Below are 72089 nucleotides of genomic sequence, written 5' to 3'. Positions count from 1 at the left end.
TGAAAATCGCCGCTTTGGAGAAGCACCGATTCCTGAATCTAACAGGGAAGGAAGATATACTCCTCCGCACAAAAGGGACGAGGAGTTGGAGTTGAAATACCAAAATTGCAGTAACAATAAACAAGTGGCTGGTAATATATTTTCTGTGACGTCTCCTAACTTGCATCCGGAGATGTATGGTGATGGGGGAATGAGCGGGTATTCAGTACCAAATTAGGGGAATAACACCCGGGGGCAATCTATGCCCCACAACAGTTACTGACAAACTCCACTATTGGATTTTGAGACGGTACGTGATGTTATTCAAGAATTGTATGGCCCAAGAGTGAGGCCAATCAACCGACCAGAGTTTCACAAACCGAATCCTAACATTGTTGATCGTGACAACCCTTATCCATGAGGGTACCGCATTCCAGACTTCACTTTATACTCTGGGGAAGATGGTCAATCTAAAGTGGAACATGTAGCGATGTTTACAATCCAATGTGGGGATTGGAGTTACAAATTTGGAAAAATTTTCTAATTAAAAGTTACAATTGTTCCCCAATTCTTTGACTAGCACTATTTTCACTTGGTATGCGATGCTACCTTGAAATTCTATTATTACTTGGCATGATATGGAACCTCAATTCCATACACAATTCTTTAGAATACTACCTGAGGTTAGTATAGCGAAATTGTCAAGGGTGGTCCAAAAACCGAGGGAATCTGATAATGATTTCATTTGTAAATTCAAGAAAGTGAGAAGTAGATGTCGAATGTTCTTTCTTGAATCAGAATATGTGAAGATGGCACAGCGATTGCATGATTTTGAACTTAGAAAGAAGTTCCAAGGTATGGAATTCCGCGATTTTTATGACCTTGCTGCCAAAGTATCAGAATATGAGTAATTATTACGGGAGGAGAGTATAAAAGAAAATCTACAGTAGGCACTTACTTCCAAGAAGTTGACGAAGTCTCCTTGGTAGAAGTGGCAAATTCCGGATCACGTACTGTCCCTTTCTTGAAACTCAAGAGTTAAGAACTTTCCAAGAAAAACATTCCGCAAACACCATATACTTTTGATGCATCAAAGACGAAAGAAATCTTTGATCACTTGGTGAAGGAAAAGTTTATAATGTTCCCCCAGGTCATAAGCTACCCACCAGAGAGGAGACGAAGGGAAGAGATTACTATAGGTATCACAATTCCTTCGATCATAATATTAATGTTTGTTGGGCTTTCAAAAATGTCTTCTAAGAAAGAATCGACAAGGGAATCCTGAAATTTCCCGAGAAAAAAGAAACAATGATAGTGGATGAAGATCATTTCCCCCCGGTAGCCAACATGAATGTGAGCAATACTGACTTGCGTTTCTTAATCAATGAGAGGAGAAGGAATGGAGGTGAGGACAGGTCCATTAGGCCAAGAGTTACTATAAAGAAGTGTTGGGTGCCTCGGAAAATGATATTTGAGGTTAAGGAGAAGAAAATAGAAACTTTTCATGAAAAAGACCGCTATTACAGTGGGGGTGGTAGGCATTATAGTGGGAGGAATATGAGGTATAATAGGGAATCCATGGCCAAAAGACCGGAGAACCAGTACCTCAGAAGGAGCTCGTTTACTAGTTTTGTGAATAACAAGAGAAGAAGTGACTCACATACATTCCAGAAGGTAATACAGAGGCCAAAACCTCTAGACACTGATAAAAAAATATGAAAGGAAACCCCGTTTTGTTGTTCCTCCTAGAGAAACCCCTGACGGCGTATGGAAGCGGGTAGAACTTCAAAAGTTCCCAAAACCTCTTTCTCGGACCCAAAAACGACGTTTGCTGAAAAGAAGGTTGCTGAGCGCAGGTCTAAGATGGAGGAGTCGTTCAAAGAGAAGAAAAAATTTGGGAGGAAGACTACTGAAAATAATGAGGAAGACGGTGACGACTTGTTATCAGAGGAAGACAGTGAACTAGTCAAGAAGGCTACTTTCAAGGTGGGACGGATTCTCGTTTCATTTGAGTGTACCACTGGATCGTTAATGTTGCTAGAGGAGTTTAAACGCAAATGGATGTTTGAATCCGATATCTCCATTGGAAGCCAAAGTGTTACGGAATCCATTCAAACCAATATTTTGAAGGATTGTGTTGGTATTGAAACGTCCACTACTCGTTTTCTTAAAAAGTACATGATATATTTTTTTTCTCATGACTCTCGGCCGAATGATATATGTATACATATATATATTAATATATAAGTTGCACCATTTTAAAATATTGCTAAAACTAACAACCTCTCAAAAACCACTCAAACGCATAATCAAAGTCGTAAAAATATCTTTAACATAAACTTAAAATCCTAAATCATAAATATAAGTGTGGAAAACTACTAGCGTTGATCCTCGGGTTATGTGCACCTTCAGTCTAGTCAGATCAACCATCAAGACCTCCATTATCATTATTATCATATTCACCTGCATCGATCACACCTAATGAGTCTAAAGGCTCAACACACCATATATTCTTGATAATAAATAATATGTATACAGATCACATGCAACAGTAAAAATACTTTTACGTAAAATAACATTTTCATAATCATGCATAAACTTAAACATTTTAATATCAACATAAACATATTCATATCATCATAAACATATTCATATTCATCATATACTTATACGTATTCTTTTTTCGTTGAATTCAGATTGTTAATTGTGACTTTCGTATTCGTATTGAGGGCGATGGATCCATCTACATGTAATCACAGTACTGGGCGGCGGGGATATTAGCGACACTCTCACCCGTCAACTGAGCCTTGGCCTTACGTTTTAACATATCATCGTATTCATATTAGTCACAATTACTTCACGTCCTTCAACATTTCATATTCTCATCACTTTATAAAATACATGCATATAAATAACAATTTTCTTTTAAATCAAGCATGCAACATATCTTTTGACGTTAACGTTTCATCATAAAATTGCATAAACATTGAAAATAATCATATTAATATATAAAACAGCATTCAGAGCACTTCCATGACGTTTTCTATTTTCTAGGTTTAAAATGACCGTTTTACTCTTAGACGTAAATTTTCGAATTTGACTTTTCTTACTTTCATTGACTCAGATCATCCCAAATAATTATTTAAGCTTAGATTAAAATTCTCATAATTTCATTTAGCTTAAATTCAAAGCTTTCTAATTATTATTTAATTATTCATTCGCGGAGCGTTAAATTCCCAAATTATATAAAACTAATATAAAATTCCCAAATTTGAAAATTAGACTTTTTATATTTAATTAGCCCTCGTGAACCATGATTAGACCCCCGTTGAACCATGCTTCAAAACCTAGCCATTGAAAACCCTAAGTTCAAACCACCTAAACTAAACCTCGAACCGTCTTGCGTTTTCATCGAGCCATGCCGGAACCAGCCCGAGCCATCTTCGGACCACACCACCCCTGGACCCTCATGAACACCCTAGACCTTTAGGACTTGACCCTAGCCCAACCGAAGCCTCCCACATCAGCAGCAAGCAACGGTCGAGACTCCTCCATTCACTAGGACTCTTCGAACTCGCCTAGGACTCTAACCACCGAGCCAGCCCCTGAATCAGACCCTTGTGCACCCTCTCAAGACCCTAGAGACCTAGCCTAGCCCAGCCCTAACCACCCTGGCCGAGCCACGACTCCATGCGCAAGCTGCACCGAGCTAGGACCCCTCCCCAGCCGATGTGCTCGAGTCCTAGCGTGGCTAGGTCTCCTTACCTGACCCAACCATGACCCAGCCCAGCCCAGCCCGGGTCGCACCCAAGCCGAGCCATGCACCATGGTTCTCTTACAACCCAAACCTTGACACAAACATGCAATAATCGGTTTCCTTCTTGTTCCAATTCGCGTGCGGCCTATCTAGTGCTCTCTAAGAATCCATAACTCGTGTAAAAACATGGCCCTATGATCCTATAACATGACAGCCCCTTCATGTATGCATAAATCATGTATTTGGATCAAATATCATGATTCAAAACCCTCGTTTATGCATAAAACGAAAATAAATAAAAGAGTAACTTGTTTTTCATGCAATTCATATTCAAATACTTATTAGGGCGTGATAGATGAGAAAATGAAAGAGATATGGTGTGCCTGTGCATATTTAGCGCACGAATTCCATTGACGATGCGAAGAACGGTGACGAGAAGACCTTGGGTGAATTTCCTAGCAATAGTTGAAGCTTTTATCCTTGCAAAAATTTGTGCGTTACATGTGATTGAGGAGAGAATGAGTCTTGTATTGATAGGGGTGAGGGACGTGTATTATGTGAATTATGGGGGATTTGTACTTTAAATATTTAATCAACAATAATAATATCTTAGGCCCATTAACATGGTTAGTTAGGCCCAATAAGCCCTTTAGTACTTTTAAAAATTATTTCGTTTAGGAAAGTTCGTGAAATTATTAGCCGGGTTGTCAAAACTTTCTTATTTTTGATGAAAATCGAATACCGATAAAATTTACGTCCCGGCGTATAAAATTACCTCAAAACTCCTTATTTTCAAAAATAATAAAAAGCATCAACCTTATTTTAAATAATAAAAACAATTATTTAACAAAAACATTTTTCATTTTTCAGCCATCGGTCTCCGTTCCTCGATCGCAACTCGAATAACCTTTAAAAATACATTTTAATGCATTGAAGTAGAAAAATACTATAAATTCATATAAACATATCACACATAATTAATTTAGCAATTAAAATCAATTAATTAGCTATTATTACTTTCTCTAGATTTGCATGCAGTTAGATTACGTCGTCTTAATTTTGGACCTTACATGTGTTCTTGTTGATGAAGAGAAAAGAATGTTGATGAAGAGACCTACCAATGAGATGACTAAACATATCAAACCACTCTATATCTCAACACATGTTAATGGAAAGCCGGTGTCTAGGATACTGATAGGTAATGGGTCTGTTATCAATATTTTACCACACATAATCCTTCAGAAGTTAGAGAATAAAGTGGAAGACTTGATTCCTACCGAAGTCTCTGTGGCGACTTTTACTGGGGAATCTACAAAAACTTTGGGAGTGTTTCCAGCAAATGTTAGTGTAGGGTCTCGATCCTCGTTGTCAGCTTTTTTCGTGGTCAATTCTAGTCCTAGCTTCCATGCTTTGTTAGGGAGGGATTGGATTCATATCAATCATTGTGTGCCATCCTCCACGCACCAATTATTGTTAATGTGGAAAGGGGATGAGGTTGAAGTGGTACGGGCTGATTCACAGTCGTATCAATCTAATTCCAATGTCGTGGAAGCTAGATATTATGATGGAACTTTTGGTCCAATTAAGTTTCTTAACTACAAAGTGCATGGACAACTAGGAGCATTGTACATGGACACTCAAAAGGTTAAATAAGCAGTTGAGAAGGTTCTGAAACTTACTGCATGGTCGGACGATCGAGGAGATCGATGACTAAGTTCACTAAAGAAGAGATGAAAGTCGCTGCAACTTCCGAGTGGAAAGCCAAAATGCAGTAGCTGGTGAACGAAGTGCAGTCTCAGGAGTTGTGGGATATCGATGGAACTGAAATAATATTTGAGGATGAATGTGGATGTAGCGAGGAAGAAGAGTTACAAATGGAGGATTTAATCTTGGCTCTGAATCAGATAAAAATCGACAGCTGGAGACAAACAGTTCATAAAGATGGAATAGATGAGAAGTATTGTACAAAGTAGGCTGGATGGCCACTTGGTTAGTTTTTTCATATTGACTCATAAGAAATTTCTGTAAATATGTGAGGAATAGTCTTTTAAGCCATTCCTTGATGAAATTGTTTGTAAATAATGATGGAGCATTTGTGAATAAATAAAAACACTTGCTCATGGAATCCGCTATAGTTTTTAAATTTTGGGTAGAATGTTTGTTGTGTTAGTTGGTCAAATCGATGACAAAGTGAAGTTCGTTTAGTGCATGTCTTGAAACTTCGGTGAGCATTATTCAAAAATTTTTGTTTAGCTATTGGTTGGTAACAAATGTTGCACTTGCGCTGTTTGCGTCAATATTGAAGGTGTTCAGCTTTTATAAAAACTTGGAAGAGTTTCATTTGTAAATGTAATATGCCAAAAATATAAATGCCTGCAAACAAATCCCAAGCAACATATACAAAGTTAACAATGTATTTTAACAGCAAAGTTGGGCTTTTTAGCCACTTTCCATCATTCAGGAAACAAAAACAAGATAAGCCAAATCATGGCAAACAAGTGCAAAAAAGTACACCTACTGTCTCTGGCCTATGTATTTTATTTCATCTCAATGTGCATGACACTTCATACGTATAAGCTCAGCCGCTTGCAGAGATATTCATCAAAGCTTAGTAATTTTCTTTCGGATTGGCTAGCTGCACTACCATGAAGATTTTCTATCTCTATTGGTTTTTAAGGTACTTTCTTGCGTTGGCCTCTGATATTCTCAAATGCTCTATTTCTCAAACCATGTTTCCTGAAAAATAAATGAGAACGACATGAGAAATAATGGAGTGTTGATCAACAAAACTATGCTTTGTGTGTGCTATATGTTGTCATTGATGTGGCAATTGTCACTTCTTTGTGAGATGGAATGAATCTTGCTATTTTTGAGTTTATGGCTTGCAAAAATTGCAGAAAATGGGATGTCATCCTCAATGAATTTGGTGGAGCATCACAATTTCTTGTGCTGGTGCATTTCATTTAAGCATATAAAAGATTACGTAAAAACGCATTCGGACATATTCACAAAAACCTTGAATGTAGCATGAAATTTGACATATTCTACAATGTTTTGTGATAGAGGATTGGGAAAAATGGTGAAATATATCTCCCTTGAGAAGGTGTGGCTTGATGTAAAGGAGATTAATGATGGAAATTTTCAGAAACTTGGATGGCATCACAAAGGCTGTAATCGACCGTTTCTTCGGGAAGATCGGTGGGCATCGATGGAGATTTGGGGGAAGGTAATGAGGAAGAAAGAGATAAGGATGGAGTTCAGGAAATGCAGAATCAGATTTAACCTGTAGGAGGAAGAACATGTGTTTCAACTGTCAATTCTTCTTCAAGTCCGTATAACCATTCCTTTCAACCATATGATTCTACGTTGAGCTCTAAATAGTTAGAAGACCGAACAAAGCAAAGATATAGCCAACTTGGCCCACTGGGTCGAATTGGTCAAATTAGCCAAATAGCTAAAATGGGACAAATTGTCCATTGGTTAGGGGTAATTTTTGTGCCTAAAAATAATCCAGAAGCCCACAAAAGCTTGTAAGTATTCATGAGAAACAAATATTAAACAATTAACACAAAATTATTTTCAATTTAGAAGAGTTGTTCGATTTAATATAGATGATATACCTCGTCTGACGTCTCCCTTTGGTGGGACAAAGACAACGTGTCAAATAAATTTGGCTTAAAGTTCTTTGAATCTACACTGATTTTACATTTTTTATAAAAAAAAATAAAGAAAAAATCTACAAGGGTTTCATTTATTTTAGCATACTGATTATTAATAATTAAGAAGGGTTAAGTAGCCCACGCCTCATAATACTTTTCTTGGTTAATCAATCTTCATGCAAATCTGAAAATTGGTTGAGTTAAGTAGAAAATTTCTTGAGCAGAGATATGTTTTTTCCTTATGAATACTGATGATGTGGTAGGATGAACCCGGGTTGGATGGTCCGCACACTTGAAAACAAGAAACGGTAGTAGGGATGTCGGAAAGATTTTCGGTGTGGCCAGTTCGACGATCAAGTTAATCAATTATTCACGCAAAAAAAGAAAGTGTTTTTAAGATAATATAAAGGGGTTCCTTGTGAGAATGAAAGTTAACTCTCTGATTTTACCTTTGCTGAGGGTATTTATAGGGTACCACACTAGGTGATCACTCCGAGATCCTCGGATAATGGCCACGATGTGAAGACGTGGCTCACATCTTGGCTTCAACATGATCTGAGAACGTGGAGGGGAACAATCTTCTTGATTTTCTGTGGACACGATCCATGATCAATTGACTTAGTATTCTTGTTTGCTCGATTGAGCCCAAGATTGTACTAGTTGGTAGTGGTCTGATAGGTTTCCCACATTGATGCATGTCCGAGGGTGGTTTAAACATGATATTTTTTCTTTACTCGGTCCGGCTTCCACCCGGTCTCCACTTGGCTTCACGGGACCAACTCTAGACAGACCTTGCTTTGGTCCTTCTTCCCAGCTCGGTTCCAAGGATGACCCATGCCTTTTCCTTGAAGTTGAAGAGACGAGTGTCTGACATACGTCGTTTTGCATACCCAACACGCATTTTTGTCTTCCCATATGACCCAATTTAATTTCCGAGATACATCATGTTTGTTCACGCAACCCGAGATCAATGGCTCAGATCATTCTTCTTGCCCCTATAAATACCAACCACCTTCCACAATTTCTCAGTTTTGCTCATTTCACTTTCGGCATTTGTGTTCTCATTTCTCCTGCAACTTTGGCATACTTCTGATTCCTTGCTGTGATACCGACTACATTCACATCTCATCACTTCTCCTTGTAAGTTTCCTTCATGTTTTCTTCTAATCACCAGTATAGTCTCACTCCGCTTCTTCTACTTCTAGAGCAAATGCTCGCGGCTCGTAGGAGTATGTGTTTGTCTCGCTGCACTCCGAATACTTCATCCATTCTCCCCTGTCCCCACTCTACTGAAATTTCAAAAATTCATATTCTCTCTTTCTCCCAAAGCTCGAAACGAACCCCCCAAAAAATTCCATCAAGTTGCCAAGCCTTCTAGAGCACATGGTAAGGAAAAAAAAAAAGAAATCGATCTCCAAAGCTGGGACCGAGACCTTGGGTGCCCCATGGTTTTCAACCATGGCCAACACCCAATGCTCAGGTGCTGATGAGGACATCTGTGTTCTTGGTCCATCCTTCTACCTATTCCATCATCATCCATGGTCCTTCAGACCAGCCCCCTGAGGGGTTCTACACCTTCTTCCATGACCAAGTCCACAGTGGTATCCGATTCCCTATTCCCACTCTCTATACCGAGGTGTCATGCCAATTCCATCCTAATCTCCTGATCAATACTCTTATCTTCCATTGTTATTATGTTTGTCGTTTCAATTGCACTGCGTTCTCTCTAACTGCTCAGGTCAACAACAAGTTTCTTGATGACATCCATTTCTCTCTGGAAAGATGTAAGGGTAGATACTTTTTTATTCGGCCCTCTTCCCCCTTAGAATGTTTAACTGGGTTTCTGCCTAAGTGCCCCCATATCCCGAGCTCTCTAGGGATTTTAAAACCTAGGAACCCTATGTCCGGAGCCAAGAAAAGAAGGTTTTTGGCTAAGCCTGAGCCCATCCTCTTAGGGATGTGGTGGAGGAGATTTTGTACTTAACCCTGGCAGCTTACCCTTCATCCTCCCATCGGGTTGTTCCATGGACTCCCTCGTGAAGTCCTCCCACGACCCAAGAGGAGATTTTTTTTATGGGGTTTCCTCATTTAGGATCCGGCTAGTGAAGTGCCTGACTTCTCTGGCCTAGCAGGCCCATATTGTGAGCATAGGCTCTGACCACAAGTTATTTGAGGGCACTACTCGGGCTTTCTCGGTAATCTCTCCCCTTTGTCCCATATCAATTCTTAACAAAAAATTTCTGATACATTCTTTGCTTATACAGGGCATCCAGATGATGATAGACGCCTATGAGTATGTCGTCTCCCTAGCCCAACTAGAGACAGACTGTGCCCAGGAACTTTATGACCAACTATTAGATAACAAGTACAAAACTTAGGATAATATTTCTTTAAACGAAACTTTTTCCAAGGCATTTCCTTAGGTATCTTATAGGCATAAGGCTCCTGAGCCGACATCGCAGATAACCTTGTAAGGTCTTTTCCATCGTGCTTTCAAATTTCCTACCTCTCCTGCACGATTAGATATATTTTTAAGACCATGATCACCCACCTATAAGTCTCAAGGCCGGATTCGTTTGTTGTAACCCTGCATGACTTGGCCCCGGTATTCCTCCATTCGAATGGCAGCCTTTTCTATTTTTTCTTCAATAAAATCCAACTCCTAAGCTCATGCTTCATCATTTCCTTCCTGATAGACTTCTACTTGGGCTGAAGTTTGCCCTATCTCGGCTGATAACACTTCCTTAGTCCCGTATACCAAGCTGAAAGGTATTTCCCCATCACATTCTGGGGTACTATATTGGTAGGCCTAAAGAACACTTGATATTTCTTCGACCCAATATTTAATGACTCGGTATTGCTTGGTTCTTAGGGCCTGAAAAATGGTGTGATTGGTAACCTCTGTCTGTCCGTTAGCTTGTGGATAGGAAACTGAGTTGAAGGATTATGCAATATTCATTCTTTGCACCAAGCTTTCACCTTGGGTCCGTGAAACCGTAGGACAATGTCAGACACCAACTTCTTTGGCAACCTGATATGGAACAATTTGTTTTTCCTCAAGAATTTTAACACCTCTTCCTCCGTGATTTTAATCAAAGATTCTGCCTCCACTCATTTAGAAAAATTGTATTCCACTACCAACATGAATTTTTTCTTGGCTCGGCTATGGAAAAGGCCATACGATATCCAGGCCCCATTGATCAAAGGGGAAAGATGCTCGTATTGGTCCCATGACCAAACCACTCATATATAATTTGAGTTCATAGCATGCCACCAAAATCACATCAACAACTCTTTCTTGTTTAACATCATGGCCCCGACATGGTCTACACAACATCCCTCATGGATCTCTCGGAGCATGTACTTGGATTCCTCCTATGCCACACATTTGAGCATTGGACCTTGGTATGATTCTGGTACAATGTCCCATTCAACACCAAAAATCGGGAGGCCAGCATTCTGACATTTTGATCTTGACCCAGGTCCTCGGGTAATCTGGTGGTCAAGATATATTCCTGCATAGGAGTCAGCCAGGTGTCTTCCCGAGGAACCCTTGGCCCGAACTCTATTATGGACATCAACTCGGTATGGCATATAATTTTTTGTTCTTTTACCTCGGCCAAGAAGGTTGTCATCTTGGCTAGGACATCAGCCTCCGCATTTTCCTCATACTGATTTGTTCCAAACTCCAGTTAGTGAAACTTTCAGATAACTCTTGAACAATTTTCAAGTATCTCATTAATCTTTCCTGCTAGACTCATAAGATCCCCTTACTTGTTGGATGACCAACCGTGAATCTGAGTAAATGATGACCCAGGTTGCTCCGACTTCCCGGGCTGCTCTCATCTCGATAAGGACATATTCATACTCTTCATCATTTTTAGAGGCCTGAAAATCAAGCTTTACTGTTATCTTTATTTTTTCCTTGGATGGCGAGATTAGGATGACTCTCACGCAACTTATATCCTTATTAGATTTCTCTTCCACAAATACTCTACATACTTCTTGTTGCCTGAGATATCCGAGTGAGTCGTGGTCCTCCCAAGCGGACTATTGATGAGGGAAATAATAGTATGAGACAAGAAGTAAGGTCTCAATTTCATTGTTGTGATTGATAAGTCCAGGGCCACCTTCTCTAACTCAGTATACCTCATCTCGAGCCCCTTGAGGAAGTGACTGACATACTAGACATGATTTTGATCAGATCCTTTCTCCCGAACTAGTATTGGGCTAACCACATGCTCAGTTACAGACTATACCCACAACCTCTCTCTGGGCTCGGGCTTCACCAAGACTTGTAGACCGGTCTGGTGACTCTTCAAATACTGGAAGGTTTGTTCACACTTATCATACCAAAAATTTTTTGGGGTCTTCCTCAGTACCTGAAGGAAAGGATAACTGTGATGTGCCAGCCTAAAGATGATTTGGAACAAAGCAGCAATCCTCCCTATGAGCCACTACACTTCCCTGGTAGGTTTGGGGGAGACCACTGCCATAATAGCTCTCACCTTTTCCTGGTTGACCTCAATACCCCTTTCAGTCACCATAAATCCAAGAAATTTCCCACTCTTGACACCGAAAGTACACTTAGCCGGGTTCAGTTTCACCTCATACTCCCTTAGAGTTGAAAATGTCTCTTCAATATACAGAATGAAACAAGACATGGCTCGGTATTTGATAAAAATTTCATTCACGTATACCTCCAGATTCCCGCCAGCCTATCTTTTGAATATTTTTTCATCAACCTTTGGTATGTGGCCCCTACATTCTTCAAACCGAAGGGTATGACCACGTTGCAAAATGTGCCACCTGAGATAATGAAACTAACTTTGTCCTGGTATTCTCGAGCCAGAGAGGTTTGGTCATATCCGTGATAAGCATCCATGAAGTAGAGGAGATCGTATCCCAATATGGAATCCATCAGCTGGTTGATCTAGGGTAGAGGATATCAATCTTTTGGGTGATCTTTATTCAGGTCCATGAAGTCCACGCACGTCCTCCATTTTCCAGTTGCTTTTGGAACGAGGACCACATTTTAGAGCGAGGCAAGGAATTGGATTTCTCGGATCAGCCCAACTCCTAGCAACTCCTGGACTAGTTCCGCTCAATTTAGCTTTCTCAGGGCCCAAATGTCTTTTTATTATCTTGGCAGGTCGAGAACCCGGGATGATATTCATTTTGTGTTCAGCCACATGAGCTGGGATCCCTACCAGTTCTGAGGATGACCGTGCAAATACATGAGCATTATTCCTTAAACAAGCAAGTAGCTCAACCCGAGCAACTAGTTCAAGATCCTGGGCTACCTTGGTTGTTTCTCGGACTGTCGGGGAACTATCTCCACTTTTTCCTACATAAAACTTCCGAGAGGAAGGTTGATCTCCTCGGACTTATCCTACCTTGTTCCCCACGGAGGATTTTATATCCTGATGATAAGCCAAGGTGATGGCCATGAGGGATTCATAGCCAGTCTTCCCAGAATGATGTTATATGATGAAGACACACTGACCTATGTGAAGGTTTCCATGACCGTCTTACTCAAGTTCTCGGACCTGACTATCAAGGTAAGCACTATTTCACCTTTGGGGTACACGGTGTGTCCATCGAAGCCAAAGAGAGTTGTTAGCAATCCTGGCTTGTATGATCATGCTGAGATCCCCGAGTCTACAAACACGCACTTCACATCATAGTTAGCAATCCTGGCTTGTACGATCAGGACATCGTTGTGAGGTACAATGATGCATTCCAAATCTTGGGCTCCAAAGCTGATCATCGGCCCCTCCCCTCGACCATCATTATCCATTACCAAGCTTTTTCTTCGACTCCAAGCCTTTCGAGCTCGATTAGAATCCTTGTCTGTTGATTTTCCCAAGATCATCTTCTCTGGTCTCTCTTCTTGACCTATGTATCATCGAGAAGGGTCATCCTGACCTCCCGACCTGGATTGGAAACCCGGGTGTTTGAGGGAAAGACGGGACCTGAACTCTTGTGCACCCACTGAAGTCCCCAGTCTCTCTTGATCGACGAACCGAATTTAGTTGAGCTCGATCAAGAATGTGTCATCCTCAATTTCTTTCATCTGCTGGTACCACGTGCACATTCCTGATGGCATGCACATAATTTAACTATCATTTGTTGGTCCTTGGGATTCATGAGGGCTTTGGGAAAACCCTGTTCTCATTGCAAATGTGTACTGCCCGATGTTTCGAAACCTTTAAGGGAATATATTGGGAAAAACGCTCCAGAGGGTTTCCTCTTTGTACCCAGTCCTCCGCCCTTCTTGCCCGGTTTCCTCTTTTTTTTCCATAGTTCCTCTTTTTTGTCTTTGAGCCTCCTCCATATTGATGTACCCAGGGAAAATTTTTCATTAGGGATTGGAATAAGTCTCCATACTCGAGCCCCTAAGTGAAAGCTGTAGTTTTGGTCTCAGGGGACATGATAAAGCCGCTTTACTAACATGATTGATGTATACCCGCAAAGATTCATCTCTGCTATGATTCACTTTGAACGGACTAAAGACAGTCTTTGATATGATCGATTAAGGTTGGTGAAGTGTTTAAAAGGGAGGTTGAATAAACACTTAGGATTTTTGTATTCTTTTCTGACACGTGAATCAGTTCTTTGAGAAACTGATCCTAGAATCTTGTTTGTTGATATTAGTGCGGAATAAGAATGAAATATATATTGAATACTTAGTGTAAACTGAAATGAACATGAGAGTTTTTATGGATATTCGGAGACTTCAAATGCTCCTACGTCACCCCCTTCTATCACAAGGATATGATTTCACTAAAAGATTTTGATATATTACAACAGATTGTAATAATCATCTTCAATTGATCTTACACACTGTCAAACTAAAATTTTTAGTCTAAGAACTCTTATACATTAACTGAAATGCTCTAAATTGGTAGCCTGAATTCTACTGATAAATACAATGAATGTAGAGCTTGAGTGTGCGATCTTTATTGTATTTATCAGTAGAAAACAAGAAATTTATTGTCACTATGAGTGTAGAGCTTGAGTGTGCGATCTTCATTGTATTTATCACTTCAAGCTCTACATTCATTGTCACTATGAGCTGTTATAAGGCTGGACGCCATCATTTCAGAACTGAACAATCTTGGTTCACATATCAGCCAGAACAAATCTACTCAGCTGCTACATTGGCACCTTAAAAGAACATATATTGAAGTACTTGAAGAATCTGACCAAGGATAGAGTTGCTCTTTTCGACTCAGTTGAAAAGATTAAAAGAGAATCAGTTACAATTCCTACTCTGATTTCCTCGCAAGAACAACTCAGCAATTGGATTGATTTTGTTCATACAATTTTGTCTAAGAAATTGACATAATGCAGAATCAGCTGACTGAGGTATCTGCTCAAGTTAGTTTAACATTCCTCCTCTTCACAAAAGTAGCAGGTGTTGACAAAAAGGGGTAAGAAGAGAAGACAGAGGCAGTAGGAGCAAGCAGCAAGAAGAGAACTGAACCGGAGAAGCCAACTGATAAAGGACCAGCTGAGAAGAATTCAAAAAATAATTCGTGTCCTAAGTCAGTTGTTATTCTGGAGACTATTTCTTTGAAATATTTGTACGAATTTGTACTTACCTCTTTCATAATTTATAAAAAATTTATTGTTGATTATGAACAAATCTGTACATTATTTTATCTACAATCAGTTTATTATCTATCATCAGGTCACGCAATCTAAGTTTTGTCAAACACCGAAAAGGGAGAAATTGTTGGAATATTGTCTACAATCAATTTATTATCTATCATCAGGTCAGCCGATCACTTCAGCTGGGCATTATCAGTTGTAACTGATATCCTGTCAGTTAAGAATGCTTCAGTTGATAAGGGTTTTCCAGTTCAGCCAGAACGAGGTCTTCAGTTACGATCGCATGACTGTTCGATCAGTTAGATTCTTCAGTTCTCTTATTGATTAATTTGTCAAACTATGAAACTTTATAATATTCCAACAATTTCTCCTTTTTCGGTGTTTGACAAAACTTAGATTGCGTGACCTGATGATAGATAATAAACTGATTGTAGATAAAATAATGTACAGATTCGTACATAATCAACAATAAATTTTTTATAAATTTTGAAAGAGGTAAGTACAAATTCGTACAAATATTTCAAAGAAATAGTCTCCAAAATAACAACTGACTTAGGACATGAATTATTTCTTTGAATTCTTCTCAGCTGGTCCGTTATCAGTTGGCTTCTCCGGTTCAGTTCTCTTCTTGCTGCTTTCTCCTACTGCCTCTGTCTTCTCTTCTTTCCCCTTTTTGTCAACACCTGCTACTCTTGTGAAGAGGAGGAATGTTAAACTAACTTGAGCAGATACCTCAGTCAGCTGATTCTGCATTATGTCAATTTCTTAGACTAAATTGTATGAACAAAATCAATCCAATTGCTAAGTTGTTCTTGGGAGGAAATCAGAGTAGGAAGTGTAACTGATTCTCTTTTAATCTTTTCAACTGAGTCGAAAAGAGCAACTCCATCCTTGGTCAGATTCTTCAAGTACTTCAATATATGTTCTTTTAAGGTGCCAATGTAGCAGCTGAGTAGATTTGTTCTGGCTGATATGTGAACCAAGATTGTTCAGTTCTGAAATGATGGCGTGCAGCCTTATAATAGCTCATAGTGACAATTCAGGGGAAAAAGCTTCAGTATGTACTTTTCTTTCCCCTTTCCCTTTTGAGAGAATTCCACCACAGCAAGTTGACTTGGGGCAACATCTTGGTCAATATCAGTGCAACTGACTGACTGGAAGGGTGATCATGTTGATCATTTAAGCTAGATACTTTTGCAGTCGTCTGAGCAGCAAATATCTGAAGAGTGGTTTCAGAAATAAAGAAAGTCTAAGGAAGCAGCTGGTTGATTGATGGAAATTCTGGTGCTGTTGAAGGTTCATGTACTGAGGAAGCAATAAATTGTTTAGTTGGTAACTGACCATCTTCAGTTTACTTCCGTCTATGTTGTTGATATCATGGCTTGATCTTCAGTATGTTTAACAACTTCATTGGCAACTGAATCATCTTTCTATTCCATTTGAATATCCTCAGTGACTGATGGCAGCAGATCATCTACATTTGCTAGTGTCAGATCTTCTTTAGTATATGTAGATGGCTGCGCTGTAGGTTCAGACATTGGGAGGATAATCAATGCTGCAGAAGAGGAGGGTTGATCATCGGTGGAGAATGGAGGAGGAACTTCTGAAACTGTTTCAACTGGTTGAACCACAATTGACTCTGCTTTAGCTGGAGCCATCAGCTGCTCCTCGGCTGTGTCAGTTGGGAAGTCCTCCACAGCTGACTAAGTTGGAATTTCTTCCTCAACTAATTTTGAATTGCTGGTCTGTACTAGAATAAGTAATTGTTGTCCCATCTCCCAATTCTTCAGTTTCATCTGAAGGGAGATGAGATCAGAGTCCAGTTGTTGAAACACTGCTCTGTCTTCATAGGCATTAGGACCAGCTGGATTATAGTTTGATTTCAGTTTGGCTGTCACCTCAGCCAACCTCTTGAGTCACATAAGATCAAAGAAGTATGATCTTCTCTCCATGGCGTGGGCGACTGTGGTGGCTTTGACAACCTTCATGATAGCTGATCCAAAGAAATGAACTTCTCCAGAACTTTCTTCTTCTTCAGCTTCTTTGCAAGAGTGACTGTTCTGAAGTTCACCCATTCATCATAATGATCCAGCTTCAGTTCAGCATGCTCATTGATAGCTCTGCACCTTTTAAGCAAAAATCTCCAGATTTATGCCCTACTTTCCATATCTCATTTACAAAATAATTCGTAGAAAACGCAAGCTTTCTTCTTATTTTCCACGACACATCAACTCTCGCTTGATTCATCGAACCCACAAAATCTCCACGGTGTATTCAAAATATGTGCAAAGATTAATGGACTTCATATTAATTTCAATCAAATAACTGTTTATAAATCCTAAAAAAATATTAATTGCAGACTATGGCATTGACTTTTTACATTTAACTAGAACACATAAAAAAAAGAATCTGCAGTAGGTTCCCAAGGTTAAAAAATTAAAAAAAATAATGTGAGATTTTAACATGATTTATTAATATTGTATAGTATTATATGGGGGGAGAAATGTAATGCCCGAGATGTGAGCTGGTAATCAGCAATTATTAATGCATGATTTGAGGTATTTATCGAAGATCGAACAAGAGACGTTGCGATTCAATTTTAGTTGCAAAATATATTGTTGGGACAGCACAGACAGTGCACCCGCGGTTCAAAAGACAGTGCACCTGCGGTGGTTCATAGGAAATTTTGGAAGAGATACAGAACGGTCACCGCACCCGCGCCATAAAATATACCGCACCCGCGGTGTTGCTACAGTAGAGGCACCGCACCCGCGGTCAAAAATGCACCGCACCCGCGGTCGTGTCTTCTGAAATTGTGGAAGTAGTACAGCACGCTCAGCGCACCCGCGGTCCAAGGGCTAGCGCACCCGCGGCGAGACGTGCAGAACATGCACTGAGCCACATTTTTCTTGTCATGCATTGGGATATATATAGGGCTATTACTCAGCATTTCACACGGAAAAACTGAAGGAAATCCTCTGAAAATTCCTTTAAACTTCACCTTGGGTTTCAAGTTAGAATTTTGTGGAATCCGTCCGTCTGATCTGTAATCTGACTTCAGTACCGAGTTCCTAGCGACGACAGCTACAACAGGACGTAAGTTTTATTGAATTCTGGTATCATTTGAAATTATGATATTGGGGGAATTGTGATTTGACTGATATACTGTGTTCTGGGTATACTGATTAGTATATAACTGAAGACAGATCGAAGAACGGGCTGAGTGTGTAATTGTTATGATTTTCTGAAGTAATATGATCGCAATTTTACAGATTTGATATCATGACCTGTTCGTATTGAAGATTATGATTCCTATTGATATCGATTATGAATTATGGTATTATATCTGTGATGTTGAGATCGACGGGGTTACCGAGACTGTATTGTTATGCCGTCGAAACATCAGTAGATTGATTTGTTCAGATTCAGTATTGATTGAGATTGTATCATGATATCGTTGACATTGATCAGATTATGTCTTGATTTGCGTATTGATCAGAACAGGTCTTGAATTAAGTTATACATTCATACAGTGTATTCGATATTGTTATTGCCAGATTGATTTGATAGGTAGGGAGTTCGAGACTTCGACAGAGTCAGATCGACAGAACGAAACGAAAGGTATAAATTAATGTTGATGCGGGATTGCACAACTCGAGTTGAATTCGACTTGAGTTTCCCAAAATCACATACTTTATGTTATTGCATTGTTATTTGCAATTGAATGTGATTGATATCTTTGGTCTATGGATTTATAGACAATGTATGTATTGAGTCATAGGCGGATGTGCCTAGTAGTATACATTTGATCTCGTGACAGAGGTGCTTGATTGTGATGGAATCGTCACTGGCCCATTGCACATTGTCACCGAGGTTTGGCTATATCGAAGTGGATAGAATTGGAGTTTCTTCTATTACTAATGTTCGATATGGATGCCAGGGTCGATAGGCCCAGTCTATGGTTGATTCGCCAAGACGCCGGACGTTTGGCTATATCGGAGTGGATAGAATTGGAGTTTCTTCTATTACTGGTGTTCGATATGGAAAGAGCCAAAGTTCGTGAATAAGAACATGCCACCACCCCGATCGGGAGTGTAGGTGGGTGTATGTTCTTATTCCGATCGTGAATCCCTAGATTAGGACGAGTCGAGTTAGAGTCCATGAGTCACTGAGTGTGATTCAGAGTTTGTGTTGATTCATGTGTCGTATTTGATACATGTTATATTCAGAGTTTGTGTTGATTTACATTTCTGATTTGATACATGTTATGAATATCTATTTCATGCTTTTATACATGTTATATGATTGCATGTATACATGATTTATACTGAGAATGTAATTCTCACCGGAGTTATCCGGCTGTTGTCTTGTTTGTATGTGTGCATGACAACAGGTGGGACATGATCAGGATCAGGAAGAGGATGAGAGATTATAGTTAGCGTGGAGATCCGGGCCTAGAACCAGAATAGGATTCCGCACTGGATGTATAGTCGTTGAACCTAGTTGAGATAGAGACTTGTAGTACATGATTTGTACTTTTATACTGACATGTATATTAAATAGATTTACATTACGTTTCCGCACTTATAATTTAAAAAGAAAAAAAAAATTAGTCTCACTTTTCTTAATTATTATATTTGACCTTAATAATGATTAAGATTTGAATTAGCAGTCCGGGTCCCCACAACCGCGGTACCCGGCGGCTGTCGGACATCAGTGAAAGGATTACCCATCCACTGTGTCTAGGTCTCATCATCAGCATTTACATATACATCTTAAACATTTACATATACTTTGATAGCCACAACAAATTATCATCATTCAAAACATTATCATTTTCATCACTTATAAAAATCATGAATAAATGCAATTTTTCTTAAATCCAAGCATGCGACGTATATCTTTATAAAATCTTAAAATCGTGATCATGATGCATAAATGATAAGGCCAAATCTTGAAAAGATTTTAGGGATTTGATTTGATAATATTTGCACTTATCTAGACTTTTTATCCTAATTATGTGCTTAATTTAATTAATAATTGTAGATTTGAATAAAAAGTGAAAAGTGTTTAAATTGAGAGAGAATATAAATTTACTAGATTTCAAAGAAAATAAAATATTCTTATTCCTTGATGATATTGAATTTTTGGAGAAATCTATGTAAATCTTGACAAATATCTTATCTACACTTTCTTTACTTGATATGGGCATTAAAAAGAATAAAAGGAGGAGGCCCATTAAGAGGGAAAAAAAGAAAAAAGGCGTACAGAGGGCAGCCGAGAACAGAAGTATTGAAGGAGACGGAATAGGAGAACAGCGCGGAAGAAGAAAAAAAGGGAGGAAGAAGGAAGGCAAAACCAACGAGGAATTCCTCACACGCTACAAATTACAGAGAATCTCTTCTCATTCCTTCTTAATCATGTTTTCTGCATTGAATTTAAACAATGAATTGCAATTTTATTTTAAGTTTATGGAGTAGATTTTTATAGACTAAGGCCATGATAGGGCCGAGACATATTATTTTTTGATGTTTTGAGTTTGATTCAATTAGATTATTTATTTTATTCATTGATTGATGTCGTTTATCACGTGTTCTTTTAATCTGGCCAATTAAATAGAATATTTGTTGGTTAATCTAAAACCGGAAGGCGATAGATTAATATTTGCTTCACACATCAATCAACACATGGTTAAATTGGCTAGAAATAGTATTCGATTTCAGTGTGCGACTTTAGGTTGAAAAACTGGAATTTCACAGCGATCTAATGCGGTTAAATCTAATTAAATTCAGTTAGGAATAATTGGACTGTTAGATTTAATTAGGTTTATTAATTCGAGGAATCGTTTAATAAATAATTTTGGGAATTCCGTCGTGAATTAAATAATTAATTTATTGAATTTAAATTTGATTATAAATTTTCTCGGTACCGTTGTGCGCCTTAGTCGTTTTTAAATAATTTGAATTTTCGTCTAAATTAATAGTTTGGATTAGTTTTGCTTTAGTTAATTTATTTAAATCGTGTTATTTAGTTTTAATTAATTTATCTCCCATCATTTGAATTTTATTAGCCTGAATTAGGAAAAATAATTCATATTCTAGTAATTAAACATCGATCTCTGTGGGTACGATACCTGGACTCATCTCCAAATACTATTACTTGACCTAGTCCGCTTGCTAGATATATTTTCAACCGAAATCGTCGGTCAATAAACATTTAAAATATAGTAAATTTGTGCTCAGGGCACTGTCAGGACCAAAATCTCACCCCGGGTACAAAATGACCATTTTGCCCCTAGAAACCCAAAAATTACCGTTTCACCACTGGACCTCTAAAATTATCCCGAATCTTACCAAACTCATTAAAATATTCCAAAACATTTTTAAAAATATTCCTAGACGTAAATTCGAGCCCATAATACGGCTTAACCAATTCGTTTTTTAAAAAAAAACTTGAACCGGAGTCTCGGTTTTAATCCGAACCGACTCGAAACTTAGCCGAATTTTACCAAACTTAAAACATGACATAACTACACCATATCAGACCTGAATTCACCCAATACGAACCCCTTAGCACCATAAAAACCCTGCTGACATACTGCTGAAAATTTCAGCAAGTGCGCCTCTTCCCTAATGACCCAACTCTCCATTGATTCGTTTCTAGCCTAGACCCGACGAACCCACCATGGCTCGGTCTCCCCTAAACCCTCTCAAGACTCCTCCGGACCCAAAGACAACACAACTCCAGCCCCCATGCAGCCCACACATCAAGCCTACACGCTAGGACCCGAACTCCCCATTACCACGAGCTCCCTTGCTTACGTTTGATCGTGTTGTACAAGAGTTCAGACCAGCGGGGTCAGGGCTCTCCCAGGTCATGGTCCTGACCCATCAAGGGCAGATCCAACGCTTGGAACCACACTGACACCAGTGCCTTCCCTCCCTAACCCATGATCTCACCAACACCATCCCAAACCCACCGATCCAACCTAAAATCTCTCACTCTCTCGAGTCTCGACCATCCGTGACTCCAGCAGCTATACCCCTTGAACTCTTGCACCAACAGCCCTCTTTACACCAAGATTCACAAAAAAACATGAGTTGTACGAGAAACATGCACAAAACCGATACCAACGATACACCCATACGATATCATGCAAGATGTACAAAAGCTTTATCTATGGCACACACAAAACCACATGTATATGACGAGTGTGATGAGAAAAGAGATAACACAGCGTGCCTTGGTGATTATAATTGGCCACACGATCGAAGACACACGGCCGAAGGGAAGAATTTTGCTTGAAATGAAAAATGGAAGCACCGAACTCTTTGCAGCAACAATGACCGAGAATGATTGTGAGTGGAAGGAGTGGGCGGTTGAGTGGAGGATGATTACGTTTATAGAAACGCTTAGGGAGTCATTTAGTGTTAATTATGTTGCTAACAATTAATTCATGGGCCTAAAAATAGCATTTTAAAAATTTTAAAAGAGTTTTAAGCCCAATAAGCTTAAAAGTAGACCCAATAAATCCAAACACGCTCCTGAAAAATATTTCGTGTTGGAAGTTTTTAAAAATATTAGTCGAAACCTCGAAACGTCTCCCGAATCGATAAAATTCGTGTATCATTAAAAATAAAAATCATGCGGGTAGAAATACCCAAAAATTCTCATTTTTGAAAAATACACTTAAAAATGTTTTAAATTAATTTATAAAAATAAGTCGTGTAGTAAAATAATTTCTCCTGAAAATTCTCCGTTCTCCGTTCCTCGTTCGGGCGTGAAATGGATCTAAAAATCTTAATGCATGAACTTTTAAAAATATCATGAAATACATCCTCGTTCGGGCGTGAAATGCATATTAAAAATCTTAATGCATGAACTTTTAAAAATATCATGAAATACATTCTATCATTCAATAATTATGCATAAAATGCATAAAAATAATTAAAACAAATTAATGAGATAAACATGCTATTTAATACTTTAAAACAATTAAATAAAATACCAAAGAAATTTAATAACTTGCATGCATGTGGTTCACGTGGACCTTCAAATTTTCGGGACGTTACATGGATTCTTATTTGCTTATTGAATTGAGGGCGTGATTCACTTAAATCGTGTTCGTCTTTCATATGCACGAGGATTCATATCACTTCGTGTTCTTGATTTGTAAGATAGTAATCCCACCAATCTTTAATTTGGCAAAAAACCTGGGTATAAGGAGTTCGATTATGGTTATCTTGATTTGTAAGATAGTAATCCCACCAATCTAAGGCTTCATTAATATTCGAATCATGACTTAAGATATTTATTATAAGATTAAAAGTTATTGTTTCAGGAGACTTTGATCTATGGTGATTTGAACTCCTGGTTGTTGTTATCATATTACTTAATTGATCTTGAAAAAATAAAAATATAGATATATAAATATTTAAAATTAAATAATTTTATTTGATTATCAAATCGAACTATTTAATATGAAAGCTATAACGAAGCAAAAGTGGAACACATGGTTTAAGGTGTCAATATCCGAATTCAAGTTGCAAATAATTATAATACAAAATCCATTTCCCGAAAAAAAATCCATAAATTTATTCCTTTATATTCAATTTGAGCTATACAACATAACTTGAATCCAATTGTGAAGCCTAATTAATTAAAAAAAAAAAGTAATATGATTATAATTAAAATAAAGAATAACCCAAATATGCCACAATCAAGTACGGCCATGGAAATGAAGTAGACCAGCTGCTGTTACCGGGCTCCTGGCCGTTGGACTGTGTACGCACAACATTGTATCCGCCGCCATTACCAGTGGACGTGCCTCCGCCAACACCACCTCCTCCAACTCCGCCACCAGTGCTGCCATCTCTATTATTAAAGCCGCTGCCGCTACCTCCGTTAGATCCCCCGCTTGTGCCACCCCTTGCTTTACCACTGCTGCCCCCACCTCCCATTCCTCCGCCGCGGGAACGAGCAAGTGCGGATGAGAGGAGGAGACATGAGATGATTGTGGACACAAGTATGAACAACACTGCTTTCTGCATATTATTGATCTCAGAGCGTCCGGTTTCGAGATCGGTTCGCTGGCTCTATGGTTTGATGATTTTAGGAATGAAAATAAGAAGTTGCCAAGATTATTTATAGAATGCATGGTGGAATGATTGTATTCAGAAGTCAAGACGTGTGATTATATATATAAAAAAGTGATATTTAATGATAGTCAAAGATAGAAGATTTCAAAACGAGAAAGTTTCCTTAACCTATACGTGACATCTTCAATAATAATTGGACGTAAAAGTTATTCAGCGGGGAAAACAACAAATGGGTGTTTATTTATAAGTGGATTGCCAAAGATGGACGGATTCAAACATTAGAGTTGGAGGCGTCAATATAATATAATAAATTGTATATTATAAAAAATAATTTTGGACCATAAAAAATATTATCTAACCAGTGGCGGAGCCAAGATTCATAAGTATTTGGGTTGGCTCCGTCTTGTGTTAGACAGTAACAAATTCGATTAAAATCGAACCAAATTTTCTAAATTCTAATTAATCGAGCTTTTTTCGGATAAACCGAACAGACCAAACTTTAATACGAAAACGAACAAAACAAACTGAAAAAATCGGTTATTTCGATAGATAACACAATTAACCGAAATTTTAGACATTTTTAAGAATATCAAATTTTATATTAAAAATTGTAATATGAAATTTCGATTAAATATATGTAAATTTTATTTATTAAAAAAATATTTTTAAGTCTAATTCTATTATCCAATAAATGTTATCAGAAATTTTTAATATTTATATCCTTATAAACTTTATTAGAAAATTTAATAATATTATTTTTTAATAAAAGTTTGATTGTTCGGTTAACCGAAATTTTATATTAAAAAGTGAAACGAACTGACCGATATTTTAAAAAATTTAAACCGAACTTCCGAATAAACCGAACTAAATTTCAAATTAATTCATTTCGATCTGTTATTTTCATTGAAACCGATACTTTATTCACCCATAAAATGTAATTGATATTTGCCCGTTATTTGTTAAGACCATCTCCATTTTGGTGCAACTTTTTTCCACCCAATGGGGGCTGCGCTATTTTGCGCTCATCTGCGCCAAATTTGGCGCGGAGGAGTGTTTGGCGCAGATGTTTGCTTCTTTTTTTTTTTTTTTTGATTTTTTTATTTATATTTATTATAAATATTTTATTAAAAATTATAAATACTATTTATTTAAATAATAATATAATATTTATTTTATTATTTTAATAATTAGATATTTAATCATATAAATTTAAAAATAATAATTGTTGATTTTTAAAATATTTATTTATTTATGTTAATTATTATTAATTAAGGACTAATTTGATTTAATGATTTATAATTAATATAATTTTAATATATAATTATATTCATATTATAAATAATTAAAATTATATTATATAATTAAATTATAAACTTAAATATTATTATTTAAATTTATTAATAATAAAACCTTATTCATAATTAAAAATATATTAAATGAAATATAATAATTTATATATGTAAAATAAAATGAATATTTCGAGAATATTTTTTTTAGTGTAAGATTTGAAGTAAATGAGTTGGAGATGAATGTTGTATTTGGTGCAGAAATCGCACTATTTTAGTGTAAAAGTTGCATCAAAATAGATTTTCTGGTTGGAGATGGTCTAATGTCTCCTCTTTTGGTATAAAACAACTTGATATTTTTGTTTTTTCAATTCCTTAACTTACGGAAAAATTCAATAATCCCAAAAATTTTAAATAAAGAATTATTTTTCAAATTTCATAGTTATTTAATTTTAAGTTATTCTAACTAGAAAAATTGCAAGACAAGCCCAATAATAATTTCACGTCAATAATCATCAAATATTTCTACCAATTAATTATTATTCCAAAAATCCGCAACAATAGATATTTATAGTAAAAATTCATATACATCATAACTCAACATTATTGCAACTCAAATAATTATGTGATACCCTTGTCCCACATTTTAAAAATTAAAGATTTAAAATGAGTTTATAATGGGGTACAATAGACTTCTATAATAACTTGGGTTAATTCATTTTTGTAAAGCGAGAACGAATACGAAGTAGTTTTTATAGGGACCATTGTGCGGCCACGCAGGCGTGGGCACGGGCTCGGGGCATGACAGAATGGTATCAGAGCCGGTTACCGGCATGGAACACCGGAAAATAAGTGCTATTCGGGGCAAAGAGCAACGTGCTTGGAGCCATCTCTTGAACCTGCGAGGAAAAGTGCTACATGACGGGAGCCACCTTTTGAACCTGTAGGAGCTACCTCTAGATTCTCAGCGCTGGTGAATCAAGTAGTCAGGCCGCGACGAGAACGTCGCGTTCTGAAGGAATGGTGATTGTGATACTCTTGTCTCACATCTTAAAAATTAAAGATTTAAAATGAGTTTATAATGGGGTAAAATGGACTTCTATAACAACTTGGGTTAATAATTTTCGTAAAGCGAGAACGAATATGAAATAGTTGTTATAGAGGCTCATTGTGCAGTCACACAGGCATGGGCATGAGCTCAGGGCGTGACACAGTTGAACTGATTTCGCTGCTTCAGTTGAACTGGCCAGCTGGACTCTTCATCAGTTGATCTCTTCATCAGCTGGCCGGGCTTCTGAAGGTCTTCTGCTGAACTGCTTATCAGCTGGACAATCAGTTGAATTGATCTTTGATATATCAATTGAACTGATTCAGTTTGGGCGATCATTTGGCTTCAGTTTGCGTCTCAATAGCTTCAGTTTTGGCTCGATAACTGATCAGTTTGAATCCTGATCAGTTCCAGTTTCTTCGCACTTAGGTAAAATCATTAGAAACAAAATAACAATTTTTGTGACATCAAAATCAAGATTGCGAACATGAAATATTCCAACAGTAAGCTTTCCAAAATGGAAGAACATCACATTTTGAAGATCTGTCAATTTTCGGTTCATCCAAATAAAGATCTAATTGACTCTTTATCATTGAATTATGTTCTTTGAAATGTGTCAAATTCCTACATCAAAAATTAAATGTATTGGTAACGAAAAGTAAAAAATTGTGAGAAAAAGAAAAAATTATCATAAATACCTTCAAAACATCCATGCATCCACTTGCCTGAATTTATAGGAAGAGAAGCATTATCATCAATGCCACTGTGAGAACTAGTAGATGTGTTGCTACTACTTGATTTGGAAGCAAGGGCCATATATTCCTCAAACAATGAAACTAATTTAGACTTCAACAGACTTAATTCATTACTACCATATCCGTATAACTTGTTGTAACAAAACTCAAAAAACTGCATCTTGAACCTCGAATCAACTATCATAGCAATGAACAACAAAATGTTATAATCTTTCCAGTTCTTGTCAAATTCTGAAACATCTGATTGGCCATTGATCTCATGAAATCATCAGAGCTTTGCAAGGCTTGACTTAATGTCAATTGAACCGTAAAGACACAAGGAAAATAAAAGTTGGCAGTAGGATATTTCATCCCTGAAAACAAAGTTGTCTTGTAAAAAAAACCTCAAGAAATTTGCATATTTTTTCAGTTTGACCCACTCGTCAACCAATCGACAATGTGTGAAATTAGTATCAGTCAATTTCAATGATTAAAAGCACGTCGATAATATATGGCACTAGGAAAGCATCAAATACGTAGAATTCCATCTAGTAGGAACGTCTTGCCTAAGTGATTTCTTAGGATCCAGTGAAGTTTGGGTAAAAGATTCTATAAAATTTTTCTTTCTCACTTGACTGCCTTTTACATAATTTACAAATTCACGAATCTCATCAACGGAATGATCTAATCATTTTTAAACCTTCTTGGACAATTAAATTGAGAATGTGTGCACAACAACGAACATGCAAAAACTGCCACCATTCTCTAATGAACAAATTAAATTAAGATGATCCCTTAAAAGTCCAACAAACACATCATTTGCAGCGGCATTGTCCAACGTAATTTTGAAAACCTTTCTCTGAATTCGCCAAGCATTGAATAAGCTATTGATTTTATCACTCAATGCAATACCAAAATGAGGTGGAGGCATGTAAGAGAAGTTGATAATCTTTTTTTGCAAAACCCAATTAGAATCAATGAAATGCACTGTCAAATATACATAGCCATAAGTGGCAATAGAAGTCCACAAATCAGAAGTGAAACAAATTTTTCCAGGGCATGAACGCATTTCTTGAGCTAGTCTATTGTATTCATTTTTATGCATCTTGAGAATATCAGTCCTTGCGGTGTTTCTAGTGAAAAGATTGACTTGAGGTTCCAAATATGTAAAAATTTATTTAATTGCCTCATATTCCACAAAATAAAACGGTAAATCATGTCTCACAATTGCTAATATTAGCAACTCTCTAAATCTTTCTTGGTTGAACTTTTGTGACCTTATGGCAAGACTTTTATTGCCTTGTTTTAACAAAGCCTAAGAAATATCACGAGTTCTTTGTCTAGGACACTGTTTGAGAATATGGCGTTGGAGATTACCTGTCCCCATGCTACTGTCTGCTTTGTACGTAGTCACACATGCTTCACATTTGCAACATTTTTCTTTCCTTCTACTTCCGAAAGTATCTCAAAATATAGCCACCATTGTTAAATAAACAACTGTATACTTGAATTTATTATTATTTATATGTCAAAGACTCAAAAGAAGTTTAACGTGGACGGTTGAATAGTATTAAACAACAAAAATCCATGCAAAACAATTTTAATGATATGTACGTATTGGATTTACACTTGAAAATTTTGAAACTTTATATATTGAAGAATATTCAAATTTCAAATTATATGTTCAATATTTTCCTAACTCCCATGCCCTCTGAAATTTAATTTATTACTCCCCAAATGGGCAATAAAATGAAGTTTCCATTTCTTTTCAAGACCGCCAACACTTCTTGGTAGTGGCCAACCTAAGTCAGCAACCCCAAAACCTACCCTTCAGAGCGAATCCAAACGAAGATTACTTTAATAAAACTCAGTTCGTTCACCTGGACGGCTGGACGATAAGTGGATTAGCGGATAATGCTTTCACTTGGACGCTTGAGTGAGAAGCGCAGAAGGATACACCTGGACGAGATGAGAAATGAGAAGCCAACAAAGGTTAATACTTAGATGCATTAGATAATTATTGGGTTGGGCTTTATTTTAGTTTAGAAAGTGAGAAGCCCTGAACAATAGTTGTGTAAAACTTTTTTAAAAAAAAAACATGATGGGTTCGGGTGGGTTCGGGTCACTGGGTGACCTGATATTTTTTTCAGGTCAACCCGAACCCACCTGGAAATTTTTTTTTTCACAGATTTGTATTCGGGTCCTACCCATTTTGACCTGACCCCAAAAATTATAAACCCAAACCCGATATTTTTCAGTGTCGAGTTAGCGTGTCGGGTTCATTTTTGACACCCCTAGCCGTTGGGCAGTGTACGCACAACATTGTCTCCATCTCCATTACTAGTGGACGTGCCTCCACCAACACCACCTCTTCCAACTCCGCCACCAGTGCTGGCATCTCTATTATTGAAGTCGTTGTTGCTACCTCTGTTAGATCCCCGCTTTTGCTACCCCTTGCTCTACCACTCCACTTCCCCTTCCTACGCCACCAGAACGAGCAAGTGCGGATGAGAGGTGGAGACAGATTATTGTGGTCACAAGTATGAACTTCACTGTTTTTTTCACAATTTTGTTATGGATCCCTAATTTTATTGTTAGTTTTAATATCCTAAGAAAATATGACGTAAAAACGAAGCATTTGAATGAAAAAGGATATTAGAAAATAAAAAATTCCTACCATGATCATTGTATTTTCACAATCACAAGGAATCAAAAATGAACATACCAGCAGAATAAGAGTTGCTGGAAATTTGAACGACAAATTAGACAAAATACTGGAAGAACTAAGAAACTGTGAAAAGTTTCCAGAAATTTTACTATAGAAATTTTACAGTGTTTGCAAGTATTATTAAGTTGAATCGTGTCTTCATCCTTTGTTTCATCCGATGCTTTTGTTTTAAAGAAAAAAAAAAATCCGATGCTTTTGTTTAAGTTCTGGGGAATTTCCCACTACCTCCACGACCCTAAGCCTCGATCTCCAATGATTGACGTCGGTGCATATGGGCTTCACTATCAGTTGCGTTAGTCCGCAAACTTTTGCAATCTTTCGACCGATTAGCCGCTAAAAATATTTCACCATAATGGGCAAAAAATATTTCTTAATTTGTTGGGATTTCATTCACACTTCTTAGACAAATACTGAATTTTTAGTACAAACAACTTATTTATTTTTTGTTTATATTGGCCTCGAAAATAAATTTATTCTGGAAAAAAAAAATTATAAAGCGACCTATATATAATAATTTTATAAATAAAATTATTGAAAGGCCCACGAATTATAAAAATCTTTATAGTCAGCATAAGAAAAATAAATTTTTGTGATAGGAATGAAAAAAGATCCAGGAATAATAAATTTATATCAGGTCAATTTACATAACTATATAATAAATTTTAAAAAAAATTTATGGGCCTCCAAAAAAGTAGGCTCGAGTTTAACGATTTTTTGTCTCCAAATGGAAACGGTCTGGTGATTATATATATAAAAAAGGAAAAGAAATCAAGCCACGTGCCTTTGTGATATTTGTGATAGTCAAAGATAGATGATTTCAGAACAAGAAAGTTTCCTTAACTTATATGTGACCAGGGGTGTGCAATCGGTCTATTCGATTTTACCGACCGAATAACCGAATCGATCGAAATATTCATAGAAACCGAATTAACTGAACTGATTTTCAAATCGGTTTTTCGGTTATCGACCGAATTACCGATATTTTTTAAAAAAAATACGAATTTTAACACACAAAAAAGAAAAAAAAAAAGAAATGGAGAGCTCATAAATAATAAGAAACATTGAACAAAAAATATCAATAATAAATAAAAATATTGAAGATAAAATCATTGGATGAATGTGCTTCCTTCTAATGTATGAAAAATTAGGCTTTCTTCTAATGTATTTTTAATGCTCATATACAATTTAAATTAATATATACTAAATCGGTTAATTCGGTTTAACCGAATTTTTCAAATTAAAACCCAAACCGAACCGAGTTAACCGAATTAACCGATTTTTAAAATTTCAAAACCGAATTTCCGAATTAACCGAACCGAATTTCCGAATTAATTCGGTTCGATCGGTTGATTCGTTTAACCGAAATTTTGCACACCCCTATATGTGGCATTGTCAATATTAATCGCAACATAAAAATTGTACAGCGGGGAAACTGCACATGGGTGTTTGTTTAGAAGTGGGTTGCCAAAGATCATGCACGATTCAAAAGTTTGAGTTGGGGACGTAAATTTAATTTAATAAATTATGTATTATAAAGATAATTTTGAATTAGAAAAAAAAAATAATCAAGGTAATAGTGTCCATAAATTTTTTTATTTATTAAAAAAATATTAGAATCATTTTTGAATAATCAAACTTAGCAATGAGACAAACTTCTGAATTTGAATCAAACCGAGCAAAAGAAGAAATAAATTTGTTAAGAAACACAATTTTTTTTTAAAAAAATGAAGTGAAGAATCAATTTTAGTTAGAGGTTGCGAAAACCCTTAATTTTTATAAAATCAATATACATATGTATGGTATTAAAAAATGAAAAAACTTTACATAGACATTTGACCCCGTGACATATGCGTCCCAATATTAAGAATCAAGGATGAGGTCTATATACAAGACTGTAAATTATATCCACTTCCTCAAAATACTAAAAAATTGAAGGAAAAAAAAACTTGTTCTCAGAGTTACATATGTACAATCATATAGTGGTGTTATATCATTGATTGAGGCTGTCAACTTGAAAGAAATAAGTCAATTAGGATACACCGGCTGTTTACAATATTTATAAAGCCATAAATAATGCGTATGCAAAGGGATATATAATAAAGTGGGTTGGGCTGGGTTGAGAAGTTTCAAGCTCGGCTGTAATTTTTATTTAAGTAATTAAAAAATTAAAAATGGGCTTTAGTAGACTCAATACAACCCTTGACAAGATGTGTCTAAGAAAGATCTTGGTCTAGAGGTGAATGTGAGACCTCAAGATCTTAAATATCTTGGATATATATATATATTTTAATAATTTTGGTGTTCTATGTTATTAAATTTAAGTTTTGGTTTTTTTTTTTTTTTCAATTTTAGTCATTTTTTTGAGATAGAGCAACTGTAACACCTATATGACACATCAACATTTTATTCCAATGAAAAATGGCTAAAATTGTCAAATATTGAAATATATATGACTAATAATAAAATTAGACAACATAGAGATCAATACAAAATCGCAAAGAAACAAGCTTATAAGACTAATATTGCAGTTTACTTTGTTAGAATAAATTGCTAAAAACAGTAGCATAGAAACCAACTTGTAGAGATAAAGTAATAACCAAAATATGTCATGTTTACAGTATGACTATCATGTAAAAGAAAGCAAAACCAAATTGAGGCCTGTAGCGTGTACAGTTTCCTTAAAACAGATTTGTCCCCTCTTGTATGTGCTTCGAGGATCGTCTTAGACGTCTGTTTTTCAGGATACAACGGAACAACCAGCAGTGACTTAGTACGAGACACTACTACGGTGAACTGAAAACGTACCTTTACTTTATTATCGAGATTTAACGAAGGTCAAATGGAAAGATAACAATATGTAATGCAAGAGAGTGTTTGAAAGAGATAAAATTTTCATGTGTTTGAAATGAGGAAATTAACACACTATTTATAAGCCCCAAAATACACACCAAGAGTCATGCAAGATTAATTAACTCAATTAATCTTCCCATTAACTCAAGAATATGAAGAGCCAAAACTCTTCAACTAACTCAAGAATGTGGAGAGCCAAAAGACACTCTCACATTCATTAGACATAATTTTTATTCAAACCTCTTCAAATTTCCAACAATCCCTTACATGAATGAAAATTGATACAAATATTGATGACAAAGTTCTACAGTTGAATCCTGCATAGGATAGGTAGGTGTTATCCTTTGAACCTTCCCTCATGAAATATATTTGCTTTACTAGCTGACCAATAGACATGATGTCCTTGAGCTGTTCTGCCGTTTATGTAAATTAAGATATACTTCACACAAGACTCTCCCTGGTACTATTCAGTTCTCATGATTGTGTTCGTTTTGGCCATGAACACACATCTGGTTCTGCGAAAGGGTCTAGAATTGAGCCTTACAATTCATTCGAAGCGGCCCCATTTCTCTCTCACATAGGTGATTCTATATTGCTTCTCATCAGAATCATTAAAAGCCGTAAGCTTATCCTCAACATTCACTGTTTCATAATAGGAATGGACTAGGGATAACCCTCACAGTGATATACCAAATCAGTGCGATTAGGTTGTCCCATTGAACCTAGTTCTTGAGATCTCCAGTCAGCGTAGGTTGGGTTTTCCTTCGCACCAATTTATACTATAGGCTTGAGCCCCATTCCCCTTGACGATTTCGCAACTAACTCTCTGTTTATCCCCTTGGTCAGCGCATCCGCTATATTATCTTTTGACTTTACATAGTCAACATAGATAACTCCAGTTAAGAGTAGTTGTCTAATGAAATTATGTCTACGACGTATATGCCTAGCATTACCATTATACATATTATTTTGTGTCCTTCCAATCGCAGATTGGCTATCACAATGTATGCACATAGCCGGCACTGGTTTTTCCCATCTTGGAACATCTTCTAATAAGTGACGCAGCCATTCATCCTCTTCAGCACACTTGTCAAGAGCTATAAACTCATATTCCATTGTGGACCTGGCTATTACAGTTTGTTTAGAAGATTTCCACGCAATTGCTGTGTGGGGACCCGGACGCTAATTCATTTCTTCAATCTTCTTTGGGATTAAATGGATCAATTAAATAATCTAGGTCAAATTTTTTTTTTAAAGTTAAACACTTCATAAACAGGTGTGCAAATACTACAACAATTTATGTCCCATCTTATTTAATTACAAGATCAAGTGAAATAACTACAACAAGGTCAAAAGTACAAGTCTTGTATAATATACAATCATAACATACTAGTGTTCATCCACTACATATCAAGTGTTGAAAACCAGCTCTACATCTAGGCCCGGATCTCCAATCTAATATCGATCTTTCATCCTCTTCTCGACCCTCATCCTGTCCCACATGTTGTCATGCACACATACAAACACAACAACAGCCGGATAACTCCGGTGAGAAATATATTTCCCAGTATAACAATGTATACATGCATTTCATACAAACATATAGAAAAGCATCTAACATTTGTAAAACAATATGTATCGTAATCTACGAAAACATAAATCAATAGAAAACTATAAATCAAACTCTTAAACTCTTAATCTTTGACTCGACTCTTATCTAGGGATCCCGGTTTGAATAAGAACGTAACAAGTCTCCCACCTACTCTTCCCAGCTAGATGGTGGTACGTTCTTATTCCAAGACATTGGCCCTCTATATCGAATCGCTACAACAGGAGTCGATCTTCTCCTAAGCACATCGATATAAACCAAATGTCCAGCGATCTGGCACCTCTGACAAAGACTCATAACACATGCTTTGCTATAACTCAATAGACTAAGCATATCAATCTCAAAAATTGCAAACATATCGAAGCAATAACAATAAAGTATGTGGTTTTGGGAAACTCGAGCTATCTCTTACTCGAGTTGTATCTCCCGGTTTAACATTGATTTATGCCTTTTTTTTCGTAGTTCTTGGTTGATAATATCAATCTGGCTTTGTTTAGTCTTCGAAGCCTTCAATACCAAATTTGGAATGACATTTTGAGAAGTACAATATCACATACAACTCAAGGCAATACTGGATATGATCAGAATTCAATCTAATTCTGTTTCGACGGTATAACAGCACAATCTCGATATATTCAGCAATACAAACAACAACAGCCAATCTCAACAACTCATAATCAATCAACAAACACAATTCCAATACCAAATCTGTACAACCCCATTCGGATATAACTGAAAAATGATAAAAATTACATAGGTTGTCCGTTCTTCAATCCGATTTCGATTATACGATTATCACAATCTCAGAAACACATAATATAGATCAAACTATGATTTCCCCAACAATAAATTTTCGAACCATGCTGAAAAGTAAATAAACTCACATACTTTTGCAGCTCTTGTCGAGAGAAACACGAAACTAAACTCGGATTGAAATTCTGACGGCCGGATCTTGCAAAATCAAGTTTCTAACACATGAAGAAAACTTGAGGATTATCCCTGGAGTCTCGGTTTCTTTCTCCCATTTCTGAAATGAAGATGAAGGTTTGTTTACATAATACATGCATGGCAAAGACATGTGGCTCACTCTATGTTCAGCACGTCTCGCGCATATGCGCGTCCATCACATGCGCATATACGCGTGACTCTCTGTCTCGGCACTTCTGCTTTTCACCATCTCACGCATATGCGCACCTCGTCTCGCGCATATGCGCGAGACCTATTGTCTTAGTGCTTGAACATTGCATCTGTTCGCGCATATGCGCGCCCCATATCGCGCATATGCGCGAGGTCTTCTGCCTTGTCTCCGCGCATATGCGCGAGGCCTTTTGTCCTCACAGATGAATCATGTCTTCTTATGTCTTCCTCAGTCTGTTCCTTCCATAATCACGTCAATTCATCAATTAAATAATTTCGGATTAAACGATATAATCTCGGGCATTACAATTCTCCCCCTCTGAGACATGATTTCGTCCCCGATATCACAGGCAATCAAATCACATAAAACAAGCAGATATAACAGAAGCTAAATAAGAAACTCACATCAATGAAATAACTCTGGAAATTTCTGTCTCATATCTGATTCAGTTTCCCAGGTAGCTTCTTCAATGACATGACGACTCCACTGAACTTTCAGAAGCGGAATAATCTTCGTTCTGAGATGCTTTTATTTACGATCTAGAATCTGGATCGATTTTTCAAAATAACTCAGAGTTTCGTCAAGTTCTGCCTCATCAGGCTGAAGAACATGAGAAGCATCAGGAAGATATTTCCGCATTATATATACATGAAAGACGTCATGTATACCAGATAGAGAAGGAGGAATAGCAAGTCGATAGGCACAAGTACCTATCTTCTCAATAATCTCATACGGCCCAATATAGCGTGGAGACAACTTTCCTCTTTTGCCAAATCTGACAACGCCTCTGAAAGGAGAAATCTTCAGAAATACTCTGTCTCCTTGCTCAAATTCTAACGGTCGACATCGAATATCTGCATATTTGGCCTATCTTTCCTGAGCTGTCTTCATTCTCTGCTGAATCAGCTTTACTTTCTCCGTCATATCTCGAATCATATCAGGCCCAAGTTCAGGTACCTCAGATATCTCATCCCAATAAAGAGGGGATCTACACTTCTTGCCATACAACGCTTCAAACGGAGCCATCTCTATACTCGTTTGATAGCTGTTGTTGTACGAAAATTCATAAAGTAGCAAAGAATCTTGCCAACTAGTGCCAAAGTCTAGCACTACAGCTCTCAGCATATCTTCCAATGTCTGGATAATCCTCTTTGACTGTCCGTCTGTCTGAGGATGATATGCAGTACTCAAGTGCAATTTCGTCCCTAGAGCTTGTTGCAAACTTTGCCAAAAGTGTGAAGTAAATCGAGGATCACGATCTGATACGATGGACTTTGGCACACCATGCAATCTGACCACTTCTCTGACATAAATCTCTGCCATCTGGTCATGTCTGTATGTCATTCTGTAAGGAATAAGCACGCTGATTTGGTTAATCTGTCAATAATGACCCAAATCGCATCGCAACCTTGGGAGGATCGTGGTAGCTTCGTAACAAAATCCATGGAAATGTGATCCCATTTTCATTCTGGAATAGATAAGCTATGCAACATACCTCCTGATTTCTTGCTTTCTGCTTTCACCTGTTGGCAATTTAAACATCTAGACACAAAATCTGCAATGTCTGATTTCATCTGTTTCCACCAAAATTATTTCTTCAGATCATTGTACATTTTTCTGCCACCAGGATGAATACTGAAACGACTACAGTGTGCCTCTGTCAAAATCTGGTGTCTCAAGTCTGAAACATCTGGCACAACAAGACGATTATTCACATATAATACATCATCACAAACCTGATATTCTGATCGATGCCCTGCTCTGACCATCGCAATCGAATTCTGAACATTCTGATCAACTTTCTGTGTTTCTTTGATTCTTAAAATCAACTCTGGTTCAACTTGAATGGAATAAAATTTCAGAGGTTGACAATCTGTCTCAAATACTAATCCAGAAAGACCGCAATCTTCAATCAAATTCGAAACACAAATTGTCGATAATGATAAAGAAGATACATTTCGAGTCAGTGCATCAGCTGCTGCATTTGATTTTTCCGGATAATATTTGATTCCACAATCAAAATCTTTCAATAAATCAAGCCATCTACGTTGCCTCATATTCAGTTCTGACTGTGAAAATAGATATTTCAAACTCTTGTGATCAGAATAAATTTCAAATTTATCACCATATAAATAGTTTCGTTAGATTTTCAATGCAAATATGATGGCAGCCAATTCAAGATCATGAATCAGATAGCGAGTCTCATGTGGTTTCAATTGTCTCGAGGCATAGGCAATAACATGTCCTCGCTGCATCAAAACACAACCTAATCCTCTGTGAGAAGCATTATAATAAACAACAAAATCACCAGTACCTGACGGGATAGTCAATACCGGAGCGCTGGTTAATTTCTTCTTCAACTACAGAAAACTAGATTCACAAACTTCTGACCAAATAAAAGGTGCATTCTTCTGAGTCAACTGAGTAATTGGCTTAGCAATACTAGAGAAATCTTTAATGAATCGACGATAATAGCCAGCTAAACCCATAAAACTGCGTATCTCTGGTACTGAAGTCGGTCTAGGCCAACTGATCACAACCTCAACTTTTCTAGGATCAACAGAAATACCATCACCAGATATAATGTGTCCCAAAAACATCACTTGTTTCAGCCAAAACTCACATTTAGACAGCTTTGCATACAGTTTCTCAGTACTCAGAACTCTCAATACAGTTCTAAGATGCTCGGCATGATCAATCAAATTCTTTGAATAAATCAGAATATCGTCAATAAAGATAATCACAAAATCATCAAGATCTTTCTGAAATATACGGTTCATCAAACCCATAAATACAGCTGGAGCATTCGTTAAACTAAACGGCATGACTATAAATTCATAGTGGTCATACCTGGTTCTGAAAGCTGTTTTCGACATATCAGAATCTCTGAATCTCAGCTGATGATATCCAGATCTCAGATCGATCTTGGAATAAACAGAAAAACCCTGCAACTGATCAAATAAATCATCACTACAAGGCAAAGGATATTTATTCTTTATCGTAGCCTTGTTCAATTGCCGATAATCAATGCAGAGTCTCATTGAACCGTCTTTCTTTCTGACAAACAATACTGAAGCACCCCAAGGAGAAACACTCTGACTGATGTACCCCTTGACTAGTAAATCTTCTAGCCGCTCTTTCAATTCTTTCAATTCAATTGGTGTCATTCTGTATGGAGTTTTAGAAATAGGTACTGTACCTGATATCAATTCAATGCTGAAGTCTATTTCTCGGACTGGAGGCAAACCCGGAATCTCATCTGGAAATACATCAGTAAACTCACATACCACTGGCAAATCTGCCAATGAAGGGCTCGATTTCAGTACATTTACTGAATACACAAGGAATCCCTATACTCTTTTATGTAATAATCGAGTCATAGACAACACAGATATCAAAGAAATTCGAGCTCTGGAACCCTTACCGTAAACTTTCCATTCATCAGCCATCTCAGGTCTGAATCTTACAATTTTCTGGAAACAATCTACGATAGCTCTGTACTTGGTCAGCATATTGATACCAATAATGCAGTCAAAATCAGAAAAACCGAGTACAATACAATCTAACTCTATCTCACTGCAATCATACTGCAGCATACAATGTTTAACAGAATTCACTGATATAAGACATCTCCCCAAAGGTGAAGAGACAGATACTACAGCAGATAATGACTCAACAGACAAATCATGTATCAATGCAAATTGCTCAGAAATAAACGTATGGATGCACCCGTATCAATCAACACATAAGCAAGATAACCACAAAGAGAACAGCTACCTGCAACAACAACATCATCAGTTGCTTCCTGTGCATGTTCTTCAATCAATGCAAACACTCTGGCCTGCTGTCTCGGAGGCTGGCTAACAGTCTAGCTTCCTCCTGGCCTCGGTTGTGACTGAGTAGTAGGTGGCTGGAAGGAGTGAACAGCAGATGATCGTCTATCAGCCTGAGCCACTGATCCAGATGATTCTGCTCCCTAGGATCATTGAGAACCTCGCTGTGGATAGACTCTGGCAAAATGTCCCTGCTATCGACAGATATTGCAACTACCAAATACTCCTTGGCATTTCTCTGTTGGATGTCTTCCTCCACATGTTCTATAATAGACCCCTGTATAACTCTGGTTCTGTCATGAACCACTGGAGCTAGATGAACTACTACCAGACTTCTTAAACTGTTTCCCTCGGGCTTTCAGATTATCTTTCTTCCCCTTGCTGCTACCACCACTATCAAATCTGGGAGGTGGTTGGTGGAACTGGGCTGAAGGTTGTGGCTGTTTCTGTGGCTGGGCAACATACGAAGTTCCTCGCTGTCTGATCAAACCTGCTTCAGCTCCTTTTGCTCTGTTCAAAGCATCAGCAAAATTATTTGGTCGCCCTGTGTTTACCAGTGTAAAGATCTCATGATTCAGCCCGTTGATGAACTGATCAGCCATGACTTCATCATTGTCAGCAACATGAGGAGCATATCGTAACAAGGTAGAGAATTTGGCCACATATTCTTCAATATTCAAATGACCTTGTCTCAGATTAGCAAACTCTACACCCTTGTTTTTTCTGTACGATACTGGGAAGAATCGTTGATAGAACTCAGCTTTAAAGATCTTCCAAGTAATAACTGTACCTCGATGCTCCAACGCTCTCTTAGTGATAGGATCGATTAACGTATCAAGAGTGTTTAGAAGGGGGGGTTGAATAAACACTCACAATTAAAACTGATCTTTTCGAATTTTGAGTTCAGTTTGGTGAAAAACTGATTCTCGAAATCTTGTTGGTCAATGACAATCAGTTAAACTAAAGTAGTTGCGGGAAGAAACTGACTGAAAGATAGAATACAAAAATAAAATACACAAGGATTGTTTCTGGATGTTCGGAGATTTCAATTACTCCTACGTCACCCCTTCTATCTCAAGGATAGGATTTCCACTAAAAGACTTTGATCAAATACAAGATTTGTACTGACCCACTTCAGTTTGGACTTATCACTGCCAAACGCTGAAACTCTTAATATCACAAAATATTCTCAGTGCGTAACTGATCTTAGCACTATCGAATTTAACGATTATTACAAAGTGCTAGTGAGCTCAAATTGTAGCCTTGACTGCTACGAATAAATCAAGTAAGAGTGAGCTAAGATTTTGGCAGAGTAACAGCAAGCTTTGAGTAAAGTGATCTTTTTTTATTCAGCTGTTCTTCTATCATATTTATAAGCTTCCCTTCCAACGGTAACTTGAGATATATTTGAATCTTTGTATCCGTTGATTGCCACTTCATTATTTCTTGGGCATTGTTTGCTTCATTTATTGTAATGCGGCGTCTTAACTGCTTTAGCCGAAATGCGTTGTTCTAAGATGTATTGATTGAAGTGCGGCGTTTGATATTCAGTTGCAGTCTTCTATGTCTCTTTGTCGGTTGAGTGTTTTTTTCCGAGACATGTTCAGTTGAAGGATGCTTAGCTTAAAAGCATACGGCTGAATGTATCAACTGATCGGTTTCCAACTGATCAGTTTTCTTTATTCGATCAGCTGATTTCAGTTGTTAAGTCCAGTTGCTGAATATAATCGCGCGTATCAGTTGATTGATCAGTTTGTCAAACTCCAGAATTTAGAGTCTGGTTTCAACAATTTCCCCCTTTATGGTGTTTGACAAAACTTAGCAAACAATAATAACTGAATACTGAACTTTATGCGGATAAAATAAGATCTGAATTTCTTGAAGTGATAGAGGTCATGATTCAATAACAGCTGAATCTAATAATCTGATTAACTGCTGAATCAAATAATCTGATTAACTGTTGAATCTAATAATCTGATTAACTACTTTTTAACAAGATGTTTTCTTCTGCTGTTTCTGAAGATGCTCTTTGATTTCTTCCCCCTTTTTGTCAAACAAATCCATCTTCTCAGATACTCTTCGCACGTCAGTGGAAAGAATTTTGACATCTGAGGAGATACTTGAGACAGCAGATTGTAAAAGAGTCTGTAGCAATTCCATTTTATTAGAAACAGAAGTTTCCAATCGGTCAATTCGTTTGCTGATAACGTCTTGAGTGATGGAGAGACTCTCAGCCAAACCTCTGTTATTTTTCATCTCAAGCACAGTTCGGGTAAGAGACTCCATGTTTGCTTCAATGGCTTTCAGTTTTGCTGAATCAAATTCAATTGAAGAATCCAATATGACAGTATGAGACAATTGTGTGGTTTGAATTTTCTTGATTTCAGCAATCATCTGCTGCATATTGTGCTGCATATTCTGGATTTCTTCAAGGACAAGATCCATTCTATGGATTGAAGAGGAGGTGACTGATCAGATGTTCCCTGTGTTTGATCTTTAGAAGCTTGATCAGAAATTACTAGAATCATGTTCTGAACTTCAGTTTCAGCAGTTGTAAGATCAGGTGTAACATACCGTACTTTTTACTACTAAAATTTGCGGAAGAATTAAAAATTTTCTGGAATACAAAAATAAAAGCAATACGGTCGTCACTACATCGTCCGTTCACCAATAAAAATTTGCTGACAAAATGCTTGTTTCAAACATCGTAACCCACATCAAATCAGAGTATTTTAAACTGCATAAAAATCGTAAAAATAACGTGGGCGGTCCTCGGGTTTAGCCTCCTGCTCAGTCCAAGCCTGCTCCTTGGTCCCCACCTCCTCTCTCCTCATAAACATCCTCACCTGCATCGATCAAGTCTAGTGAGTCTAAAGACTCAACACGTATAAACTGGAAATAACGAGTATTATGTAATAAAACCACATGCAACTTTAAAATAGGACATACATACTTGAAACTTGAACTTGCACTAAACTGAACATACGTACATTACATAGACGTGCCATAACGTGAAAACTTTTCATAAACATGCTTGCATACTGGTACATACTTGAACATACATGAACTTCATAATTTTGCGTAGAGAATGTTTCAAAGCAAGTGACCCATATCTTAATCGATTGATCAGACTAAACCACAGTACTGGGATGACAGGGACGTATCCACTGCCACATACATGAGATCCCCGTTCATAATTTAACGGGCTGATTGGTCCACGTTCATGATTTAGTGCTTTCCAATCACGATCTAAACCCGTTCATGATTTAACGGGGTGGAGAGGTCCTCGGCCACGTTCACCGACTTCCAAACTCATTCATAAATTGGTCACAAGACATTTAACATATCTCAAAAATTTAAAAATATTTTTTTACACGTCGAACTTATTTACTTGGCGTTGAGGGATTCGGTAGACTTCGATCGGGGCCGTTGCTGCACATACTAATCATGAATTTACATGCTTAACTTGCATTGCTTAGACGTAGGTACACATGCTCACCACCAAACTCCATCAACACTTAAGGTGTTCTAAGACACTCGGGAATTGAGCTCATTTAAATCAATGTACTAAACCATCACAAGAAATCCCAAAACAAACGATTAAGTTTTCCCCAATATATGAGGTACACGTACCCCGAGACTAGGTCCGTGTATGGGTCCGTGTATGTGCGCAAAGAAGGTACCAACAAAAGGAAAGGACACGGACCCCGTGCCCTGGTCCGTGTGGGGGTCCGTGTACTCTCGCAAAAAGGATAGTCAAGAAGAAACAAAGACATGGACCCCGTGCCAGGTCCGTGTTCGGGTCCGTGTACTCTCGTTGAACGCGAACTCACGAAAATCCTGTACATGTCCTGCTTACATTCTAGACTTGTTCGTACGGACCATGAACCGACACCTCGAGACACATCCTAACATGCCATAACATCAAACCAACTTCATACAAGCACCCAAAGCAATGACCTCCACCTTACGACACATACAATTCAAAAACGTGGCAATTGACACCAAATCGGTTCCTACGACTTCTAGTGTATTCGAGTGCCTATCAACACCGAACGACATGTCAAATAACAACCCAACATCATACTGATCATACCTAGATGCAGCAACGATCACCCGTCGATTCCCAACGAAGCTTGCAACAATAAAATCTCACAAAACGCATAAATACATAATTTTCTGAAAAACGCAGTTTGAGCAGTCCCACGAAAAAAGTCATAACTCACTCAATTTTTATCCAAATATTTTGAATTTACTGTCAAATCGAAGGTATCAAAAAGTTCTAATATATTCATGTTGAAAGTTTTCTCAGAATCACGACCGAAAAGTCGCAGTATTTAAAAAGGCAGTAAAAACGAGTTTTCAGATCTAGAAACTATTTCAAAACTGATCCAAACCAATTTTCGCTCAAATGACGAACGTCACACATAAAATTTTACACATAAAATTACACGACACATAATATAACGAGATCGATGCAGAAATAACAGAATATACGTGCCTTTTGATGATAAACTTTACCGAAACGGCGATACCGAAGCAGATAAAGAAGCGAGGTTGATCCGGGACGAGCGTGGAACTAAATTCTTTGAAGAAAACTCGACTAAATCTCGCAGGATTTCCAGAAGAAGGGGCGGCTGCTATTCTTCTCTTAGAACCCTAGTTTTGTTCTCTCAAACATAATAAAACTGATTTGCAAATATGTGTGTGTGTGTGTGTTTGAGGCGTGTGAAAACGTTTTTGTGTGTGTGTAGCGTGAGTTTTGAAATAATTAGGGACTAAAATTTGCTCATTTAGAAATTATAAATTTAATTAAAAATGCTAATACACCTCTAACTATAACCAATTCCTTAATTAAAATTAAACACACACTCATTTATAAAATTCTCTAATATGCAAGATAAAATAAGCAATGCTAACTTAAAAGTTTTAAAACTCTAAATCCCTAAATTAATAATTTAGGCGTTAAAATACTAAAACTTAATAAATTATCTAAAACGCCCCATTCTTGACTAAAAATTAAAATACCCCACTTTTAAAGTACCCAAAAGTCGTCACCGGTCTTTTCCTCGATCCCGCCTCGAGTAATCGCCTGAAACATGAAACTCGAAAACATTTTAACGTGCATCTCATAAACATAATTAATTTAAAATAATGCATTTAAATAAATCATGCATGGATAAAACTCAATTTAAACTTAAATAAATGCTTTAATAATTAAATAAATGCATGGGTTATACGTGTATTGAATTTGGGCACTACAGTTCCTCCCCCACTTATAAAAATTTCGTCCTCGAAAGTAAATCTTACCGAACAACTCCGGGTAGCGAATTCTTATGTCTGCTTCGGCTTCCCAAGTGGCCTCCTCTACTGATTGATTTAGCCACTGAACTTTGACCAAGTTGGTCACTTTGTTTCGAAGTCTCCGCTCCTGTCTGTCTAGGATTTGGACGGGTCTTTCCTCATAAGACAGGTCTGGAGCCAACTGCAACGGTTCGTAGCTCAACACGAGCGAAGGATTAGCTAGGTATTTCCTCAGCATCGAGACATGGAACACATTGTGTACCCCGGCCAGATTTGGCGGAAGGGCAACAAGATAAGCTAGTGTCCCAACTCTGTCAAGGATCTCGAACGGCCCAATAAACCTTGGACTGAGCTTGCCTCTTTTCCCAAATCTCATAACACCCTTCATGGACGCTATCTTTACAAAGACGTGATCACCCACGGCAAACTCTAGATCTCTTCTCCTCTTATCAGCATAACTTTTCTGACGGCTCTGGGCAGTCTTCATCCTGTCTCGGATCTTGACCACAACATCTGTAGTCTGCTGAACTATCTCCGGATCAAGTTCTGCTCTTTCACCAACCTCATCCCAATGAACTGGTGATCTGCACTTCCTTCCATACAACGCCTCGTAGGGAGCCATACCTATAGATGATTGGAAACTGTTGTTGTATGTAAACTCCACTAGAGGTAGCTTCGATTCCCAAGTCTCCTGGAAATCGATCATACACGCTCGCAGTAGATCCTCTAAAATCTGAATCACTCGCTCAGACTGGCCATCTGTCTGCGGGTGAAAGGCGGTACTGAAAAGTAACTTCGTCCCCATGGCTGCATGTAAGCTCTTCCAAAAGGACGATGTAAACCTCGGGTCCCTGTCGGATACAATAGAAACTGGGATCCCATGCAATCGAACTATCTCCCTGATATAAAGCTCCGCGTACTGCGTCATGGAGAAAGTCATCTTCACTTGCAAGAAGTGCGCTGACTTAGTGAGTCGATCCACTATAACCCAAATATAATTTGATCCTCTGACTGACCTCGGCAAACCAACCACAAAGTCCATTGTAATATTCTCCCATTTCCACTCTGGGATGGGGAGTGGCTTAATCAATCCTGCTGGCCTCTGATGCTTTGCCTTCACCTGCTGACAAGTGAGGCATTCAGACACAAATCTGCGGATGTCTCGTTTCATCCCTGGCCACCAATACAGAATATGCAGATCCTTGTACATTTTGGTACCTCCTGGGTGAATGGAATACGGAGATGCGTGTGCCTCTGACAGAATGTCCTCTCTGATCGAATCAACGCTAGGCACCCACATTCTGTCTCTGTATCTCACAATACCCTCTGACACTGTGTAGAGTACACTGCCCTTGGCTTCATCCTTCAGCCTCCATTTCTATAACTGCTCGTCTGAAGGCTGACCTGCACGAATACGGTCTAGCATAGAAGATTGGACTGTCAGATTAGACAGCCTCGGAGCTCTACCCGTGCGATAAACTTCTAAACCAAACCTCTGAATCTCAGACTGAAGAGGTCTCTGCACTGACAACTGAGCTATGACTGCAACTTTCCGGCTCAAGGCATCTGCCACTACATTAGCTTTTCCCGGATGGTAGCTAATCTCACAGTCGTAGTCTTTCACCAACTCTAACCACCGTCTCTGCTTCATATTCAGTTCTTTTTGTGTGAAGAAATACTTGAAACTCTTGTGATCCGTGAATATCTGGCACTTTTCGCCGTACAAGTACTGTCTCCAAATCTTCAATGCAAAGACGGCGGCGGCTAATTCTAAATCATGCGTCGGGTAATTCTTCTCATGCACCTTTAACTGTCTGGAAGTATAAGCTATCACCCGACCATGCTGCATCAAGACTGCGCCTAAACCGAGCTTAGATGCATCGGTGTATAGCACAAAATCACCTTGCCCCGTTGGCATGGCTAACACTGGTGCTGAAACAAGAGCTTGCTTCAAAGTATTGAAGCTCTTCTGACACTCGTCACCTCCACGCAAATTTAGCATTCTTCTTGGTCAGTGAAGTGAGTGACACTGCTATCGAAGAAAACCCCTGAATGAACTTATGGTAGTAACCGGCTAAACCCAGAAAATTGCGGATCTCAGAAGCATTCTTCGGTTCAACCCATTCCTTAACGGCTGCTACCTTTGCTGGATCCACCTCAATTCCACTGCTAGACACTATGTGACCCAAAAACGCTACTTTTTCCAACCAGAATTCACACTTACTGAACTTCACAAATAACTTGCGACTCTGCAAGGTCTACAAAACTGTCTCCAAATGCTGGTTATGCTCCTCATGGCTCTTCGAGTAGATAAGAATGTCGTCAATGAACACTATGACGAATTGGTCTAAGTAGGGGTGAAATACTCGGTTCATCAAGTCCATGAAAATTGCTGGAGCATTTGTAAGTCCGAACGGCATCACTAGAAACTTGTAATGCCCATATCTGGTCCTGAAGGCTGTCTTGTGCACATATGCCTCTTTCACCTTCAGCTGGTGATACCCTGATCGAAGATCTATCTTAGAGAACACCGTGGCTCCCTGCAACTGATCAAACAAGTCTTCGATCCTAGGAAGTGGGTACTTGTTCTTTATCGTTACCTTGTTCAACTCCCGGTAATCGATGCACAGTCTCATGCTCCCATCTTTTTTTTTCACAAAAAGCACTGGTGCGCCCCACGACGAGAAACTGGGGCGGATGAATTCCTTGTCCAGAACCTCCTGTATCTGCTGTTTGAGTTCTAACATCTCAGCTGGAGCTAATCGGTATGGTGCCTTAGAGATTGGCACTGTACCTGGCATAAGATCGATTGCGAACTCCACCTCTCTCTCTGGTGGTAGACCTGTGACGTCGTCAGGAAAGACGTTTGGGAAGTCTCTGACTACTGGTACATCTGATATAGACGGAGCGGGTGCTTCAGGTGCTGAAATAATGCTGGCCACGAAGGCCTGACACCCCTTAGAAATAAGTTTCGGCGCCTGCATACTGGAGATCATGCGAGGGAAACTTCTCCACCTGTCTGGCTCAAATAGAAACTGCTCCATTCCCATCGGTCTGACCAACACTAATCTCTTCTGAAAGTCAATCAGAACTCTGTTCTTCGTCAACCAGTCCATACCCAAGATAATGTCAAACTCTGGCATCGGCAATATTATCAGGTCTGCATACACCAGGTGGCCCTGCAGTTCTAGATCAATGTCTCTGACCACGCTGGTAGCTACCAGTTCTTCCCCTGATGGGACTGTCACTGAATAATTCACGTCGAGTCCAATAGCCTTGATATCCAAGTGACTAGAAAATGTTTCCGAAATAAAAGAATGGGTGGCTCCTGAATCTATCAAGGCCTGAGTAGCTAATCTCTTAATGAAAATATTTCCTGAGAGACGTTAGCACAACACAAACTTATATCCCAAAGTTCTAACATTTAATCCTAAGCATAGTAGAAAATTAATATCCCAAGTCACTCAAAAATATCACTATCACACTAATAATCCTAAGTAAAATTGCACATGCAAGGCAAAATAATACTGAGCTTAGGTAGAAAAGTTTACCTGTCAGTAAAGTCGTGTCTGGGTTCGCCTCCTGTGCATGCATGGTGAACACCCTGTCCTGAGTTGACTGCTTCCACTGTGGGCACTCTTTCAGCATGTGGTCAGTTGCTCCACATTTAAAACATTTCCCGGATCCCCATAAGCATTGTCCGGGATGCTGGCGATTGCATTTTTGACACACTGGAAAGTTCCCTGGCTTCTGAAGCGCCCCCTACTGCTGGATTGGACCCTTACTCTTTGGCGGTCCTTGATATGGCTTCTTTCCTGGCGGCCCCTGATACGGTTTCTTAAACTGGGGCCTCTGATGCTGCTTCTGCTGGTGTTGCGGTGGTGCCTGATAGGGCCTCTTGCCCTGCCTGTCCAACTCGATATCCCTCTGTTCCTGCTCTGCTGCCAGTGCTCTAGATACGACGACTGCATAAGTAGTAGGACCCGCAACTCGGACATCACGGCGCAAAATCGGCCGCAAACCATCCATGAAATGCCTCAACTTTGCCTGGGCATCATTCGCAATGAGGGGTACGAAGTGACACTCCCTCTCAAACTTCCTAACAAACTCCGCCACGCTGCTATCCCTTTGGCGCAACGTCATGAACTCTCTGGTTAGGCGAGAGCGTACTTCCTCAGTGAAGTACTTCGAGTAGAAAACCTCTTTGAACCCATTCCAAGGCAGTACCTGCAAGTTGACTGCCACTGACGCACTCTCCCACCATAGTCTGGCGTCCCCTGTCAGAAGGAACGTGGCGCACCTAACCCGGTCTGCATCAGCCAGTTCCATGAAGTCGAAAATTACCTCGATGGACTTAATCCATCCTTCAGCTACCATCGGGTCAGTGGTATCCGAAAACTCCTTTGGGCTCATACGTCTGAACCTCTCGTAAACTGCTTCCGGTCTGGGCCTCTCCCCAGCATCTACTGCAGTCTGGTTCCTCGCAAACTGTGCGAAGAACTGCGTCATACCTGCAAGCATCTGAGCTTGCTTATCCGGAGGTGGAGGATTGGCCCTCTCCTCATTTCGGGCCTCTCTGTCCTCTTCCCTTGCTCCTCGGTTAATCAAGCGTCTGGGAGGCATACTGTTCCAATAAATTACCAAACACATAAGCCTCACATGCATGAACATGATATAAACAGCATAAGATGCACGTATATTGAACTTAAAACAGGGGCATGCTGAAATCATGACTTATTGCTTAATACATAACATAATTCAAAACTTTAAAACTTACAGACTTGAAGTGTGACTTCGTGAGCTTCTTGCGACTGGCAGTAGCGTAACCCTTTACAAGAACACCGCTCTGATACCAACTGTATCGCCCCAGATTTGATGACTGTCCTCACTGTATCAATACTGGTCTTTCCAGCATGCTTATGTCCTCACTCACACGCACCTTGGGAAACTTCCCAGGAGGTCACCCATCCCAAAATTGCCCCACGTCAAGCACGCTTAACTTTGGAGTTCTTATGTGATGAGCTACCGAAAAGAAGATGCACCTTCGTGATATGAGTAGTACAAATAAAATCTTTTAAGCCCTCTTCAACTGTACAGTCCATTACATTGAACAGTCTCGGAATCCCTCTCATTCCCGTGTGGGTCGGTTCATTCATGTTCCCTCCACCTAGAAGCCTGCCAGGAGCCGCTCATTGTCCGTGCAAATGATGGCACCGGCGATCACCCCCCCGCCCTCTTCGGCCCCGGGCCTCTCATGCCCACCAGCTTCTGCTTGGTTCATCCCCGAACCACACCGTACTAAGAGAGGTCGGCTCTGATACCAACTGTAACATACCGTACTTTTTACTACTAAAATTTGCGGAAGAATTAAAAATTTTCTGGAATACGAAAATAAAAGCAATACGGTCGTCACTACATCGTCCGTTCACCAATAAAAATTTGCTGACAAAATGCTTGTTTCAAACATCGTAACCCACATCAAATCAGAGTATTTTAAACTGCATAAAAATCATAAAAATAACGTGGGCGGTCCTCGGGTTTAGCCTCCTGCTCAGTCGAAGCCTGCTCTTTGGTCCCCACCTCCTGTCTCCTCATAAACATCCTCACCTGCATCGATCAAGTCTAGTGAGTCTAAAGACTCAACACGTATAAACTAGAAATAACGAGTATTACGTAATAAAACCACAGGAAACTTTAAAATAGGACATACATACTTGAAACTTGAACTTGCACTAAACTGAACATACGTACATTACATAGACGTGCCATAACGTGAAAACATTTCATAAACATGCTTGCATACTGATGCATACTTGAACATACATGAACTTCATAATTTTGCGTAGAGAATGTTTCAAAGCAAGTGACCCATATCTTAATCGCCTGATCAGACTAAACCACAGTACTGAGATGACAGAGACGTATCCACTGCCACATACATGAGATCCCCGTTCATAATTTAACGGGCTGATTGGTCCACGTTCATTATTTAACGCTTTCCAACCACGATCTAAACCCGTTCATGATTTAACGGGGTGGAGAGGTCCTCGGCCACGTTCACCGACTTCCAAACCCATTAATAAATTGGTCACAAGACATTTAGCATATCTCAAAAATTTAAAAATATTTTCTTGCACGTCGAACATACTTACTTGGCGTTGAGGGATTCGGTGGACTTCGATCGGGGCCGTTGCTGCATATACTAATCATGAATTTACATGCTTAACTTGCATTGCTTAGACGTAGGTACACATGCTCACCACCAAACTCCATCAACACTTAAGGCGTTCTAAGACACTCGGGAATTGACCTCATTTAAATCAATGTAATAAACCATCACAAGAAATCCCAAAACAAACGATTAAGTTTTCCCCAATATATAAGGTACACGGACCCCGGGACCGGGTCCGTGTATGGGTCCGTGTATGTGCGCAAAGAAGGTACCAACAAAAGGAAAGGACACGGACCCCGTGCCCTGGTCCGTGTGGGGGTCCGTGTACTCTCGCAAAAAGGATAGTCAAGAAGAAACAAAGACACAGACCCCGTGCCAGGGTCCGTGTTCGGGTCCGTGTACTCTCGTTGAACGCGAACTCACGAAAATCCTGTACATGTCCTGCTTACATTCTAGACTTGTTCGTACGGACCATGAACCGACACCTCGAGACACATCCTAACATGCCATAACATCAAACCAACTTCATACAAGCACCCAAAGCAATGACCTCCACCTTACGACACATACAATTCAAAAACGTGGCAATTGACACCAAATCGGTTCCTACGACTTCTAGTGTATTCGAGTGCCTATCAACACCAAACGACATGTCAAATAACAACCCAACATCATACTGATCATACCTAGATGCAGCAACGATCACCCGTCGATTCCCAACGAAGCTTGCAACAATAAAATCTCACAAAACGCATAAATACATAATTTTCTGAAAAACGCAGTTTGAGCAGTCCCACGAAAAAAGTCATAACTCACTCAATTTTTATCCAAATATTTTGAATTTACTGTCAAATCGAAGGTATCAAAAAGTTCTAATATATTCATGTTGAAAGTTTTCTCAGAATCACGACCGAAAAGTCGCAGTATTTAAAAAGGCAGTAAAAACGAGTTTTCAGATCTAGAAACTATTTCAAAACTGATCCAAACCAATTTTCGCTCAAATGACGAACGTCACACATAAAATTTTACACATAAAAATTACACGACACATAATATAACGAGATCGATGCAGAAATAACAGAATATACGTGCCTTTTGATGATAAACTTTACCGAAACGGCGATACCGAAGCAGATAAAGAAGCGAGGTTGATCCGGGACGAGCGTGGAACTAAATTCTTTGAAGAAAACTCGACTAAATCTCGCAGGATTTCCAGAAGAAGGGGCGGCTGCTATTCTTCTCTTAGAACCCTAGTTTTGTTCTCTCAAACATAATAAAACTGATTTGCAAATATGTGTGTGTGTGTTTGAGGCGTGTGAAAACGTTTTTGTGTGTTTGTAGCGTGAGTTTTGAAATAATTAGGGACTAAAATTTGCTCATTTAGAAATTATCAATTTAATTAAAAACTTTATTACACCTCTAACTATAACCAATTCCTTAATTAAAATTAAACACACACTCATTTATAAAATTCTCTAATACGCAAGATAAAATAAGCAATGCTTTTAAAACTCTAAATTCCTAAATTAATAATTTAGGCGTTAAAATACTAAAACTTAATAAATTATCTAAAACGCCCCATTCTTGACTAAAAATTAAAATACCCCACTTTCAAAGTACCCAAAAATCGTCACCGGTCTTTTCCTCGATCCCGCCTCGAGTAATCGCCTGAAACATGAAACTCGAAAACATTTTAACGTGCATCTCATAAACATAATTAATTTAAAATAATGCATTTAAATAAATCATGCATGGCTAAAACTCAATTTAAACTTAAATAAATGCTTTAATAATTAAATAAATGCATGGGTTATACGTGTATTGAATTTGGGCACTACATCAGGGACTTCTGATTCAATGACTTCTTCTGCAGTCTGAGTTGTAACTACAAAAATTTGTGCCTCTTGTTGTTCTTGCACCAAATCTGGGGCTTGCTCTTCAGTTGGAAAATTTTCAACAATTAATTGAGTTTCCTCCGATTCAGTTAGTTCTTTTTCTGAAGTTTGGATGGGCACTTCAGTTTGTTTTTCAGTCTCAATAGATATTTCTTGCTGAATTAATTCTTCAGCAACAAGAGACTCAACTGGTTCTTCAGATGATATCTGAACCTCTTTTCTGGTTTCTCAGTTGAAGGAGCAACTGATTCAGAATTTATTGCTTCTAGCTGAGCTTCCAGGGCTACTATCTGAATGATTTAATCAATATTGGCAAAAGTTAATTCAGCCTCGGAATACATGTGTTTATCAGCAGATGATTGTGACACATCCTGAACTGTTTCTTCAGTTGTAACAATAGTTTGTTCTAAGGATGGCTCTTTCTGCTGAGAGGAAGGTTTTTCTTCTTCTTCTTCAGAGGCTTCCTCAGGAAGAACTAACTCCTGATCCAGTTCCCAAAATCTGATTTCCCTTTGTAGGCCACTAAGATCTGAGTCCAGTTAGGTGAACACAGCTCTATCATGATATGCATTTGGGCCTATGGGATTGTGGTTGGATTTCAGCTTTTCAACCATTCTAGTCAGCTTTTGGCTCGAATTTGATCAAAGAAATATTTTTGCCTCTCCAATGCCTGGGCAATAATAGCAGCTTTGACTATATTCAACACAATCGCTTCAAGTTTAATGAACTTTTTCAGTTGGGATTTGTGCTTCAGCTCTTTGGCAAAAATCGCTGTCCTAAAACTCTTCCAACTATCAAAAGATTTTAGTTTCGATGTGGCAAATGCATTTACCTGTTCCCAAACCAGGTCAATGTGAGTTTGAATAGCATTAGATGGTCTTGGCTCTTCAACTAGCGTGCCCTTTCCTTTTTCAGTAGTGAGAATTTGAGGAATATCCAAACCAGAGTGAGTGGTGTCCACTTGTTCCCTTAATATAATGCCTTTAGATCTGGCCGGAGGCAAAATGGTAGGGCGATTTACATGAGTCAAGGGAGCTCTTACTTTAGTGGGTGCCTTTTCTTCTGTAACTGAATCATCAGGTGGAACAACCTGCAAAGGGATAGCCTGTATAGGCTGTGGGGCAAGTGATTGAGTCAATCTATCAGTTGGAATGAATTTCACCGTTGTTATTGGTTTAGTTCTTTGCGTCTTCGGTCTCTTGACAAGCTTAGGAGAAGGAGATTTCTCCAAATCTGATTAACTGATAATTAGTTTTCGTTTTGTAGTCTTCATTTGGGCCAAAGTTTTGGCCTTCTTGACTGGTGTTGGAGCAGGTAGTTGCGTCCCAATCTCCTTCTTGATCTTCAAAAACTGTTTGGGAGAAATGTCCCGTTTGGTCTTTGGCGACAAGATGTTCTTGGCAGTGAATACCTTGAACTTTGATGATTTTCCAGCATTGTCAGCTACCAATCCCTTTAGTTTCAGAAGATAACTGATTGGAATTGCAAAGCCTCTTGATTGTTTGGTAGATTAAAGCATATTTTTCAGAATATTGAAAATAATATGCCTCCAGTTAGCTTTCTTCTCTCCCATGATGATGGTCATCACTTGGAATTTTTCAAGAGTAAGGGCAGCATAAGAGCCTGCCTTAGCCAATATGCCATTCGCCACAATGTCGGCTAATAACTGAATTTCTGATTTCAGCTCTTTCTTTGGATCGAAAACTTTGATTTTCCGCCCATCAGCAGACATTAAAGATTGCATTTCCTCAATGTCAGATGTTTTGACTTCAGAGAAGTTGACGTACCCATCAGTTGGCAAAGAGAAAATTTCTCTGATGGCCTCTTCAGATAGGATCAACAGCTGATCATTGACAGTTACAGAGATACTTCCATCAGTAGTGACAAACCCCTTCAGATAGAATTCATTTACTTCCTTGGGGTATATCTCCTGCGAAGATTGTCCCAAAAACATCCTGAGACCAGCAGATTCAATTTTCAGAAAGACATTCTTAATTTCAGATTCTTGAACTGATAAAACTGAGTCAAAATCAATGGCCATAGCGTTCAACACGTGAGCTGGGATTTGATTCGCCATTTCGAAAGATAAAACGATCTGAAATTCGTAAAAAATAAGCTCTGAAATTAGTATGCTTTTAGGAACTGATTGTATTCGTAAGAAAGAAAACTGAGTTGAAGCGGGCATAGTACATTTGTACGTGACTGTTCAAATTCGGGACACGTGTCATTCCATGAAAAAATTTTAATAAAAATATGTGTACGTGTGCTGTAAACGTGTGTGCAAAAAAGTGAGCGGTTTAAAATAGGCCACGTTATGAAACTGCAGTCACGTCAGTTGATTTGAAATATAATATGATTAATAAGTTAACTTATGTGAGAAGATTAGTGAAATTCTCAACTGAACGATCATTTGTAAGACTGTGTCCTTTCAGTTGAGAGTTTACTAACATTTGTCTTTTCAGTTAACCTCTTAAAAACTGATATTCCCCCTTAATCGGTGCATAGAATAATTAAAGTGACGATATAAAAATAAATTTAAAGGTCAGAAAGATTATCGTTTGCTGAAACGTTGACGGCCCTTCAGCTTCCATGATTTTCGGCTATAAATAGAAGTAACACGGTTAGTTTCAGTCATATTTGTGAAAATATTCAAGACAAAAAGAATGGCAGATACGAGTAGCTCGAGTGGTTTGCCGTTTGCTCTGGAGACCAGGAAGGCTGTTATAGAAGATGAAGTCTTCTATAAGAGTCTTCACTACTGGGAAAAGTTACAGAAGCTTGAGTTCCTGTATAATACTGGAGAGGCTACTACTCCCGAACTGGTGGCAGAGTTGAAAAAAGTGCGGGAGCACTTGAACATAGCTGTGTGGGTGGACATTTTTAAGGATGGTCATATCTATCAGCTAATGCTTCGAAAGGAACTGAAAATCATTAAGCGCATAGCTGTTTCTCAGAGCTTTGTCAAGACATCTACCGCACCTTTATCCACTTGGTTGAAAATGTGGATAATTGTTGTAGAAGAAAAATATGATGATGTAATCCGTGCAAACGTTTATGGTTGAATGAATTATTTAGATGAGCTTAATTTTGTTTTTCTCTTTCTTGCAAATGATAAATTTCATCAGTTATTATGAACTTAAACAGATGAACTGATGAAAGACTAATTATATAAGTTGACTATGAACTGAAATCAGTTAAGCATTAAGTAATAAATGACAAACTGATAACAAGTGATAATGAACAACTGATAAATAAGAAGCCTGGGTAAATGAGAAAAACGCTTCGGTTGACTTGAGACTCTTTGGTTTCTTCAACATTTAATGTCATCTGTCTATAAATAAGACGAGAGAGATAAAATGTGAAACAATAACAGTTCAATATGTCGGATTCAAGTAATTCCGATGCATGCAGCAGTACGCATATTCAAGTTACTGAACAATTAAGTCCTTATTTAGAAGAGTTGAAGAAAAGGATGGAGGAATATGTCTTGACAAAAGTGATGTACGTTAAAATATGGTGATGCACGTTAAAATATTTTTCGAGTTTCATGTTTCAGGCGATCATTCGAGGCGGGATTGAGGAAAAGACCCGGTGACGATTTTGGCAATTTTAATGCGGCATTTTATTTTTGAGTTAAGAGTGGGGTATTTTAATTAATTTATGAAGAGTTAGTATTTTAAAACCTAATTTGTTTATTTAGTGAGTTTTAACACTGTAAAACTTTTAAAGTTGTCAAGGGTGCATTTTATTTTAATGTAGAGGATTTTATTTAAGATTAGTAGGAATAGTTTTCCTTTTAATTTGTCAATGGTGTTAACATTTAATTAGTATATTGGTTAGCATGTTAATTATTTTAGTTAAGGAAATTAATCCCCTTAATTTATCTCTAAACGCACGCACACACACATGATTACACACACTAAAACTCACGCTTTTTACACAACTCACACATACCTCCATTCATTCAGATTTTTTTGAAAAAAAATTTTAGGGTTCTTCTCCCCATAGCAGCCGCCCCCTTCTCTAACAATTTCCAGCAAGTTTTGTTGAGTTTTCTTCCAAGATTCTCGCGCCACGTTCGTCCTGGATCAAGCCTCGCTCCGTTCCCGCATCGGTATCGCCGTTTCGATAAAGTTTATCATCAAAAGGCACGTATAACCTCTCTTTTGCTGCGTCGATAATGTCATATTATGTGTTGCGTTGTTTTATGCGTAAAATTCATGTATGATGTTCATAGTTTGAGCGGTTAATTGTTTGGATCGATTTTGAAGGAAAATTTTTAGATCTAAATCACGTTTTTACTGTTCTTGTTAAAATTGCGAATTTTCGGTCGAGATTTTGAGAAACCTTTCAATAAGAAAAATGTATAACTTTTCGATACCTTCGATTTGATATAAAATTCGAGTTATTCGGATAGAAATTGAGTGAGTTATGATGTTTTTCGTGGGACTGCTCAAACTGCGTTTTCAGAAATTATTGATGTTGATGAGTTCTTGAAGTTTTAATGTTGCAGGCTTCGTTGGTGATCGACGGGTGATCGTTGCTGCTTATAGGTACATTGTTTAAGATGTTGGGATGGTTATTAACGTTTGGTTTTGTGTCGATAGGCAATAAGTTGAATCAAGAGTCGTAGGAAAGTAAATAGTGGCAAATTTCGGGTTGTGTCGTTGTCATTGATTGTCGTTTCTCTCGGGAATAATTTTAATGGTTCACTTGGGTTTGATACAATGCCTTAGTGTCCTAGGAAGTGTCTTGCGGTGTCGATTCGTAGCCATCAAATTTGGTTGAGGAGAATGTAATATTGTGTCAAGATTTTCCTCGTAGGTTTCGACCTTCAGTGCTTAGCCGGACCCCCATACGGACCCTGGCACGGGGTCCGTGCCTTTGTTTTTTCCTTGGTGTCAAATTTGCGCAGGTACACGGACCCTTACCCGGACCTCTACATGGGGTCCGTGCCTTTGTTTCTTTTCGGTGTCTTTTTACAGAGTCTAGATGGACCCTCAGACGACCCTGACACGGGGTCCGTGTTCACCTTCCTTTCAAGTTCTTCTCACCCGAACCTATACGGACCCATAAACGGAGGTAGGCACGGGGTCCGTGTCCTTCATATTTTGGGAAAATTATGGTATGCTTTGAGGTTTGAGGTCAAGGTTTAGTACAATGATTTACAAAGTCGAGTCATGGGAATTTTAGAACGTCCTAAGGAATTGATTGAACTTGTAAGTAAGTATGATTGATATGTCTAAGCTATGCAAGTTAAGTATGCAGTTTCATGTTAGTATGTGCAGCAGCAACGGCCCCAATCGATGTTCAACAAATCCCTTAACGCCAAGTAAGTATGTTGACGTGCAAGAAAATATTTTAAGTTTTTGAGGTATGCTAATTGTCTTGTGACCAAATTATGAATGGGTTTGGAAGTCGGTGAACGTGGCCGAGGACCTCTCCACCCCGTTAAATTATGAACGGGTTAAATCGTGGTTGAAAAGCGTTAAATTATGAACGGGGACCAACCATCCCGTTAAATTATGAACGGGGATCTCATGTATGTGGCAGTGGATACGTCCCTGTCAGCCCAGTACTGTGGTTTGTCTGATCAGACGTTTATTATGTATGGGTCACTTGCTTTGAAACATCCTCTACGCAAAATGAAGTCATGTATGTTTAAGTATGATCAAGTATGCAAGCATGTTTATGAAAGCTTTTAAGTTATGGCACGTCTATGTATGTATGCAAGTTCAAGCTCATTTCAAATCCAAGCTTCAAGTATGTACATTCTATTTTAAAGTTGCATGCGATTTTATTATGTAATACTTGCTATTCTCAGTTTATACGTGTTGAGTCTTTAGACTCACTAGACTTGATCGATGCAGGTGAGGATGATCATGATGAGACGAGTGGTGGGGACCAAGGAGCCGGCTTGGACTGAGCAGAAGGCTAGACCCGAGGACCGCCCATGCTATATTTAAGATTTTAAGCATGAAAATATTGATACTCTGATTTTATGTTTTGATGCGAGATGTTCTGAGCAAGCTTTTCCTTAAACAAGATTTTTATATTGGTGAATGGATGATGTAGTGACGACCTTATTGATTTTATTTTCGTATTCAAGAAAATTTTTAATTATTCCGCAAATTTTATTTTGTAAAGAGTACGGTACGTTACAGTTGGTATCAGAGCGGTGTTCCTGTATAGGTTTATGCCTACTGCCAGCCGCAAGAAGCTCACGAAGTCTCACCTCAAGTCTGTAAGTTTTAATTTATGCATTATGTATGAAGTAAGCATTGAATCATGAATTCAGCATATCCATGTTTTGAGTTTAGGTTTCGTGCATCCTATGTCATTGATATCATGTTCATGCATAGTGGGTTTACGTGTTGGGTAATTGATGGAACAGAATGCCTCCTAGACGTGTGGTTGACCGAGAAGCAAGGGAAGAGGATCAAGAGAACCGAAATGAGGAGAGAGCCAATCCTCCACCTCCACCGCCAGATATGCAAGCGCAGATGCTAGCAGGAATGACTCAGTTCTTCGCACAGTTTGCGAGGAATCAGGCTGCAGTTGGCGCGGGGGAGAGGCCTAGACCAGAAGCGGTGTATGAGAGGTTCCAGAGGATGAATTCTAAGGAGTTTTCGGGATCTACTGACCCGATGGTAGCAGAGGGATGGATTAAGTCCATCAAAGTGATCTTTGACTACATGGAGCTGCGGGATGCAGACAGAGTCCGTTGTGCCATATTCCTTTTAGCAGACGATGCCAGACATTGGTGGGACAGTGCGTCGGTGGCATTTAATTTGCCGACGTTGTCCTGGAATGGATTCAAAGAAGTGTTCTTCGCCAAGTACTTCACTGAGGAAGTACGATCCCGGCTGACTAGGGAATTTATGACGCTGTGACAAGGAGATAGCAGTGTTGCAGAGTTTGTTAGGAGGTTTGAGAGGGGATGTTACTTCGTGCCCCTCATTGCGAATGATGCCCAGGCAAAGCTGAGGCATTTTATGGATGGTTTGCGGCCGATCTTGCGCCGTGATGTGAGGGTAGCTGGCCCTACTACATACGCAGTTGCCGTTTCTAGGGCTTTGGCGGCAGAACAAGACCAGCGGGATATTGAGGCAGACAGGCAGGGCAAGAGGCCCTATCAGGCCCCACCGCAACAGCAACAGCATCAGAGGCCTCAGTTCAAGAAACCTTACCAGGGGCAACCGGGAAAGAAACCCTATCAGGGACCGCCGAAAGGCAAGGGTCCTATCCAGCAACAGGGGGCGCCTCAGAAGCCCGGTAACTTCCCAGTGTGTCAGAAATGCAATCGCCAGCATCCCGGTCAGTGCTTATGGGGATCCAGGAAATGTTTTAAATGTGGGGCTACGGACCACATGTTGAAGGAGTGCCCACAATGGAAGCAACCAACGCAAGGGAGAGTTTTCGCCATGCATGCTCAAGAGGCGAACCCAGACACTACCCTTTTGACTGGTAATTTATTTAATTCAATACAGTATCGATTTCTTTTCCTTGCATGTTTAGTTTTAATTGGGAATACTAGTGTTTTAGTTGGAATTTTGAGTGTCTTTTGTTGCATGAGGTTTATGGTAGAATTTTTGGGATATAAGTTAGTTTTTTGTGCTAACGCATCTCAGGGAATATTTTCATTAAGAGATTAGCCACAACGGCACTGATAGATTCAGAAGCCACTCACTCCTTTATCTCGGAGACTTTTGCTAATCATCTGGACATCAAGTCCATTGGCCTAGATATAAATTTTTCGGTGACAGTCCCATCCGGGGAAGAGCTGTTAGAAACTAGTGTGATTAGGGATATCAATCTGGAACTGCAGGGCCATCTAGTATATGCAGATTTGATTCTACTGCCGGTGCCAGAGTTCGACATTATTTTGGGAATGGACTAGCTGTCAAAGAACAGGGTTTTGATTGACTTCCAGAAAAGATCAGTATTGGTTAGGCCGCTGGGCATGGAACAGTTCGTATTTGAGCCAGCCAGATGGAGAAGCTTCCCTCGCATGATTTCGTGCATGCAAGCGAGGAGGCTGATTTCCAAGGGGTGTCAGGCCTTCTTGGCCAGTATTATTTCAGCGCCTGATGTGTCCACTCCATCTTTATCCGATGTACCAGTAGTCAGTGAATTCCCAGACGATGTTTCAGGTCTTTCACCAGAGAGAGAGGTGGAGTTTGCTATTGATCTCATGCCAGGCACAGTGCCAATCTCTAAGGCGCCGTACCGACTAGCTCCAGCTGAGATGTTAGAGCTCAAACAGCAGATTCAGGAGCTCCTCGACAAGGAATTTATCCGCCCTAGTTTCTCACCATGGGGCGCACCAGTGCTCTTTGTAAAGAAGAAGGATGGGAGTATGAGGCTGTGGATCGATAACCGTGAGTTGAACAAGGTAACGATAAAGAATAAGTACCCACTCCCTAGGATCGAAGACTTGTTTGATCAGTTGCAGGGAGCTACAGTGTTCTCTAAGATAGATCTTCGATCAGGGTATCACCAGCTGAAGGTGAAGGATGCAGACGTTCACAAGACGGCCTTCAGGACCAGGTATGGGCATTACGAGTTCTTAGTAATGCCATTTGGATTGACGAATGCTCCAGCAATTTTCATGGACCTCATGAATCGAGTATTTCAGCCCTACCTTGATCAGTTCGTCATAGTGTTTATTGACGACATTCTTATTTACTCGAAGAGCCATGAGGAGCATAGCCAGCATTTGAGGACAGTGTTGCAGGTTTTGCAGAGTCGCAAGTTATTTGCGAAGTTCAGTAAGTGCGAGTTTTGGTTGCAGAAAGTAGCGTTTTTAGGGCATATAGTGTCTAGCAGTGGCATTGAAGTGGATCCAGCGAAGGTAGCAGCCGTTAAGGAATGGGTTGAGCCAAAGAATGCATCAGAGATCCGTAGTTTTCTGGGTTTAGCCGGTTACTACCGTAAGTTCATTCGGGGGTTTTCATCCATAGCAGTGCCACTCATTTCATTAACCAAGAAGAATGCTAAATTCTTGTGGAGTGACGAATGTCAGAAGAGCTTTGATACTTTGAAGCACACTCTTATTTCTGCGCCGGTGCTAGCCATGCCATCAGAGCAAGGAGACTTTGTGTTATATACCGATGCATCTAAGCTCGGGTTAAGCGCAGTATTGATGCAGCAGGGTCGGATCATAGCTTATGCTTCCAGGCAGTTGAAAGTGCACGAGAAGAACTACCCGACGCATGATCTTGAGTTAGCCGCCGTTGTCTTCACACTGAAGATTTGGAGACACTACTTGTATGGCGAGAAGTGTCAGATTTTCTCTGACCACAAGAGTCTGAAATACTTCTTCACGCAGAAAGAGCTGAACATGAGGCAGAGACGGTGGCTGGAACTGGTAAAAGACTATGATTGCGAAATTAGTTACCATCCGGGAAAAGCTAATGTGGTGGCAAATGCCTTGAGCAGGAAAGTTGCAGTCATAGCTCAGTTATCAGTGCAGAGACCTCTTCAGTCGGAAATTCAGAGGTTTGGTTTGGAAGTATACCGTAAGGGCAGAGCACCAAGGCTGTCTAATCTGACAGTCCAGTATTCTATGCTAGATCGTATCCGGACAGGTCAGTCTTCAGATGAGCAATTACTGAAATGGAGACTGAAAGACGAAGCCAAGGGCAGTGTTCTTTACTCAGTGTCAGATGGTATCGTGAGATACAGGGGCAGAATGTGGGTGCCTAGTGTTGATTCGATCAGACAGGATATTCTGACAGAAGCACATGCATCCCCGTATTCTATTCATCTAGGAAGTACTAAGATGTACAAGGACCTGCAGATCCTGTATTGGTGGCCAGGGATGAAGAGAGACATCCACAGATTCATATCAGAATGTCTTACTTGTCAGCAAGTGAAAGCTGGACACCAGAGGCCAGCAGGGATGCTTAAGCCGCTCCCTATTCCAGAGTGGAAATGGGAGAATATCACTATGGACTTCGTCGTTGGATTGCCTAGATCAGTCAGAGGCTTTAATGCCATTTGGGTTATTGTGGATCGACTCACAAAGTCAGCGCACTTTTTGCCAGTAAAGACGACTTTTTCCATGACGCATTATGCGGAGTTTTATATCAGGGAGATAGTCCGTTTACATGGGTTCCCAGTTTCGATTGTGTCCGGCAGGGACCCGAGGTTTACGTCGTCCTTCTGGAAGAGCTTACATGCAGCCATGGGGACAAAGTTGCTGTTTAGTACAGCTTTTCACCCGCAGACAGATGGTCAGTCTGAGCGAGTGATTCAGATTCTGGAGGATTTGCTGAGAGCCTGTATGATTGATTTTCAGGGGACTTGGGAGTCTAAGATACCACTAGTGGAGTTTACGTATAACAACAGCTTCCAATCATCTATTGGTATGGCTCCCTACGAGGCTTTGTATGGAAGAAAGTGCAGATCACCGGTTCATTGGGATGAAGTTGGTGAGAGAGCAGATCTTGGTCCAGAGATAGTTCAGCAGACTGCAGATGTGGTGGTCAAGATTCGAGACAAGATGAAGACCGCCCAGAGCCGTCAGAAGAGCTATGCTGATAAGAGGAGGAGAGATCTCGAGTTTGCCGTTGGTGATCACGTATTCGTCAAGATAGCACCTATGAAGGGTGTAATGAGATTTGGGAAGAGAGGCAAGCTGAGTCCGAGGTTTATTGGGCCGTTCGAGATTTTGGACAGAATTGGGACATTAGCTTACCGTGTAGCCCTTCCGCCGAATCTGGCCGGGGTACACAATGTGTTCCACGTCTCTATGCTAAAGAAGTATCTAGCCAACCCTTCGCGTATTCTGAGCTATGAGCCGTTGCAGCTTGCTCCAGACCTGTCATATGAGGAGCGACCGACTCAAATCCTGGACAGACATGAGCGCAGACTCCGGAACAAAGTGACTAAGTTGGTCAAAGTCCGGTGGCTAAATCAATCAGTGGAGGAAGCCACTTGGGAATCAGAAGCAGATATGAGACTTCGCTACCCGGAGTTGTTTGGTAAGACTTAATTTCGAGGACAAAATTTATATAAGTGGGGGAGGAACTGTAGTGCCCAAATTCAGTACACGTATAACTCATGCATCTGTTTAATCATTAGATCATTTAATTAATTTTAAATGAGTTTTAGTCATGCATGATTTATGAAAATGCATTATTTTAATTTATTCATGTTTATGGTGATGCACGTTAAAATATTTTTCGAGTTTCATGTTTCTGGCGATCATTCGAGGCAGGATTGAGGAAAAGACCCGGTGACGATTTTGGCAATTTTAATGCGGCATTTTATTTTTGAGTTAAAAGTGGGGCATTTTAATTAATTTATGAAGAGTTAGTATTTTAAAGCCTAATTTGTTTATTTAGTGAGTTTTGACACTTTAAAACTTTTAAAGTTGTCAAGGGTGCACTTTATTTTAATGTAGAGGATTTTATTTAAGATTAGTAGGAATAGTTTTCCTTTTTATTTGTCAATGGTGTTAACATTTAATTAGTATATTGGTTAGCATGTTAATTATTTTAGTTAAGGAAATTAATCCCCTTAATTTATCTCTAAACGCACGCACACACACATGATTACACACACTAAAACTCACGCTTTTTACACAACGCACACACACCTCCATTCATTCAGATTTTTTTGAAAAGAAATTTTAGGGTTCTTCTCCCCATAGCAGCCGCCCCCTTCTCTAACAATTTCCAGCAAGTTTTGTTGAGTTTTCTTCCAAGATTCTCGCGCCACGTTCGTCCCGGATCAAGCCTCGCTCCGTTCCCGCATCGGTATCGCTGTTTCGGTAAAGTTTATCATCAAAAGGCACGTATAACCTCTCTTTTGCTGCGTCGATAATGTCATATTATGTGTTGCGTTGTTTTATGCGTAAAATTCATGTATGATGTTCATAGTTTGAGCGGTTAATTGTTTGGATCGATTTTGAAGGAAAATTTTTAGATCTAAATCACGTTTTTACTGTTCTTGTTAAAACTGCGAATTTTCGGTCGAGATTTTGAGAAACCTTTCACTAAAAAAAATGTAGAACTTTTTGATACCTTCGATTTTATATAAAATTCGAGTTATTCGGATAGAAATTGAGTGAGTTATGATGTTTTTCGTGGGACTGCTCAAACTGCGTTTTCAGAAATTATTGATGTTGATGAGTTCTTGAAGTTTTAATGTTGCAGGCTTCGTTGGGGATCGACGGGTGATCGTTGCTGCTTATAGGTACATTGTTTAAGATGTTGGGATGGTTATTAACGTTTGGTTTTGTGTCGATAGGCAATAAGTTGAATCAAGAGTCGTAGGAAAGTAAATAGCGGCAAATTTCGGGTTCTGTCGTTGTCATTGATTGTCGTTTCTCTCGGGAATAATTTTAATGGTTCACTTGGGTTTGATACAATGCCTTAGTGTCCTAGGAAGTGTCTTGCGGTGTCGATTCGTAGCCATCGAATTTGGTTGAGGAGAATGTAATATTGTGTCAAGATTTTCCTCGTAGGTTTCGACCTTCAGTGCTTAGCCGGACCCCCATACGGACCCTGGCACGGGGTCCGTGCCTTTGTTTTTTCCTTGGTGTCAAATTTGCGCAGGTACACGGACCCTTACCCGGACCTCTACACGGGGTCCGTGCCTTTGTTTCTTTTCGGTGTCTTTTTACAGAGTCTAGACGGATCCTCAGACGGACCCTGACACGGGGTCCGTGTCCACCTTCCTTTCGAGTTCTTCTCAGCTGAACCTATACGGACCCATACACGGAGGTAGGCACGGGGTCCGTGTCCTTCATATTTTGGGAAATTTATGGTATGCTTTGAGGTTTGAGGTCAAGTTTTAGTACAATGATTTACAAAGTCGAGTCATGGGAATTTTAGAACGTCCTAAGGAATTGATTGAACTTGTAAGTAAGTATGATTGATATGTCTAAGCTATGCAAGTTAAGTATGCAGTTTCATGTTAGTATGTGCAGCAGCAACGGCCCCAATCGATGTCCAACGAATCCCTCAATGCCAAGTAAGTATGTTGACGTGCAAGAAAATATTTTAAGTTTTTGAGGTATGCTAATTGTCTTGTGACCAAATTATGAATGGGTTTGGAAGTCGGTGAACGTGGCCGAGGACCTCTCCACCCCGTTAAATTATGAACGGGTTAGATCGTGGTTGGAAAGATTTAAATTATGAACGGGGAACAACCAGCCCGTTAAATTATGAACGGGGATCTCATGTATGTGGCAGTGGATACGTCCCTGTCAGCCCAGTACTGTGGTTTGTCTGATCAGGCTTTTATTATGTATGGGTCACTTGCTTTGAAACATCCTCTACGTAAAATGAAGTCATGTATGTTTAAGTATGATCAAGTATGCAAGCATGTTTATGAAAGCTTTTAAGTTATGGCACGTCTATGTATGTATGCAAGTTCAAGCTCATTTCAAATCCAAGCTTCAAGTATGTACGTTCTATTTTAAAGTTGCATGCGATTTTATTATGTAATACTTGCTATTCTCAGTTTATACGTGTTGAGTCTTTAGACTCACTAGACTTGATCGATGCAGGTGAGGATGATCATGATGAGACGAGGGGTGGGGACCAAGGAGCCGGCTTGGACTGAGCAGAAGGCTAGACCCGAGGACCGCCCATGCTATATTTAAGATTTTAAGCATGAAAATATTGATACTCTGATTTTATGTTTTGATGCGAGATGTTCTGAGCAAGCTTTTCCTTAAACAAGATTTTTATATTGGTGAATGGACGATGTAGTGACGACCGTATTGATTTTATTTTCTTATTCAAGAAAATTTTTAATTATTCCGCAAATTTTAAGTAGTAAAGAGTACGGTACGTTACAGTTCAACATATACTTCCTCTTGTAGTTGACCGTTCACGAATGCACTCTTTACATCCATTTGGTAGACTTTGAAGTTCTTGAATGAAGCATATGCAAGGAATATTCTGATTGCCTCTAGTCTTGCAACTGGTGCATATGTTTCATCGTAATCAATTCCTTCCTCTTGCCTATATCCTTGTGCTACGAGTCTTGCTTTATTGCGCACAACTGAACCATCCTCGTTCAGTTTATTTCTGTATACCCATTTTGTACCTATAATAGTTTTTGAAATTGGTCTTGGAACTAAGTTCCAGACATTGTTATAAGTGAACTGATTTAGCTCTTCTTGCATTGCATTTACCCAGTTAGGATCAGCAAGAACTTCATCAGTTTTCTTCAATTCTAGTTGTGAAACAAAAGCTGAATAGATAAATAAATTTAGCATTTGATTGCGAGTTCTTACTGGATCAGATGGATTTCCTATTATCAGTTCAGGTGGATGTGATTTTCTCCATCTGTACTCAGTATTTGTTGTATCAGCAATTTCTTCAGTTGGTAACTGAACACAGTTTTCAGTCTCAGTTGGTGCTTCGTCAACTGGTATTTGAATGTTATCATTATGCTCTATCAACTGATCATCAGCAACGACTTCCTGCACATCTGATTGGTCCAGTACTTCTGGTTCAGGTGTTTGAAGTATGTTTTGATTGCCATGACTTTCATTTTTGTCATCATTTTCCAAACTGATATTTGTAAATCGATCAACTAGCTCAACTTGATCAGTTGGCTTATCAGTTAGTTCAGTTTCATCGAAATCAACATGAGCAGATTCTTCAACATTTAGGATTTTCTGGTTGAAGACTCTATAAGCTATACTAACTGATGAGTATCCAAGAAATATTCCTTCTGCAGATTTAGCATCAAACGCTTTTAAATAATTTTTACCATTATCAAGAATAAAACATCTGCAGCCGAATATTTTGAAATAAGTAATTATACTTTTTCTTCCATGCCAGATCTCATATGGTGTTTTCATATGATTTTTATTAATCATTGATCTGTTCTGAGTGTAACACGCAGTGTTTACTGCCTCTGCCCAAAATCTTTGAGAAATACCAAAATCAGCAAGCATCGTTCTTGCAGCTTCTTTAAGGGTCCGATTTCTTCTCTCAGCTACACCATTTTGCTGAGGAGTTCTGGCTGCTGAGAGCTCATGCTTAATTCCAACATTTTCTAGAAAGTTTGAAAGAGTTTGATTGATGAATTCAGTTCCTCGATCAGATCTGATTCGATCAATTCCAACTGATTTTTCATTTAAAAGTCTTTTGAAGAGCTTTATTAGTTGCGAAGCAGTATGGTCTTTAGATTTGAGAAAAATAACCCAAATAAATATTGAAAAATCATCTACGACTACCAAGGTGCATTTCATTCCCCCTAAGCTCATGACTGGTATAGGACCAAAGAGATCCATGTGCAACAGTTCTAAGCATCGGGATGAAGATTTACAGCCCTTGTTTTTAAAAGAGAATCGTACTTGTTTACCATACTGACATGCTGAGCAAAGTTTTTCTTTTGAAAAGTCTATTTTGGGCAAACCAGTTACAAGTTCATGTTTACTCAGATAGGCAATGGTTTTAAAGTTTAAATGATTTAGTCTCTTATGCCACAACCAGTTTTTAGACGATTTGGAAGCAATAAAACAAACTGATGCATAAGTTTGATCATTCCAACTGATTTATATGTGTTTCCACAATGTTTGCCAGTTAGTATGATTTTATCAGTTGAAGTTTTGACTGAACATGAATTTTTTTCAAATTGTACTGAGAATCTACTGTCGCATAACTGACTGATGCTAATCAAGTTATACTTCAAGTTTTCTACTAATAGAACATCTTTAAAAGTAAAGTTACCATTGATAAGCTTACCCTTACCCACAGTTCTACCTTTGGAATTGTCCCCGAAACTGATGTTTGGACCACTGTATTTGATCAGTTTAGATAACGCACTTGCATCTCCTGTCATATGTCGCGAACATCCACTGTCCAAATACCATATTGAGTTCTTGTTTGTACCTGTTACCTGCAATCACACACATAATATAACTTGGTACCCATATCTATTTGGGTCCTGAACTGATTAGTCCCTTAGGAACCCACACTTGGATTAGTCTAACAGACTTTCCAGTAGCTGTATTCCAAATGGTTTTTCTCGGCTTTTGTGTGCTTGGTGTGTAGTGTACAGATGATACAATATGTGTTTTAGCTTTATTCAACTGATTGTTCAGTCTATATCTCTTCTGAACTGGCTTGCAGTTATAGTAATTGAAATATTTATTCGAATAGTTCTTGTGAAACCTCTTTGATGACTGACTTTGTGAATCAGTTGAGAATTTTTGACTATAATCAATCCCATATCTTCTACCCTTGTTCATATTCTCATTAGGTTGCTCAATCAGTTTACTGGGCTCAATTTGTTCTTGTACCACTGTTGTTTTGACAAAGTGAATGTATTTCCCTTTGTCTGTTTTTAGCTTTGGTTGAGTATCATTTGGATACATTTCTCCTTGAGCGTTGAACCCTAAACAAGTTTTATCAAAAACTGATTTTTGTGAATTCTACATCTCATTCAGTGCAGTAGATAACTTGTTCCAAGACTGAATGAACTCAGTCTGTTTTGAGTTTTCAAGAATCAACTTCTGGATTAATGACTGATTTTTGTCTCTTTCTGCTTTTAACTCAGCAATTTCCCTTTTTCGACTCAACCCATCAACTGATTCATCAGTTTTGGTTTTATTGTCTGTGGGATCAGTTTGCTTTGCTTTGATTTTTTCAAATAATGATGCAAGCTTTTGATACTCATTTACCATATCATTGGCCATCAAGCACTTGACTTCCTCATCATCACTAGAGCTGCATGAGCTTTCTGGTTCTGACTCTTCACTGTCAGTTTCTGCCCATTTAGATTTGTTTTCTTCAGTTAAGAATACCTCATGTTTCTTTCTGAAGGACTTCTTATCTTCCTTGGGTCTTCTTTTGTGCTCATATGATTTCTTTCTTCTTTCAGTTGAGCCTTGACTGTCCTTCTTGGGTTTAGGACAATCAGCAATAAAGTGACCTGATTTGCCACAGTTGTAGCAGGCATTTGATTCATCTTTGGAGCTGTTTCTTTGGTATGGCTTCTGGAAGTTTCCTTGATTCTTTCTCATGAACCTTCCAAATTTTTTGATGAACAATGACATAGCATCACTGCTCAACTGATCAGCAGATTTCTCGACTAAACTGATTGGTTCTGTTCTGACAGCAGCTAGAGCAGTTGTGGCTACAGGGGTAGATGGTTATACTTCTCTGGTCTGCAGCTCAAATTCATAAGCCTTTAAATCAGCAAATAGATCATGAAGTTCAATCTGGTTTAGATCTTTGGACTCCCTCATTGCCATGGTCTTGACATCCCATTCCTTGGGAAGACTTCTCATTACCTTCAGTGCAATCTCTTTGTTGGTATACACTTTTCCAAGTGCATTTAACTCATTGACGATACTGCTTACTCTTTCATCATACTCGTGCATTGATTCTCCTGCTTTCATTTTGATGTTATCAAACTTTTGAACATCAACAGAAAGTTTATTTTCTTTGGTTTGATCATTTCCTTCACACAGTTGGATCAGCTTTTCTCAGATTTCTTTGGCTGTCTTACACATCTTTATTTTGCTGAAGGTTACTTTGTCCAGCGTTTTGTACAGAATGTCTTTAGCCACATTATCAAGATTTGCTTTTCTTTTATCTTCAGTTGTCCATTCATCTCTGGGCTTTTCTATTCTTTGTGGTGCCCCTTCTGTTATGGCAACTGCTGTATTTGTTTTAGAATCTTCATGGGTCCATCAGTTATGACATATCACATGTCATCATCTTGTGCAGCTAAATGAGCCTGCATTCTGATTTTCCAATCATCAAATTCTTCTCTGGAGAACATAGGAATTTTGTTGAATGAAGTCATGCTAGCAAGTTTATAGATCAAAAGTATTCAAGAACAAGATTCAACCGCTCTGATACCTCTTGATAGGATCGATTAACGTATCAAGAGTGTTTAGAAGGGGGGTTGAATAAACACTCACAATTAAAACTGATCTTTTCGAATTTTGAGTTCAGTTTGGTGAAAAACTGATTCTCGGAATCTTGTTGGTCAATGACAATCAGTTAAACTAAAGTAGTTGCGGAAAGTAACTGACTGAAAGATAGAATACGAAAATAAAATACACAAGGATTGTTTCTGGATGTTCGGAGATTTAAATTACTCCTACATCACCCCTTCTATCTCAAGGATAGGATTTCCACTAAAAGACTTTGATCAAATACAAGATTTGTACTGACCCACTTCAGTTTGGACTTATCACTGCCAAACGCTGAAACTCTTAGTATCACAAAATATTCTCAGTGCGTAACTGATCTTAGCACTATCGAATTTAACGATTATTACAAAGTGCTAGTGAGCTCAAATTGTAGCCTTGACTGCTACGAATAAATCAAGTAAGAGTGAGCTAAGATTTTGGCAGAGTAACAGCAAGCTTTGAGTAAAGTGATTTTTTTTATTCAGCTGTTCTTCTGTCATATTTATAAGCTTCCCTTCCAACGGTAACTTGAGATATATTTGAATCTTTGTATCCGTTGGTTGCCACTTCATTATTTCTTGGGCATTGTTTGCTTCATTTATTGTAATGCGGCGTCTTAACTGCTTTAGCCGAAATGCGTTGTTCTAAGCTGTATTGATTGAAGTGCGGCTTTTGATATTCAGTTGCAGTCTTCTATGTCTCTTTGTCGGTTGAGTGTTCTTTTCCGAGACATGTTCAGTTGAAGGATGCTTAGCTTAAAAGCATACGGCTGAATGTATCAACTGATCGGTTTCCAACTGATCAGTTTTCTTTATTCGATCAGCTGATTTCAGTTGTTAAGTCCAGTTGCTAAATATAATCGCGCGTATCAGTTGGTTGATCAGTTTAAAAGCATACGGCTGAATGTATCAACCGATCGGTTTCCAACTGATCAGTTTTCTTTATTAGATCAACTGATTTCAGTTGTTAAGTCCAGTTGCTGAATATAATCGCGCGTATCAGTTGATTGATCAGTTTGTCAAACTCTAGAATTTAGAGTCTGGTTTTCAACACTTAGTCGTGAGCCACCAGCTTTTTGCAACATCGTGTAACTGGTGCCCAATCAGTCTAACTCTTCGCTCATCTGTATAGTCTAGGAAATCAAACAACATCTCAATATCATCAAGACAACTCTCACAATCAATAGAATTCTCAGTGCCCTTCAAGGTCGGCGGTTTGAACGACTGAAATATCTTCAGCAATGTTTCCATGGGTGTCGCTGTAACATCCATTGGATTAGTAGAAGTACTACCATGTTCTGGGATTCTTCGAGGAGGCATATCTGATTATCAAAATGGTTAGTAACCAAATATAACAAATCTGTCTCAATCCTCCTCTGATCATCATATCTCTGATCAAGAATCTGTTCTGATTCATTTCTCAACAATACACGTTTCCAATCAAATCAGATAATAAGGTAAACATGTATTTTCTAAAGCAATAA

Source organism: Primulina tabacum, chromosome 2 (genome assembly GCF_025594145.1).
Source record: "Primulina tabacum isolate GXHZ01 chromosome 2, ASM2559414v2, whole genome shotgun sequence".
NCBI classification, from domain to species: Eukaryota; Viridiplantae; Streptophyta; class Magnoliopsida; order Lamiales; family Gesneriaceae; genus Primulina; species Primulina tabacum.
Note: the sequence above shows the minus strand (reverse complement) of the source record.